Source organism: Caretta caretta, chromosome 10, assembly GCF_965140235.1.
Source record: "Caretta caretta isolate rCarCar2 chromosome 10, rCarCar1.hap1, whole genome shotgun sequence".
Lineage (NCBI taxonomy): Eukaryota > Metazoa > Chordata > Testudines > Cheloniidae > Caretta > Caretta caretta.
Genome location: NC_134215.1, coordinates 74,033,605 through 74,105,693, shown reverse-complemented (window position 1 = coordinate 74,105,693; position 72,089 = coordinate 74,033,605). Strand labels below are relative to the sequence as shown.

The 72,089-nt window shown below is 44.3% G+C and overlaps 1 protein-coding gene and 1 long non-coding RNA gene across 2 annotated transcripts; both read right to left on the bottom strand.

Moving 5' to 3' along the window:
• Nucleotides 1-43,858: 43,858 nt before the first annotated feature.
• LOC142073501 (uncharacterized) lies at nucleotides 43,859-71,704 on the bottom strand. Its single transcript, XR_012670385.1, has 3 exons — nucleotides 71,529-71,704; nucleotides 45,306-45,456; nucleotides 43,859-44,462 (listed from the first exon to the last, which is right to left on the bottom strand). It is a non-coding gene; the product is annotated as an uncharacterized LOC142073501 (long non-coding RNA).
• Nucleotides 65,859-67,904, bottom strand: LOC142073500 (myb/SANT-like DNA-binding domain-containing protein 7). Its single transcript, XM_075133338.1, has 2 exons — nucleotides 66,983-67,904; nucleotides 65,859-66,370 (listed from the first exon to the last, which is right to left on the bottom strand). Exons 1-2 carry the CDS (start codon nucleotides 67,563-67,565, stop codon nucleotides 66,312-66,314), a joined length of 642 nt encoding a protein of 213 aa, XP_074989439.1. The 5' UTR covers nucleotides 67,566-67,904; the 3' UTR covers nucleotides 65,859-66,311.
• Nucleotides 71,705-72,089: the final 385 nt, after the last annotated feature.

The following is a 72,089-nucleotide window of genomic DNA, read 5'->3' as shown; positions in this document are numbered from 1 at the left end:
ACTCCTGCTGAGGACAGCAGGAAGGCTTCTGCCTAGGGTGATATGGACAAACTGTTAGCTAGGCCAACAATGAGCCAGGGCTCCTCAGCTCCCTCGGTGGGAGGGGACAGCCTGATTCAGAGACAAAGAAACCAGCTGTAAGTTCAATTTTGAGTCTGCAGCTGAGGGAGACGCAGAACAACTTAGGGAATGTCTGATTAGCCTCTCCGCCCTGTAAAGGGTTTCTTTGAGCTGCTGTGGGATCTAGTGCATAGGTATGGCCATTCCAGCCCTGCAGAGACCACTGTCCAGAGGGGCAGAGACCTGAGCCAGTGAGACACCTGGGTAGATGATATTAATGGGAGGCCTCAGCTTCCTCAAACGTGGGGGGCTGTATCAGGAAAGAGATAGTCTGGGAAGAGATGGGTCCACTAGACCAAGCATCTTTGCACACCAACTCACCAACTTAGTGAGGAGGGCTTTGAACTTGGTTCAAAGGGGGCAGGTAAGCATAAAGAAGGCGACCTTTACAAAGAGCTAGATGTGGAGGTAGGGAGGGGACGATAGATGGGGGAACTTACAATAGGGTGATAGGAGCCACAAGACTGAAATCAGTGGGGGGATCTGCTCAACTTCTTAGATATCTATACAGAAATGCAAGGAGTCTGGTGAATTAGCAGGAAGAACTGAAAGAATTAGCATATAAGCTAAGTTATTACTTAATTGGCATCACATAGACTTGGTGGGATACAGTTTGTTGAGGAAGGACGGGCAGAGAAAAGAGGGAGGAGGTGCTGCATTATACATCAAGAATATATACACTTTTTCTGAGGTCCAGAAGGAGCCAAGGGGCAGACCAGTTGAAAGACTCTGGGTAAAGATAAAAAGGGGAAAAATTGAGATGATGCAATGATAGGGGTCTACTATAGACCACCAAATCAGGAAGAGGAGGTAGATGAGGCATTTCTAGAACAAATAACAACAACAAAAACCAAAACACAAGACCTGATAGTAAAGGGGGATTTTAACTACACAGATATCTGTTGAAAAAGAAATATGGCAGAAAGTTGGCTCCAATACGTTTCAAGTACCTATTGGAAAAGTTGTGTTTTGTTTCAGAAAGCCAAAATAGGGAAAGAACAGGTTAAATAATATTTAGATAAGTTAGATGAATTCAAGTTGGCAGGAAATTCATCCTAGAGTACTTAAGAAACTAGTTAAAGCAATCTCGGAATTGTTAGCAATTATCTTCATGAACTCATACAGGGCAGGTGAGGTCCCAGAGGACTGGAGAAGGGCAAAAATAGTAACTATATATAATGAAGATAGTTAAGTCTCTGGCAGACTGCGAAGAGCTAGAAAAGGATCTCTCAAAACTGGGTGACTGGGCAACAAAATGGCAGATGAAATTCAGTGTTGATAAATGCAAAGTAATGGACACTGGAAAACATAATCCCAACTATACATATAAAATGATGGGGTCTAAATTAGCTGTTACCACTCAAGAAAGAGACCTTGGAGTCATTGTGGATAGTTCTCTGAAAACATCCACTCCATGTGCAGCGGCAGTCAAAAAAGCGAACAGAATTTTGGGAATCATTAAGAAATGGATAGTTAATAGGACAGAAAATATCATATTGCTGATATATAAATCCATGGTACGCCCACATCTTGAATACTGCATGCAGATGTGGTTGCCCCATCTCAAAAAAGATATACTGGAATTGGCAAAGATTCAGAAAAGGGCAACAAACATTATTAGAAAAGGAGTACTTGTGGCACCTTAGAGACTAACCAATTTATTTGAGCATGAGCTTTCGTGAGCTACAGCTCACTTGAAAGCTCATGCTCAAATAAATTGGTTAGTCTCTAAGGTGCCACAAGTACTCCTTTTCTTTTTGCAAAGACAGACTAACACGGCTGTTACTCTGAAAAATGATTAGAGGTATGGAACAGCTTCTGTATGAGGAGAGATTAATAAGACGGGGACTTTTCAGCTTGGAAAAGAGAAAACTAAGGGGGGATATGATTGAGGTCTATAAAATCATGACTGGTGTGCAGAAAATAAATAAGGAAGTGTTATTTACTCCTTCTCATAACACAAGAACTAGGGGTCACCAAATGAAATTAATAGGCAGCAGGTTTAAAACAAACAAAAGGAAGTATTTCTTCACACAGCGCACAGTCAACCTGTGGAACTCCTTGCCAGAGGATGTTGTGAAGGCAAAGACTATAACAGGGTTCAAAAAAGAACTAGATAGCCATTGATGGACCTATCCTCCATGAACTTATTAGCCAGGATGGACAGGGATGGTGTCCCTAGCCACTGTGTGCCAGAAGCTGGGAATGGGTGACAGGGGATGGATCACTTGATGATTACCTGTTCTGTTCTTTCCTCTGGGCACCTGGCATTGGCCACTGTTGGAAGACAGGATACTGGGCTAGGTGGACCTTTAGTCTGACCCAGTATTGCTGTTCTTGTGTTCTTAACTATCATTAAAAAGGGGAACAGTGAAGATCCTGGGAATTATAGACCAGTCAGTCTAAATTCAGTACCTTGAAAGATGCTGAACCAAATTATTAACCATTCAGTTTGTAAGTACCTAGAAGATAGTAGGGTTATAAGTAATAGCCAGTGTGGAGTTGTCAAGAAACAGTCATGACAAACCAACCTATCTTCCTTCTTTGACAGGGTCACTGGCCTAGTGGATAGGGAGGAAACAGCAGACGTCTTATCTTGATTTTAGTTAGCACTATCCCACATGACATTCTCTTAACAAACAAGGGAAATATGGTCAGATGAAATTACTATAAGGTGGATAGTGACAGTTCTCAGGTTACCCAGGACAGTGGGTCATCTTGTTATTCCCTCATGAGGGAGTAGTTGCTTGTGGAAACTGGCTGTCAGCTCCTTAACATCACCAGCCTTTCAGCCACTCAGGCCCCCTCCTCTGGCTCTGTCTTTGCCTTTGCCTTGCAGGTTAACAAGAGGTGCATCCCAGTCCCCTTGAAGCATTACCCTGTGATATCCAGCCCCTGACAATGACCACTCAGAAATCCCAGATCCTCTGCCCTCAAAGGAGCAGTGTACCTGCTAATGAGAAGGGTCGTTAAGCGGTGGAACAGGCTTCCAGGGGAGGTTTTGGAATCCCCATCATTGGATGATCTATGTTTCTTCGGTCCTGCCTCAGTGCAGGGGGCTGGACACAATGGCTTCTCAAGGTCCTTCCAGGCCCTACATTTCTAGGATTCTTTGACTCCAGACAAAGGAGCCAGGAGAGGACCCTACCACACACTGGGGCAAAGACACAGTAAGGGGACCCACTGTTTTTGTTTTAGCTGGCCAGCATTCCCAGCGCTGCAGCACTCGTCTCTGGATGCATCCCCAATGAACCATCTGCCTAGGAAAGTGCTTGGGAGGGGGCTGGAGCTTTGGAAGAGTTGGGAGGTGGGAAATTTGTTAATGTTTAGTACTCATTAGTTAACTCCCACCCTTTCATTCCCCGGATCCTATTTTCCTCTTCAGTAACATCCCCGTTTCTTTTATTTTAATGATTTTTGGGGAGGATGGTGAGAGGGGATAAATGTCAAAGTACCCATTACAACAATTTTCCCCATGGATTTGATTTCTAAGCATTTGTCGACAGCAATTACATAGCAACATGCAAATTAGAAGACAAAAGGAGAGTGCCTTTGATGTCTGAAAAACCACTAAAAACTGTCCAATAGTTATTCAGAGAGAGATGCAGAAATCATTAAGACAAGATTGCTTGGAGTGTGCAACAGTTGATGTTGCATCCAGGGGGGAAAAAAAGAATAAGGAAGCAAAATCCTTAGCATCATGATATCCTTCCCAATTTTGCTTTATGCACATTCGAGCTCTCTGGTTCACAAGCTCAGTGGCAATCAATTTTAGCTTGTAACAATCCAGCAGTTTAAGCTCTCTGTAATAGTTTAGACCACTGCTGTTCAATGGCTTGTATAGCTTCTGGAAAAGTCGACATGTTGTCATGAGGAGGGGTGGGAGTTGGAGGAAAGGAAAGGAAATTGGGAGAATCAGTCTGGCTGCATCTGGTTTATCTGTCAGATTCTAACTGTTCTAATTTGGTTTTGGTTATTGTTGGGAAGGTCGCACTAGTGACCTTTTTTTAAAGTTCACTTCTCAACGCCGGGTGCTTTACCTCCTTTCAGTCTCTTTTACACATGGGCACAAATGCCAATCCACTCAGCACGGAGGATAGGGCAGCCAAAAAGGCACTATTCAGATTTCCATCTCTGAAGAAAGAGGAAGCGATATTATTGGGACCGATCTTGCACCCACTTGATGGCAAAATTCTGTGGACTTCAATGGGAGTGGCAGGTGTGCAGCATCTCTGGAAATCAGGACATTTGCTTAGAACCCTACACATGGATTTAGGTATCTAGCTTAGGCACCTGATTTTGAAATGTTGGCTTTTACTCTGTGCCTCAGTTTCCCTCCATACAATGGGGATGATTCCCCATATTTCTCACTTACATTGTAAGCTCTGTGGGGCCGCGACCAGCTTTTTGTCCTGTGTTTGTACAGAAGCCAGCACAGTGAAGTTCTGGCCCATTGACTGGGTCTCCTAGTAAGTAAAAGGGGTTGTAGAAGAGCAAAGTATTCATATGATAGAGCGAACTCAAGCCTTATCCTTGTGGCATAAACTGGGCTGCCATAGCAGTGTGAAGGAATATCCACAGCCCATCCCTACAAGGTAGAGTATTGCACCCCTGGGCCAGGTATATTATAGGAGGCAAGAGTAGCTGATTCACCTGCCTATACAGCATCAGCTCTGTCCTTTGCTGAAGGTCCCGGGATATGTGGACCATTGTGTTCCTGGCTGGTAAATTTGATATTCTGGACACAATCTCTCGTTATTCTTCTCCCCTTAGCTGGCATTGCATGGGGGGTTGGGGCAGGCAGTGTGGAAAAGGTTGCACACAGTGCCTCATTCTCCTTTGACTTTCCAGGCCGGCATTAGCCTCAGACGCTGAACATTCAGGAATGGCTTTGCCTACTTGGCCCCATCCCGAGCCAGGAGCAGGAAAGGCTGGGTCAGGAGCCGCTATTTCGGCTCAGTTGTCTCCCACTGTTTTTTCAGGGGATTGGCCTGGGAACAGCAACACCAGCTGGGCCTGGGAACAGCAACATCAGTGCAGCCCCTCCCTCCTGCACCAACCAAGATTGCTTTGTGGGGAGTGACTGTGGCGTTTCTGCATAGGACAGCAGGGGGCTACTGCCAATCTTGCTTGCCCAGGTCCAGATTAACCAATGTGCACTGGCACGGGGCCCCCATCTCAGGGGGAGCCCTGACCACTGCATTTGTCTGGGTGGCGTCACTACAGGCCAAACCTGAGTGGCGCTGTGAACCCATGCACCAGGTTGCAACAGCAGTCACTCAAATTTGGCTCAGATGTTCCTCTATCCTGGGGCTTGGGGGGAAGAGGGAAGGGGAGGGTGGCAACCGGGCCAAATTTGAGTGTGAGTGACACTGAAACCTGGCGTGTGGGGTCACCATGCCACCCAGGTTAGGCCTGGCTACCCCTCCATCATGATGGGGGGGAGGGGGAGAAACCAGGCCAAATTTGAGTGAGTGGCACTGGGATCTGGCAATGCCACTTACTCAAATGTGGCCCATGCCAGGTGAGTGTGGGACAGGCAATGGGGGTGAGCAGAGCAGCCGGGCAGCCACGATTACAAGGAGCCACCTTAGCCCAGGATGGGAGCAGAGGCAGGGGGTGTGCAGAGAGTGGCCAGGAACGTCCCAGGGTGGTGGATAAAGGGCTGTGACAGGCTGTTGGGGTGCTATGGGGTGAGTAGGGAGTGCTGGGTGCTGTGCAGTGGTGGGTGAGGGGGTGAGTAGAGGATGTTGGGGATGGCCGGTGAGTTGTGGGGGGAATGAGGGATGTTGGGGGGTGGAGTTGGGGGCCATGATGGGGGCGCTGTTGGGGACTGAGGTGTTGAGTGGTATGGTGAACAGGGCATATGTCCGGGCTGCTGGAATGTGTGGGCGGGGGGCTGTCAGGATAATTGGAGGCTTCTGGATTGTTGGGGTATATGTGGGGTGGGAGTGGCTTGTGGGGGTCTATGTGTAAGGTGTGGGCATGTATGGGGTAGGGGTGCTTTGCTGCGGGGCCCCTATTCATGCTGCATGGAGCTAGCAGCAGGTAGAGCGAAGCCAGAGCAGGGTTGCACCACCTCTCTGTCAGACAGGGGGCAACCAGGCCAAATTTGAGTGCAGGTGGGGATGGCCCCAATTTCCATAGTGCACAGGGCTCCAAAATTCTTTAATCCAGCGCTACCCTGGTGTAAATCCAGTGATGTCACTGAAATTACCCTAGGGTAAAACTGATGTAAGTGAGATCAGAATCAGGCCCTTTGAATCATCGTCTTGGTGGAGGCAGTGCTGGGTGCTCCAGCTTTGTTTGAAGCAGCCCTGCCTGTTCCCTTGGGGGTTTCCTTTTCTTTTTTCTTTTTTTTCTTTTTTTTTTTGGTGGATTTTTATTTCTGCACTCCACGCCACGATGTAGCCCAACATCTTGCCAGAGACATAAAATGGAAAAAACGAGCAACTCATCAGAAAAGGAGCAGCTGTTTTGCACCATCACAAAACAAAATCATCATACACTAAAAACTAGATTTAGCAGTTTAAAAGAGCTGCTAACACAAAATTAGCTGGAGACAAGAGCGTGGTTTCGGCAGTGACACAGCTTCAATCAAACCTCTTAATTCATGTAAAAACAACTTAAAAAACATTAAACGGCTGATGCTTTGGGAAAGGAGAGGAGCTTTCAGACTTTCAACGCCTGCCTGAAAAGAACATGCATATTTATATTGCCATTTTCCCCCTTTTATGAATTTTAAATAAGCATTATGTCAAAACTGCCCCATCTTAAATAACAATGATGCCATAGTCTGCCTGACTAAAGAGATACCAGGTTTTATAGGCACGCCATCTGTATTTATTGCTTGCTGAGAGCCAATAAAAGTTGCACAAAATATTCGCTACACATGAGATGCAACGATAAGGTCCTGACCACTTAAGGATCATTACAGAACCTAAGCCACTTTTTATAAGATGCATATAAATAGACACACAACTATAGTGCATCACACGCACAAGACCTGAATCCCGAAGGCTAGCTCCTCAGGTGCATTAGAGCTCTGTTCAGACATAATAGTGACTGTCCATTTTCTTTCTGTACCCGGACACAGCTGGCGGCTGGGTTAGCCACTGGCACAACTTACAACAGCCCTCTGACCTAAGGGGCTATTCCACCAGCCCAGAGTGCAGCATGCTCCAGCCACGTCCCATCCCATACCCGGAACAACCTCTGCATGTCTCCTACACTGGAGGTGCTGGGAGCAGGAGGGAAAGGGGGAGGTGTCCTACACAAGGGGGAAATTTTGTTAGTGTTTGGTCCCCCTTGTGCTTTCAAAGGGGCAAAAAGGGTATACAGCAAGGCTGAGGATCTGTCACCTTAGAGCCAGGACGTGCTAAAGGCTGGATTCTCATCTTAGTGGGGTTTACACCAGTGTAACCAAGATAAGAATCTGCTCTCTTCCCTCTCTGTTTCTGACTCAGAGTCTGGTCTCTTATTTTTCTGCCTGTGAAATGGAAACAACACTCCTTTACAGTCGCAGTGGGTGTTGGAAAGTTAATGTTTATAAATAGCTTGGAAGACTGAAAGTTACATGTATGTGTCAAGTAGGAGCTATTATTATCCTGCCTGGCTAAAAAAATTGGTGGGGCTTCCAGGAGATTCAGGGACTGTTCCATCTCCTTTCCCTGCCCTAAACTTCAGTGTAGTGTTACTGCACCCTGTTAAACAGCTGCCACGTTCCACCCCAGATGTGGCTGCATTTCACCTACATATATTGCATATGTAAAATCGGACCTTGCCTGCCTTACTCGGGCAAATCTTCCGCCACCCTCAATGGGGCTTCTGCATGACTAATGGGTACAAGACTGGTCCCACAGGCCCCAATCCTGCAATTCACAGCATGACTCACAACACATTGCAAGATAAGAGCCATGGTTCATAAAGCACTTTAGAATCCTTCAGGCTGAAAGGTGATATGTGAATAAGGGCCAACGTTTCAAACCTGGATGCCTAAAGTTAATCACCTAAACTCCTATATGCAGTCCTACATATAAGTGGCCTGACTTTTCAGAGGTAATTTTATTTAGACCCTATTATTTAGGAACTTAAATATGGATATAGGAGCCAGGCTTTTGAAAAAGTTTTACAACTTTAGAGAAGGTCAAATATGCATCTGAATTTTTCAGCTCAGAACCATCTATAATCTTGACCTGAGGCCTGAATTTACCTCAAGAGTCAACTGAGTGGCTCCTTTTCAAAAGGCATAAGCGCCAAGGCTGGGATTTCCAATGGCACCTGAGGGATTTAGATAGCCAAATCCCACTCAGCATCAATGGGATTTGGGCACTTCATTCCTTAGGTTCCTTCAAAAAATCCCAGTCTACAGTAAAACCATGCTGTGATCCTGCACTTTTAAATCTGCCAAAAATATGAGGATGTTTTTGACCAGGGATCGGCAACCTTTGGCACGCAGCCCATCAGGGAAAGCTGCTGGCGGACTGGGATGGCGTCCGCAGATTCAGCTGATCGCAGCTCCCACTGGCCGCGGTTCACCGCTCCAGGCCAATGGGGGCTGCAGGAAGCAGCGTGGGCCGAGGAATGTGCTGGCCGCTGCTTCCTGAAGCCCCCATTGGCCTGGAGCGGCGAACCGCAGCCAGTGGGAGCTATGATTGGCCGAAACTGCTGATGCTGCAGGTAAACAAACCATCCCAGCCTGCCAACAGATCTCCCTGATGGGTCACGGGCCAAAGGTTGCCGATCCCTGTTTTTGACCTTTGTTGGATCATTAGGCATCAGGACCTGAAATGCCCCATGTTGTGTCAATTAGGCTGAAGGAATGGAGTCCAAGAAGGTGGGAATGCAGAGGAAAGGGGTGTTATTTTCCATCTGTTGATCCAAAGCAGGACCATGGCTTAGAGAACTTATCCTGAATACACTGCGTCTTAAATGGGGCAGAGTACATGCTGCTCTGAACACTAAAACTTCAAGGGGGTCTTCCTCGCTTGAGAGGGTCATGCTTTGCTCCCAGTACTGCTGTGTTAAAACCCCACCTCAGCAGGATCCATCAAGCCTGTGGAGTGCAGGCTTAGGAATTCCTTGCTGACAGCGTTAAAATTCAGGATCTGAGCATCAGCAAAGCCGCTTGAGTTCAGCCACTGATACAGCCCTGAGAAAAGAAACAGAGGCCCTTGCAGCAAGTGGGGCACAGCACTCGGCAGAGAGATTGACTGATCTTGCAGCAGATCAGATGGATGGGTTTAAATGACCTGGAAAGACATTCCCTGAGCCCTGGGCCACAACATTAAGAGCCAAGACACCACGAGCACTTCTGAAGTAGTTATTAGTGACTGAAAGTAGCACTTGTCAACCACGACTGTAGTTTCAAGTAATGGTTTAACAGCATCAACTTGAGAAAAGGTTATATCTCTGCATGTCTGGTGTGCTGCTGACACTTAAAGGAAATAATCGGTAGATTTCGAGCAGGGACAGGTGCCAGTGGTAGACCAGGAGAGGAGGCTGGAAACTTGGAAGAAAACTTGTGTTATTGTGTGAAACAGGAGCCAAGGATCCTCCTAAATCTCAGCATAAAAGGCACAATCAACCTGTAATCTAATCTCCTAGAGGGAGCGCTGTTCTCCTGCCCGTGTGCCAGGCTGCTGTGACCTTAATGAGTTGTCTACAGTTGCAGCTTGCAGCTCTGTCCTAACAAAAAGGGGGAGGGGGGGGGGGAATGTTGCCCCATGCAGTTCCTGGCTGTGTCTTTGGAAAGCCCGTGTTGTGCAATCTCCAGCCAAGTTTTGGCTCCAGTTTGGGAGTGTACAGGGGAAGTGTGCATATGTGCATGGGCAGTAAGGGGGAGTGTTAGAATCAGGTAATCAATCTCATTTACCTGTTGCTTTGTAGTGTGACGATAAAGCAGACATCTTAGTGTGCAAATCCAACAGCCGCTGGGCTGTCATCGCTTTCTAATTAGCTGCATTTGATTTGGATGGGCGCTGATGGATTGTGTTGGCCGGTGAGGTGGGCGTCTGGAAAGTGTTCCAGCTGCCACGGGATGTGGGGGCAGGGGAGAGGGGCCGTACACGGGCATGTGTTTTTTCTCCATGCTGCTCACTGGAATGACACTGGCTTGCCAAAATAAAAGCACTGCTGTTAGCTGTTGGATAGAGGGATACATGCTAGTCTCAATTACACCAGTGATTTACAGCAGAGTACCTAAGGGCCAGATTTATCACTGGTTTATTCTGGTACAACACCACTGAAATGAGCATAGTTTCTCTGAAGTAGCACCAATGTGAACCAAACCTACAGGTTGGTCCTGTGTCTCTGATTATTTGTCCAATTACATAAACCAGGCCTACATGTAGTAGCCCCAAGGAGCACCAATCATGGACCAGGACCCCATTGTGCTAGCAGCTGTCCAAACACATAATAAAAAGGTAGTCCCTGTCCCAAAGATCTCAGTCTAAGACAAGAAAAAAACAGGTGGCTACAGAAGAAAGACAGGGGAGCACCAGGAAACAGAGACCGTATTGGTCAGCATGACAGGCAGTGATGTCGCCAGCTGCCCAGCTGTTAAGTTTTTTTTAAGCATCATGGCACAGGAGAATTTCAAGGAGGGATCTGAAGGAGGGCAATGAGGCGGCTTTTTAGATGTTTACCAGGAGCTCCTCCCACGTGTGAGGAGAGACGGAAGGTCACATAGCATTTTGTCAAATTTTCCTTTGATGAAATTAGTGAGATTCTGTGCAGAGAGAGAAGTGGAATCAGAAGGGCAGGATTGGAGGAGGGAGTAAAAGGTGTTGAAAATGCAGCTGGAATTGCATGCAAGAGATTCCGTTCAGGTGGAGAAGGAGTTTCTTGGTTAGAAAGATGGCAGAACTGTAGGAAGATAGAACACATTTGGAGTGGGTCATGGAATGTCCTCCAGAGATGCTCGACAGCACAAGATTACAGGTGCAGGATGTAGCTGTTGGGCTCAGCCAGGGCAGGCAGGATGGTCTTTGCAATGAGAGAGAGGGACAAAAGAGTCAAGGGTTGAGAAAGTGAATCATGTAGAGAGTCAAGAACCATATTAATGGAAGAAAGAGAAGACAAGGCACAGAGGAGGGGGCTGAGAGTAGAAGAGTTATCAACGTGAATGGATCTGAAGTTACAAAGGACTTATTCTGATCTCCCTTGAACTGGTAAAGCTCACTGGAAGGCCATTGGAGCCAGTGTTAAACCAAGGCACAGTGAGAGAAGAATCAGAGACAATTTTTTAATTAAAAAATCCTTGAAAGAGAATATTTGAACTATGCAATAATGATTTCAGCTTTGATGGCCATTTTGAGCATAGAGTTGCAAGAAATGTGATAAAATTACTGGGCCTGATTCCGATCTCTTGTACACTAGTGTATAGCAGGAATAATTCCAATGAAGTCAAGGGATGATGGTGTACAGTATGTGAGTTGAGAATCAGGCTGATTGACTAAATTAAGTCTTTTCAACTCATGAACCCAGCTTTCAGAGTTGGAAGGTAAGTTAGGGTGCCCAGCTCTGCATTTGTGTGCTCAAGTACACATGTAAAGTAACTAAATTAGATTCCTTTTGGGTAACATAAATATACAGGGTTAAAATTCAGCCTTGGGTTATGTCAGTAGCCTGCAACTTAAAGCTGCCCTCCTTAGGTGGGGGGGGGGGTGCAATGAGACACTGAGCATGACCCCTTGGTTGGATGTTAATGAAGAAACCACATAATGCTTGGAAATCATCTTTTAATTAGCAATGGGCCCAAGTCATGACATTTGGAATCGAATTTGGGGTTATATTCAAACTCTCTCCACCCCCACCCTGGAATTCAAAAATTTTCCAGTTCAGCAGCTTTTGGATCAATGTAGGGAATCCACATTCAGAATTCCCAAGTTGGGAGGCTGGGAGATTTGGATACAGTGCTGCAGTTCAGGCACATCTTTAATGACAATTTTAATAATTTAAAACAATAATAATATACATTTAAAAACCTGCAAAGATGCCTTGAACCATGCAACCCAGTATCTTCTGTTACTATCCTCAACCGGGCTCTGAACTTATCCTGTCTTCTCAGACAGAAGAACTACAATATGGAAACGTTTTTACAGGCCCGTAGGAAGGCCATTTCTATTCACATACTGAGTCCCACTCATACATCACACCATAATAATAATGAGACTGAAACATTGTTTAGTCTTTCCTGATTAAACCAAACCAAAAGGACCCAGTTGAGGCTCGGCCAACCCACCACAAACAGTGACCTCATGTGATCTGAACAGACGGGATCAAATGTGCCTTGGAAGCCATTGTTATGCAGACCAGTCTTTTGTGCCAGCCCGAGCTGTGTCAGAAACAAGATATTCACCAAGAATGCATGAAAGCTTCACCCTCACTTAGTGAAGGCTGGGTACCTCTGAAAGAGAGTAAGCAAAATTGACATGAAAGGTGCACTTAGAGTTGGTGAAGGTAATACTGTATCTGACCCAAATGAGGCCTTCAAAACCAACCTTTGTCTAACCTCATAGGAATACCTCCCCTCCCCCATAAATAAGTATGCTTTCATAAAGACTAGTAATTATGGACACTTGGAGATTAAAAGCTTCGTTCATTCACTGAAATGTTTAACTCATTGTTTAGAAGGTATATATAGTCTTGTTCCTTACAGCACTAAGAGGGAATATGGCATGAATATGTCATGCAAAGAAAAAAAAAAAAACAACCTCAAGAGAAATGTGGAGAAATGCTATTTTGGCGTAGGATACTTGCCAGACATGTCAGCTGATAGCATCCATAGAGCTGGAAGACTGAAAATGAACTGCATTACAACAAACAGAGATTTCACAACTTGAAAGCAGCACACTGACATTTATATTAGCTCAGTTTGACACAACCTGATGGGTTGCGATTGGATGAAGAGAAACTATCTTCAGCATCCACCCACCTCCCTCTGCCAGGGCTCCTGACTGTTCCTCTAAAGTGCATCTTTCAGGCCAGGCCTGTGCAGGTAATAGATCGTGTAAAAACACTGCCATTTTCAATGGCAGCTGCTGGGTGAGTGTATGAACTTCTGGCCCATGTTAACAATAAAGCCAGTATGAACTGAAAATATGTGTTGTGGGAGACACATCAGTAGGCAGAGAGAATGGGTGTTTTATTTAAATCCCATGGGAGTGGATCTCCTCAGTGTGACCAAAGAGCACACAGCTGTGGAGGGAGGGTACCAGGGTGGCTATAGACACTTGTACCTTCCCTTGAGCCTAGGCTGCCCCCTGTGCCAGGCCATGCTCCTGGTGCAAACTGAAATCATTCACAGTCTACAGAGAAGAAACAGCTTGGGCACAGCTGGGTGGGCTCTCCTTCACTCCCCTGCCATGTGCCTCCACACTGAGCCACAGGAGTCATCTTTGGCAATGAGAGGGGAGTTCAGCCTCCCTGGGCTGCTTATGGGGCTAACTGTCCTGGTGCTTTTCTGTCATGTGCACCACTTGTCTGATGAGAGGAACAAAACCGAGAAGAGGCTCATTTCTCATGGGATGCTGAACGGCCATAATGTGCTATAGTTGTAACATTTAGTAAGCACTCGGTGGGATTGTCAGGAGAGAGAGCTGGGAGCAATTCTGTATTTATGGCACAAGCAGTCAGCTCAGTCTGTGTCTGCTCAGGCTCCTGAAAGCATGCAGTTCACCCTGAGCTATGCTCTGCGCCTTGACACAGGGATTAACTGTTTGTGACTAAGATTATGGGGGAAACCACACTGGCACAACTGGATTCCAAATAACCATGTTTATTAGCTATGTGCAAATATTCAAGGCCTAACTACCTACGTACCTTGATGTTCTAGCGCAGTTCTGATGGCTTCAATAGACCGAAAGGAAGACCTGCTAGATCAGTGGTGGGCAACCTGTGGCCTGCGGGCTGCCCTTGGCCTGTCAGAGCAAGCCACTGGTGGGCCGCCAGAATGTTTGTTTGCATTTGCACAGCCACCCGCAGCTCCCAGTGGCCGCAGTTCGCCACTCCCAAATGGTCTGGCGGCTTGCCCTGAAGGGCTCTGTGCGGCCCGCGGCCAGCAGATTGCCCACCACTGTGCTAGATAGCTTCTAAACTATTTAAAGGGATATTACTCAATTCCTAGACACAATTTTAACATAGTCCCTCAAATTCTGTAGTCATAACTAATACTAGTAACTTGATCTCTGGTTCAGTATTATTGGTTGATCATAGGATGACTATGAGCCGCCAATGTGATATAGCCGTGAAAAAAGCTAATGCGGTCTTGGGATGCATCAGGCGAGGTATTTCCAGTAGAGATAAGGAGGTTTTAGTACCGTTATACAAGGCACTGGTGAGACCTCACCTGGAATACTGTGTGCAGTTCTGGTCTCCCATGTTTAAGAAGGATGAATTCAAACTGGAACAGGTACAGAGAAGCGCTACTAGGATGATCTGAGGAATGGAAAACCTGTCTTATGAAAGGAGACTCAAGGAGCTTGGCCTGTTTAGCCTAACTAAAAGAAGGTTGAGGGGAGATATGATTGCTCTCTATAAATATATCAGAGGGATAAATACCAGAGAGCAAGAGGAATTATTTAAGCTCAGTACCAATGTGGACACAAGAACAAATGGATATAAACTGGTCATTGGGAAGTTTAGACTTGACATTAGACGAAGGCTTCTAACCATCAGAGGAGTGAAGTTTTGGAATAGCCTTCCAAGGGAAGCAGTGGGGGCAAAAGACCTATCTGGCTTTAAGATTAAACTCGATAAGTTTATGGAGGAGATGGTATGATGGGATAACATGATTTTGGCAATTAATTGATCTTTAAATATTCATGGTAAATAGGACCAATGGCCTGTGATGGGATGTTAGATAGAATCATAGAATCATAGAATATAAGGGTTGGAAGGGACCCCAGAAGGTCATCTAGTCCAACCCCCTGCTCAAAGCAGGACCAATTCCCAGTTAAATCATCCCAGCCAGGGCTTTGTCAAGCCTGACCTTAAAAACCTCTAAGGAAGGAGATTCTACCACCTCCCTAGGTAACGCATTCCAGTGTTTCACCACCCTCTTAGTGAAAAAGTTTTTCCTAATATCCAATCTAAACCTCCCCCACTGTAACTTGAGACCATTACTCCTCGTTCTGTCATCTGATACCATTGAGAACAGTCTAGAGCCATCCTCTTTGGAACCCCCTTTCAGGTAGTTGAAAACAGCTATCAAATCCCCCCTCATTCTTCTCTTCTGCAGGCTAAACAATCCCAGCTCCCTCAGCCTCTCCTCATAAGTCATGTGTTCCAGACCCCTAATCATTTTTGTTGCCCTTCGCTGGACTCTCTCCAATTTATCCACATCCTTCTTGAAGTGTGGGGCCCAAAACTGGACACAGTACTCCAGATGAGGCCTCACCAATGTCGAATAGAGGGGAACGATCACGTCCCTCGATCTGCTCGCTATGCCCCTACTTATACATCCCAAAATGCCATTGGCCTTCTTGGCAACAAGGGCACACTGCTGACTCATATCCAGCTTCTCGTCCACTGTCACCCCTAGGTCCTTTTCTGCAGAACTGCTGCCTAGACATTCGGTCCCTAGTCTGTAGCTGTGCATTGGGTTCTTCCGTCCTAAGTGCAGGACCCTGCACTTATCCTTATTGAACCTCATCAGATTTCTTTTGGCCCAATCCTCCAATTTGTCTAGGTCCTTCTGTATCCTATCCCTCCCCTCCAGCGTATCTACCACTCCTCCCAGTTTAGTATCATCCGCAAATTTGCTGAGAGTGCAATCCACACCATCCTCCAGATCATTTATGAAGATATTGAACAAAACTGGCCCCAGGACCGACCCTTGGGGCACACCACTTGATACCGGCTGCCAACTAGACATGGAGCCATTGATCACTACCCGTTGAGCCCGACAATCTAGCCAGCTTTCTACCCACCTTGTAGTGCATTCATCCAGCCCATACTTCCTTAACTTGCTGACAAGAATACTGTGGGAGACCGTGTCAAAAGCTTTGCTAAAGTCAAGAAACAATACATCCACTGCTTTCCCTTCATCCACAGAACCAGTAATCTCATCATAGAAGGCGATTAGATTAGTCAGGCATGACCTTCCCTTGGTGAATCCATGCTGGCTGTTCCTGATCACTTTCCTCTCATGTAAGTGCTTCAGGATTGATTCTTTGAGGACCTGGGTGGGATCTGAGTTACTACAGGAATCAAATGTGTGACTCGGGGGCTCTCTGGGACTCTACGTTCATATGGTGCCATAAGGCAGGACTTCATTCTGGAGTAATCAGAGAGGGAATGGGATCAGAGTAATCAGAGTAATCAGAGAGGGAATAGGGTGGGATCTGAGTTACTACAGAGAATTCTTTCCTGGGTATCTGGCTGGTGAATCTTGCCCGTATGCTCAGGGTTTAGTTGATCGCCATATTTGGGGTCGCGAAGGAATTTTCCTCCAGGGCAGATTGGAAGAGGCCCTGGGGGGTTTTTGCCTTCTTCTGCAGCATGGGGCATGGGTCACTTGTTGGAGGTTTCTCTGCACCTTAAAGTCTTTAAACCATGATTGGAGGACTTCAGTAGCTCAGACATAGGTGAGAGGTTTATTGCAGGAGTGGGTGAGTGAGATTCTGTGGCCTGCGTTGTGCAGGTCGGACTAGATGATCATAATGGTCCCTTCTGACCTTAATATCTATGAATCTATGAATCTATATCTTTAAAAATCTTTTCTCTTGCCAAGGGGGAAAGTGTGAGCAGAGCTGCATGTGGATGGTTGATCTCGTTCTCCTTCTGCACAAAATAGCTGAGGAGAGGCACCGTGACCAGAACTGGCCACAACTAAAACAATCTTGAGAAAAATTAATTGTGGGGAGGAGATCAAAATTTAAACATTCAGTGAAAAATTTCATGAACATTTTCACTTTCAATTTTTTTCAGCCAGCTCTAGTAATAAACTACAGAGACTTTCAGCTATAGGTCAATAGTCCAAATCCAGCCTAAGTTGTGCTTTCCTATTGTTATCTCTGACCGTTCTCAAATGGTCTGTGTGAGATGAGTTGGTGGATCTCTGCCCAGTTCTTGGTACTGAGGTCTCCACGTCCCAAACCCCGCTACAGCTGGATCACCACATTGACAGCCACAGCAGAGAGGCCAAATATCACCTGGGCCACAGACACAGTCCTATCTCACACTTAGAAGTGGTTCAGAGCTGATACATGAAAAGATTGGAGCTGGGACACTGCTTGGGGAAGCAAAATTGAGTCCTTTGGAAAGAGTCCTCCTGTGCCACATTTCCCCAGCATTAAATTCAGGCACAAAATTAAAAATCTGTTTTAAAAAGATGTTTCAAACTATTTGCTTCAACATTTTAACCAAAGAAAACTCTGAGAAGATCATTAAAGCAAGAGGCCAGGTGGGTCACAGGAATTGTTCACAGCTGGCTACTGTTCAGTATTTTGTTGCAAACAGAAAATAACCTTGTACATCAGAAAGAGCAAAATGAAATCTATGAGGCACACTGGCCGTGGCAGCAGCCAGATCTAGCCCCTTTTACGTGGTCAGCTATGTTTAGCTTCCCTCTCTGATTACTCCAGAATGAAGTCCTGCCTTATGGCACCATATGAACGTAGAGTCCCAGAGAGCCCCCGAGTCACACATTTGATTCCTTGGTTTATTGGGTGGCTGCAGGCTGCACATATCCAGGGCAAGTGATGTGACACATCCTGTCTTCGGAGAAGGGTCAGTCAGCTGTACAGCAGTTTGTGCCCTTAGCAGGTGCTTCAATGTCAAAGGTATTAAAGCTCATTATTTTCTCCTCTCTGCTCAGTGCCGTCTAGCTTGTTTTTTTTTCCCTGCTTCTAATTAAGTTTATAGCCAGTGACTATGAGCTGGCCTAAGAGCTGAGCTGTCAAGCTGAGACTGCAGAGCCAGCAGCTCACAAACCCTTGCAGCAGGAAAGGAAAAGCTTCTGAGGGTGGCCATATTGTCTGGAAATTCTCTCTCTCTCGCTCACGTATTTGCCAATATATCACACCACGCATACACACTCTCTACAAAAGATAAAATTCACCAAAGCAGCACAAGATAGCGTATAAGGGAGGGATAGCTCAGTGGTTTGAGCATTGTCTTGCTAAACCCAGGATTGTGAGTTCAATCCTTGAGGGGGCCATTTTGGGATTGGAGGCAAAAATTGGGGATTGGTCCTGCTTTGAGCAGAGGGTTGGACTAGATGACCTCCTGAGGTCCCTTCCAACCCTGATATTCTATGACATTGACAGCAAGATTCAGCCCTTTGATTGTGTCTCTCTGTTATCTCAGCACGATTCTGGGGTTGCATGAGTGTGTCAATATTTGGTCCTGGATGTAAACATTGGCTCACGAGTGACTCAGGAGGGAAGAGCACCATTTAATGAAGACTCAGCCCTGGGACCCATAACCCACTTTCCCCCTTGACTTCCCATTTAAGAATTCGCCTGGCCTATCCCTGCTTCATTTGTGAGATGTGATCAGATCTCAGACCACAACCCCCATGGTAATGTGGCTGCCTGCCACGTGAGTATATTTCCTACAGGCCTTATGAGTCGAACTTTAGCAAAGCAACTGCAAGCCGGCATATGTAGTTGCTTGAGCTCCCTGCAGTGAAGCTGTGGAGAGTATTGGCTGGTCTCTGTGTGGCACAGCAGTGTGCTCATCCAGTTCACTTCCCACGTTCAGATCGAAGATGGATAATGATGATGATAAAGCTATCCCATCCTGGGGCGACTCATGCAATGAAATGGGAAGGGGCTTGGTGGAGATTTGTAATGCGCTGTTGGACGCATTCCAGCTGGCTTTGAAAGAGGTTAAACAAACAACGTGATTGGGATTTCGACACCACATGGACAAGGCGTTGCATTACAGAATCCAAAATCGGGCCAATGCCATTTGCATAAGGAAGTTTGCAGGACAATAATGGATTGTCAAATACATTGAGAGATTCCTACTACGGAACGGATATAAGCACAGATAATCACCTAGAGAGTTCCAACGTCACTGTGATTCAGAGGATATATGGCAATGGGATTTCCCAGCTTCTTTATTATTTTGGGGCTAGATTGTGGTAGCCGTGCAGGGACTGATGAGTGAGCAATAAGCTCCCCCCCACCGCCTCCTTGCACAGCTGTGCAGAATTCACACACAATAGCAGTCCCTGTTTTCTATGGAGTGCAAAGATTGCTCTTCCTCTTGTGTGTATGACTCTGAAAAGGGGGTGGCTACCTTCGGCTAGGACCCCACTCCTCCCTCACCAGCCAACAGAGTTGGGACTGCACTGTGAGGCGTACAGTCCGATCCACCCTAGTGAATGGAGCATTTTGTGCACCAGGGAGCAGCAGCGGTTGTGTTTGTGTCTCTGCAAGGGGCTGTGGCTCCAAAGCCCTTTTTCTTCTCAGTGAAAATTGGATGGTAGGCAGGACAAGAACTGAGCTCTGCAGAGGGAACTGAATGAGAATTCCTATGGGAGATTGTGGGGTTGGGAAGGGTCGGGCTGGTCTGGAAATAGGGACCAGGCTTTAATTGCTGCTGTTACTGTAGCATTAAAATAAGGCGGCTATATGACTGACTGAATAGTAAAGTCTTCCATCTGGGGGGCCAGTGGCAGGTAAGGCAGGGCAATAGTTTAATGTGATCCAGGGACACCCTCTTTTTTAAAAAAAAAAAGGATGACAGAGTGTCCAGATTACATCACAGAGCATTTTAAACCTTTGGTGAGGAGACCTGAGACAACCCCAGATCCACAGTCATTGGATTTTTTTTTTTCAGAGAGGATAATTAACACTGTAAAATACAGAAGGCTTGGTGCACCCCCACTGGTGTCAGGGGCCCATCCCCAGGTCAATGATTGAAATGCTCTGATGCTGTCAGCTCAGCTCTTGCTTCTGCTGCCTGGATGATGCTCACTGCAGAGTTTTAAGGAAACATGCGAAAGTCCTTTCATTCGCTGGTTTCCTGGAAAGGATATAATTACCAATCCAAACTGTGACGTGTTTGATTCGCTACTAACCTTCTGAGGCACCTAGGTAGGTGGTGATGGTGGGACATTCGCTACCTGGTGATTACCAAATTAGTTGCATGATAAAACCCTTTTCCAGTGCACTTTTTACAAAAATAAAATGAGTCAGGAGATGATCTCCTCCTCCAACACGCTGTAATTTTTATTAATTTTCCGAATGCCACTTTATGAGAACAGGAAAAGAGCGAGCAAAGCACCTGTGTCCTTTTCAATTCACACTGCAAAGTGTGACAGCATTGAAAAGCAACTGGGAGAAGTCCTGGATGTAGTTATATTTTAAAATCCACATTAATTATGGATCCACTTATTCTTCGAAAAGACAGGAGCTGCAGCAGTGCTGGGGGCGGGGGAGGGGTCACGTATAAATTGTCTCCCAAGGACCCCACTGAAATTTCCATAACATTCCCCATATGACACTGATGTGTGAAAATTGACATGAAGATTTGAAAATTGGGACCGAGGGAGACCAAGCATAAAATAACTTCAATTTTGCACTCCCTCTGTCTCTCAGAGGAATAGTGCAGCGGACTGACCAACACAACACAAACAAGCGAAAGGGAGAGGGGGGAAAAAAACTACTCAGGGAAAAGGATAGGAGTTATTAAAGAGAAAACATACTCCTCACTCTCAGAGAGAAAGGATGATCAATGGATTTAGTCACAGAGAAATTCAAGCAGAAAATTGCTGCTGTTTTTTATCTGAGAGGCAGAAAGTTTAACCAAACCAGAATCCTCTCAACTCTGTGGAAGGCAAACAGTGAGGGGAACTACCTGAATTCAGAAGTACTAGGGAAGGAGGGGGAGAGGGAAATGTACAATGTTGGAATAGCCAAGGATAGCCAAGCAACTGCTGGATAAAATCCTCAACTCCCAAAGTCCTCAGTCTGGTAGATTCTATAATAATTGGGTTTTGTGCGTTTTCCCTCCCTGAGCCCCATCCTCAAAGGAAAGACTGCCTTTAATGATAAATCCTTTTTCCCCTGATGATTTTAGAGTCATGGCTATTTTCCAAACTGGTTTATTTTATTGTCTACAATCAAATATGTGTTGCTTCCCCATTTTAGAATTTCCTGGTCCAATCTCTTCCACCTCCAGTGTCTGTGCCTTAGATAAGGGAACTTACCAAAACCCAGCAGCCAAAACTGAGGTTCTGTTCTCATTACAGAATGAGGGCAAGTCACTTGACTGAACCTGGACCAGGAAAAAAAGAGCAGCTCTCCAAGATCCCTTCTGTAGCACAAGTAATAACAGATTAACCACACCTATTGCTTTGGGCTGAGACTAAAAGTTGTACCCTATAGGGAAGGAAGCAGAAAACTTGCAATCAATAAATGGGCTAGGACAATGGTAGGGAAATGGCAAACAGAGAATGTCACAAGTAGGCAGAAGAACGCAGCCAAGACCGCGTGCACAGGAGATCAGGGGACCATCATCATGACCATAGCAAAACATAATGCCCGAGTCAATCCAAAACTAACATTGAAACACTTTATGAAGAATCATTTGTGGATCAAGCCACTCTTGTGACTTCTGAATGTTGTCCATCTAGTATTGCATGGGGCCTGGGCCCTTCCAATTCACAGGTTAATATATCACTGCAAAAAGAGAGGCATGTGGGCTTGGAGTCAATGAACTATGGGAGCAGTAGCAAAGCCTGAAGCACATCTCTTCCAGGTACATTTGCTCTTCATAGAAAAGGTCATCTAAACAGTGTTTCTTAGTGCTAATAGGTGGTGGCTCATTCATCTAGGATTCAGGTTTGAGATACCTAGAATCCTTAGAAGAACAGGTTAAAATCTTATCAGGGCCAGCTGAGCTGTTTCTTTCTGAGCTAGACAGACTGAGTATCATGCACTTCAGCACATGGATGTTTTCCTAATGAAACCTTAAAAGTCAAGATCTTGTCTGCTCTGAATGGACATGGCTTCCATGTCTGCGGACAAAAGTTCCCTTTCAAGCACCACCATGCATTTTCCTGAGCACCATGTGGTTGCTGCCTGCCTGCTCACCCACTCCAGAAACAGCTGCATTACAGTGGTACCATATGTAGACATAGTTTTGCTCAAGATAAAAGCCACTATATACATGTGTCGTACTACTGCCTTTAAAATCTGTACTCTTCAAGTTATTGTAAGAAAATGATGCACACTCCAAGGTCAATTGTAGCAGGAGAGAATGTGCTATGCAGTACTGAACACTTCACTGTCTCACCAGTGGATTTTTCCTTGGTCTGACTTACTTTATTTTATTTACCTTGGTGGTGATTAGGTTCCTGATACTTGCTGATATGATGCTCTACAAGACATGCTCTGGATCTCATTTATTATGAAGTGAAGTATGTGATAGTGAAAAACAGTTACAGCAATTCCATCTTTCTCTAGGGTATCTCAGCACCAGTATGGATGACTGCACACACAGCCAGCTCAGTAGAAACAAATGGAGAGGAAATGTCAGTGCAGTGTTTTAAGCTTCTATACACCTGTTGGATGACCAGGCTATCACAGTCCCATCTTTAATCTAGAAAGGCACTTGATCCAGAGGTCACTTTGTTGGTACCTGCCTGTGCTTCACAAAGATTTTAGCTTGGAAATGTGTGCACAGGCGAAGAGATGATGGGACAGGGAAAGGCTGGGAAGGAAAGAGACTTCTCCATTTCACAGTCTGCTGGAAATATTTATCCAGAGCACCTAGAGGTATTTCAACAGCAGCCGGAGGAAAATGCCCCACAATCGTTGCACAAACAAAAGCTGACTGCCCCAAGCTTTGGACATCCCGCTGCACATTAAAAGTGCAGTCCATGAGAAATCCTTTAGGACCAGGGCCATAATGATAGTTCTTGGTGGAAGGCCTGGGCACTACAGGGTGACATGGAATGCAGGCTCATTCTAAACACCAGCTCTGAGCCCTATAGATTCACAGGGAATGCAGGGCTCATTCTAATCATCGGCACTGGGCCCTACAAAGTTTGTTTAAATTCAGTTGTAAGGTCTTCAGGGCAGGGACTGTGATTCTGAATATGTTTGCACAGTGCTCAGCACCATGGGATCCAAATCCTGACAGAGGCCTTGGGGCACGCCACCAAAACAAACAAATAATAATAATAATAATAATGATTCTGGAGTTTATTTATTTGCCTTCTGCTTTTTGAAACTGCTGGGTGCACTCAGGGGGACTTTTTGAGTTTTTCTATACAACGAGGACTGAAAAAAAATCACTTTTCTTTTAAATGAGCGCTGAGGTTTTCATGTAGTCATATGACTTCAGGAGTTGGGGCATGAACAACCAAATATCACAAGACTTCTCATGAAATGGCAAGACCTAACAACAGCTGTATTAATAATAGTATGATATACAATAAGGATATTCCTAAAAAGCAAGGGTACATTTTATTACAATTTCAATGGAGCCTTTTTAACACCTTGTTGCACTATATTAGCTATTGTTTATCACTTCCTTGCACTAGATTTCTGTAATCAAGCTCTAATAGGTGCTGACCTCTATTTAAAAATCTAAATCCTTCTGTGCAATGCCCAGACACGACAAGATTGATTCTTAGATCCCTTATGCTGCTGTTAAGTTCAGTGAGGTTACACTTGTTTTACATCATTGTGAGATCAGAATTAGGCCCACTATTTGTATTATTGCTTTTAACTAGCCAAAGATATGTCTTAAGGATTTGTTCTCCCAGTGGAAGGGTGGCTTCTGTCCTCAATTTTGTTTTAATGTTCATATTTCAAATACAGTTTAATGTACTTGAATTTATCACTGTAAAGATCATACAAAAGCCAAGATGGATTTGTCTTTTAAAAGGCCCCATCATTCCAATAAAAAGGTGCTTATTAAAAGATGTGCTTTCTTTATTTTTTAAATCATAGTCCAGATTGTATTGAGTACTTTAGAATATACATATAAAATACTTCTGGCTGATTTCATGCAGTTTGGATATATTAGTCACTCTGTGAAGTCTGAGATGAAATATTCAAATAAAAATGATCTTACCTACCTCAAAAAGGCCTTCAGAAACCTGCTGCAGGAGAGGTTGGGGAGGAAAGATAACCTAGTCGTTAGGGGGAAGGATAGGACAGTCACTGTGATTACCACCATAAAGAAGCATTTTCAAGGTTACTTTTAAATACAGAGCAGTAGTAACAAATCAGTTTGCAAGCCATCTTGAGCATTTTGAACCAGAAATGTACTAATTTCAGCAGTAAAGGACACAATTATCAGGCTACAGGTGCAGAATCACTAGCCATCAGCCTGGACTACAAAGTTGGAAACTAGACCCAAACATTCCCAGAGTTTGAGGTTGAGTGTATACTGGAATTTTGGTTGGCACTCATCCTGACAGATGATCCAATATTGTAGTTATCTGATAAAGGAAAGGAGAGGAATCTCCAATCTACTTTCCTAAGCACTTGCTCAGAGAGAGTTTCCCATTTGGAAATACATGATAAATATGGATATGGATGGGTGGTGTTAAATTGGGAAATGTGGATTAATATCAACAAGGTCTATGTTATTACAAAATCCCAATAAGTGTGTGCACACCTCCTGTCTGCAGACATCCAAAACTTCATGAGGACATTCCTGGTATCTGTACTCTTTAATTTTGTTTGGTTTCATTGTTAAATAGGAATATCATTCTGACAACACTGTCACGCATCTTTTCACCAACCCTCTTTAATTAACTGAAAGATTATGGGAATACTTCCACAAATTAGATGCATAGATTTCCAGGCCAGACGGGACCACTGTGATCATCTAGTCTAACTTCCTGTATAACACAGGCCAGAACTTCCCCAAAATAATTCCTAGACCAGATCTTTTAGAAAAACACCCAATCTTGATTTTAAAATTGTCAGTGATGGAGAATCACCACAACCCTTAGTAAATTGTTCCAACAGTTAATTACTTCCAGTGTTAAAAATTGACGCCTTATTTTAAGTCTGAATTTGTCGAGCTTCAACTTCCAGCCACTGGATCGTGTTTTACCATTCTCTGTAGATTGAAGAACCCATTATTAAATATTTGTTCCCTGTGTAGGTACTTGCAGACTGTAATCAAGTCATCCCTTAACTTTCTCTTCCTTAAGATAAATAGATTGAGATCTTTGAGTCTTTTGCTATAATGCATATGTTCTAATTCCTTTATCATTCCCGTGGCTTTTCTCTGAATTCTCTCCCAAGTTATCAACATCCTTCTTGAATTGTGGGCCCCAGAACTGGACACAGCATTCCAGCAGTGGTCACAGCAGTGCCAAATACAGAGGTAAAATAACTTCTCTACTCCTCCTTGAGTTTCCCCTATTTATGCATACCAGGATTACATTAGCTCTTCTGGACACAGCATCACACTGAGAACTCTTGTTCAGCTGATTTTCTCACCACAACCCCCAAATCTTTTTCATAGTCACTGCTTCCCAGGATAGAGTCCCCCATCCTGAAAGTATGGCCTACATGACTTCATGAAAACCTCACCATTGTATGGCATTGTTTACATGAATTGTAAAATAGCCACAGTAAAGAATCAAGATGTCAAGGATTTCCACCACAAAAGAATTGCATACCATGGGACACAGTCACTGCCTTTCCCAACCCTATAGTTGTCAGAAAGAACAATGAAGGTCATGGAAACCTACCTCCTAAAGACGTTCAGTGACCTGAAGTGGAAGAGGCTGGTACAGCTGCTGTCCATGGAGCATCTGTTCTGTGATTTAAAAAAGATCTTTAGGCCCAGATCCTCAAAGGCATTTAGGTGTCTAATTCTCATTGATTTCAATAGGAGTTAGGTGCCTAAATACCTTTGAGGAGGTAGGCCTTAGACTGCAGGCCTGTCATTTCTTTAGTTTTAAATATATAAGAGGAAAGTCCACGAAGAATATATGAATTTCATTAAAAGTTTGGTACAGCAAAATGTTCATAATTCTCCAGCCCTATAAGCATTTCCTTGTATTTCACAAAGGGTCTTTTGCAAGGAGATTTCTGTGGGGAAGCCACCTTGGCAGTCACATTTTTGTTTTTCATAAATCTGACCCCTGGTTGGTATTTGATGGCTTTCCTCTTGCATGCATATTTTCTCCTAGTGCTCTGCTTTTTATTAGAGATGCACCCCAACCAAGAATCAGGATCCAAAATCCCCGGAACTTTCTGAATCTTCACAATAACATAAACCCATCACAAGATGTGAGTTTTGCAAATAGGTTGAAACTACTCCCTAGATTCAAGCATATGGGGGGGTAAGATTCTCTGGTGTGTTTCTCTGGTGTGTTACAGCTAGTGCTGGTTGGAGACATTTAAATGGAACCACATTTTGTTGGAATATGAAGGTCCATAGAAATTCAAATGCTTTGAAAAATCAGGGCAACTCCACTGGAATTTTGTTTTGGAAGAAAACAAACAGAAAGTTCTGATGTTGTTGAAATGTCCCATTTTGACATTTTCGGAATGAAACATTTCATTTTTTTGCTTTGACAGTGTAAATGTTTTTGTATTATATTATATTGTAATGAAACACTTTTTTAAAAAATTGAACACAACTTTTCGACAACCTGAAAACAAATTCAGAATTTTTGTATGTGGAAAATTAAGACATGTTCAGTTTTCGTTACTATTCAGAATGACGCTGGATTTTGAAAGTCCTGAAATCCTTCATGAAATGGAACTTCTATCATCTGCACAGCTCCAGTTACACCCCCATCACAGCTCGGGCAGCATAAAGGAACTGTAATCTAGCTGCAAATCCCCTGCAGAATTCCCCAGGCATAAGGTTCTCTGCTAGGCATAGTGGAGTGCCACTTCTGTGCCCCTGGCTCATCCCTCCTTCCCCCACAGTACAGTGGGCAGGGAGAGGGCATGATGAAATAGAGCTCTGTTCCACCAGTCTTGCATCCATTGTGCAACTTTGAGCTGCCCAGCTGTTGTAAGTGGAGTCAGGCTGGTTCCAGGTACCCACCCTCCCTCTGTCTTCCACTTTTCTGGACTGAGCAGAGATTTGACACAGGAAAGAATCAGCAGGTGGATATTGGAAATCTGGATCCAAGTCTTGTGGCTTAAACCAATCAATTTTATATTACAATTTATGTATCTGTAGTGAGTGACTTCAGTTCTCTATTTGTTGAAATAGAAAAAAAACAATTCTCCTCTGTCTCCGAAGGTCTGCTCAGTTTGACAATCCCCACGCTCAGATCCTTCTGCTTGAACCGATTCTTGTTTGATTTTTTTCTTTTTGCCTTTCTTCTGGGTGATTGCCCAAACCATTTCCCCTACTGTCACTGGGATGCTGCAGAGAGCTCTTCTCTGTTGTTGTGATCACTCTCCCCCACCCCCTTTTAATCTCAGACCAAGGTGAGATGGACTGAATGATGATGATGAAGCTTTCAAGATGTTAGAAAGTAAACTGCTGGAAGAGGTCAGCAGGAGCAGAAACCAATAAAGCACAAGAAGGAAGTCTGATACGTATGAACAAAGCAATTGGTAATGATGTGAAATAGTTGGGTCAAACGAGGGCTGTGCAGAAATGAAAAGATTCACCTCCAAACACCTGGAAAGTTTACCTAACCTGCCGTGGCAGGAGCCACTCTCTCACTGTGAACTGCCACTAACAGCTTTACACTCTGCTTTCATTTGCACATCTCCTGACTCCCATGTGCATCTGGCCAGCAGGAGTGGGTTGGATTTTCTTCCCCAGAGAAACTCATTGAATCCAGTAAACACCCCTTTCCCCCTCTCTGTCCCATCCATTGCTGTTTATGAACCAAAATTTATGATTCAGGGCCAGCTTCTGACACCCTTATTTATATTGGGTAGCTCATTACTGCACAAGCAGATCTACTGAATTCCAGGGACTGTTGGTGGTGTATGGTACTATTGAACTCAAGGGTATCACAACCTATCTCATATTTATTCAGGGCTCAGTTGTCTTATGCAGCTCACAATATTGGGGAAATTTTCTTAATTTACCGAGCTGGTCCCGATTTGCTTCTTTTTCTGGATCTCCTGGACCCTAATCCTGGTTTTAAAAAAACAAACAAAAAAGGATTCAAGACAGGCCACTAGCCAATTCAGACAAACCTATTTGCGGAATCAGTCAGAACCATTGTGGTTCATTTAAAATATGTAGTGGAAAACTACATAAATATGATCATAAGATACCTTAGAGACAAGGTAGATGAGGCAATATATTTCATTGAACCAACTTCTGTTGGTGAAAGAAACAAGCTTTTGAGCTTCATGGAGCTCTCGCTGAGGTCTGAAGAAGGTAACCAGAGTGTCCAAGCTAAATACAAGTTGGGGACAAATTGTTAAGCATAAGGGGTTCACAATTGCTTAACAATGTTTAAGGAGGGTCAACAAACATGGACACAGTTGATCCACTGGATATAGTGTATTTGGACTTTCAGAAAGCTTTTGACACAGTCCCTCAACACAGGCTCTTAAGCATAGTAAGTGGTCATGGGATAAGAGGGAAGGTCCTCTCCTGGATCAGTAACTGGTAAAAAGACAGGAAACAAAGGGTAGGAATAAATGATCAGTTTTCAGAATGGAGAGAGGTAAAGAATGGCGTCCCTCAAGGATCTGCACTGGGACGAATGTGGTTCAATGCATTAATAAATTATCTGGAAAAAGGGATAAACAGTGAAGTGGTAAAATCTGCAGATGATACAAAATTACTGAGGATAGTTCTGTCCAAAGCAGACTGTGAGGAGTTATTAAAGGATTTCATAAAATTGGGTGACTGGGGAACAAAATAGCAGATGAAATTCAATGTTGATAAATGCAAAGTAATGCACATTGGAAATCATAATCCTAAATATATATTCAAAATTACGGGATCTAAATTAGCTGTTACCACTCAAGAAACAGATCTTGGAGTCATTGTGGATAGTTCTCTGAAAGCGTCCACTCAATGTGCAGCAGCAGACAAAACAGCTAACAATGTTAGGAACCATTCGGAAAGGTGGATAGATAATAAGATGGAAAATACCATAATGCCGTTATATAAATCCGTGGTACTCCAACACCTTGAATACTGCATGCAGTTCTGGTCACTCCATCTCAAAAAAGACACAGTAGAATTGGAAAAAGTATAGAGAAGGGCAACAAAAATGATTAAGGGTATGGAACAGCATCCATATGAGGAGAGATTAAAGAATCTGGGACTTAGCTTGGAAAAGAGACAACTAAGGGGGGATATGATAGAGGTCTATACAATCATGTGGAGAAAGTGAATAAGGATGTGCTACTTACACCTTCGCATAACACAAGAACCAGGGTCACCCAATTAAATTAATAGGCAGCGGTTTAAAACAAACAGAAGAAAGCACTTCTTCACACAATGCACAGTCAACCTGTGGAACTCATTGCCAGGAGATGTTGTGAAGGCTCAAACTATAACTGGCTTCAAAGTGTGTGAAGGATCAGTCCATCATTGGCTATTATCCAAGAAGGTCAGGGATGCGACCCCATGATATGGGTGTCCCTAGCCTCTGACTGCCAGAAGATGGGAGTGAATGATAGGAGATGGATCATTCTAAAATTACCCTGTTCTGTTCATTCCTTCTGAAGCACCTGGCATTGGTCACTGTCAGAAGACATGATAGTGGGCTAGATGGACCGTTGATCTGACCCAGTCTGGCCACCGTTATGTTCTTAAGAACCTGAATAGAATATTTATTTGCTCAAACTGCCAATAGCACAGGCCTTTCCCCTTCTCTGGGAAAGCAGCCAGCCTGCCAGCTGCAGCCTGTGCCACCCTTTGGCAGACCAGTGGGGCATTTTTCTAGGCTCCTGCTAGGGAAGCCTTTATTAAAAAGAGAATTACAATATTAATAGGAAAATGATTTTTTGTTAATGACAAAGGACTCCATCGCTTCCTACTTGGGAGTGATTATGTATCCAACAATGCCATTCTCAATATTATCTCAGATGGGTACTTGTTCCCCGGAGGCTTTTAGGGGATGACCTTCTGTCCTCTCTACCTTTGATAGAGCAGTGCCTGCATACATAGAAATCAATTAACAACATCCGTTTATGCAAATTTTGCATTTAGACGGCATAGTGGAAATAAGCGGAGCTGTTTATGCCTGTTTGAAAGAGCAAACACAAGAGCAAGCTCCCCCTACCCTGCCACCTCTCCACATTGGGAGAAAACAGCCCCCATGCTAGAAACAAAGCTGTCTTAATTTATCTATTTGCACTTGCGTTGTTTTCTATAGGGATGAGGACAGGCAGAGCAGATTATCTAACACAATGGAATGTTTAAAAATTCCTCGTGAACCATTTGCTGCTCGGCTCCACTGACCCATTACTCACCGTGCCTATTTTTTCTTAAGAATAATGTGATTGGAGTGGACAGTTATCAGTCTCTGGTGCTGAATACTTAGTCTGCTGTTGGGTGCCTCCGTTGTGCGATTAATAGTGGAATTGCCAGATTCTGTCCACGAAGTCTGATCATACACAACTTGCTGGAGAGGTACAAAGGCCTTGAGCCTTCAAATCCTAGCACAGAGCCAAATCCAATGGAAGGACTCCCACTGACTTCAGTGTGTTTTGGATTGAGTTTATGGTGCCCAAGGAGGTTGTATTCCAGCAGAAATACGAGAAGAGGCTACCCATGGATGGGTGCCAATAAGATCAAGCTATTGGCATACCCCTCTACACAAAGAGGAGAAAGGGTCAAACTCCTTACAGTCTTTTACTTGCAAAAGTGTGGGCAGAGATGTGGACTGAAGTATCTCAAGAAACATGATTCTGTTCACACTAAAGAACTACTTAACTACACCCTCCCTTCTTTGGCCTCACTCTTGCTTTAAGTAAGAGAATCTTGGTAACCAATCAGCTCCAGCCTCACTACTTCAGAGACAACATTTCCAATGGATAGGGCATGGGACTGGAAGCCAGGAGACCTAGATTCTAGTCCCAGCTCTGTGAGCTTGAGTAAATCACTTCACCTCTTGATGCCTGTTTGCCTTGGTAGCTTTCGTCAGTCTTTTTTGCTTAGATTGTGAGCTATTCAGGACAGGGACTGCACTATGTGTTTGTACAGCATCTAGAACAGGGATCGGCAACCTTTGGCACGTGGCCCACCAGGGAAAGCCCCTGGAGGGCCGGGCCGGTTTGTTTACCTGCAGTGTCCGCAGGTTCAGCCAATCGCAGCTCCCACTGGCTGCAGTTCACTGTCCCGGGCCAAGGAGGGCTGTGGGAAGCTGCGCAGGCTTCCCACAGCCGCCATTGGCCTGGGATGGCCGCGTGCCGTCCCAAGCCAATGACAAAGGTTGCCGATCCCTGATTTAGAACGATGAGACCCCAATCTCATCTGGGGCTTCAAGGTGCTACCATACGAATAATAGTTGTTTGGGATCAGGTTCCTCTATGCTCCATTTTTTTTTTGCCTTCCATTTATTCTTGCAGCCCTCCACACCTGCCCTGTGCAAGATCAAGCCCACAGTGCCTGTGCTGTGTATTTGGTTTGTGTGTGTGCATCAAGTATGAGAGTATGAGTTGGATGTGTCTCTGTTTCTGTGTGTGTTGGGATGGAAACAATATAATGGAGACAAGAACAATGAGAATTTTACTTGAGCATAAGGACTGCAGGAGCAGACCTACAGAATACATTATATGCAGCCGAGGTCCTCTTATGATAAACGTATTCATGAAATAGGGATAATTTCATCTCTACCTGATGAAAGTGATCAGAGGGCAAGTCTCTTTCCCAGCTGATAGCAACAGACAAGGATGGATGTGGCCATATTGTCTAAAGTACAAATCAAGTTATTTCCTTGGACACAGTCATGCTCATCAACACAGGCATTTTCTGATAATCTGATTTAGCAGTGCCCAGTGTTTCATGCCAAGGCAAAGAAAAAACAGAGGAGATATGCCAAAATTTGGCCTCATAAACAAGCCCTGGCTCCTTCCTGTATCCTGTTTTAAATTGTAATCTAGACTGTGTCTACTGTGCACATCATTACTCTTTCCTCTGATATCTCAGGCATCTTGGCCTCATTGCATTTAAATACTTTTTAAGTCATTCCTGGATCTCACCTAATTATGTTCTGTTTGGTTTGGTGGTTACCTCCTTCTGTCATTAGTTGAAGGACCTGTGTAGTCGGAGATTAATTTTATCCCTCACATCTGAGCCGTTAATTGAACTTCTGTCTTCCCCACCACCATTCCAATAAATGGACACAGCTTCAGCATGTTGCCTCTCACTGGGAGGCCAGAAAGTCCCGCCACTTCTAAATCCACTGCCAGAGCTACTCCACTGTTGAGATATTCAAAGCATGGTTTCTGCTCAGATGCACCCTCATCTGCAGACAAAGTATGCCTTTCTGCTACCTGTACTGTTTCCAGTCATTTTTCTAAAACACTTATCATCATGGCATCCGCAAACCACCTTAACCAATGACTCAGAAGGAATCTATCTTTGAAGAATGTTAAAATAAGAATATCATTCTTTGAGGGTCTCTGAAGGAGATTTAAGGGCTTGTCTAATAACAGGTACTTAAGATGTCATAATCTGTTTTTCTGCAGCTTCCCTACTCTCTGAGTCCACCAGATGCCATTTGAATCGGCCATCTTTATTTTGTGATGGCTGAGGGCTAGACTGTGCTCATCTAACCCAGCCACATAGGGTCATAGGAAGGAATAGGAGCACCCTTTCCCCTTACATGACCTGAGTTATGACTCCCCAAAATTATACTTGGGGGAGCAATGGGGCCATTACCAAGTTTCTATTCTGTATGGGCAACTCTTATAAAAAGGGGGTGGGGAGAAGACACACCCATGGCTCCACCCCTCCATATGCCAGCCAACATGCTGCGCCTTATAAAGGAGGTATTGTAAATTGCCCTTTTTTGATTCAACTGGGAACTACAGGGAGTTGTTGTGCTCCCTCAAGGCAGTGCCAATCCACATGGTAAGGCTGCACATCCAAAGCTTGATCTAGGCTTGATCTAGGGGAGAAGGGAGGAAGGCGTCATAGCTTGAGCTCTTGCACAAGTAGGGGATGGTGGAGGGGAAGGCCAAATTTTGCAAGCCAATGACAAAGAACCTGTGGTATGTGAATCAAATGGGCATGTGGCAGGCACATGGTGGAAGTGGCTGGAACCTTTCCATTGTACTCCTGATTTATGAAGCACCTATATGTTTGGGGGAATCTCTGAAAATATCTAGGATCATGAAGAGAGAGAGAGAGAGAGAGAGAGAGAAATAACCCCAACTGTGCCTGCAAATACTGGACTTGATCCTAATAGCCAGTTAACAGGCCTTGGATGATTTGGAATTTTCAGTAGAATAAAAACTTAAAGGATCAAATGTGATCCCAAAACACAGCCAAACTTTTGGGTCTGTACTTTTGGGCTGAAAGTCCTGTCACAGGGTGCTCTACTCACCGGGGTGTGGTGCCCCCTTTGGGTGATTCTGGAGATTTGCTCTGCTCACGTCAGCACCCCCTTCCTTCTCTTCTGCCATCTGCAGCTCTCCGCCTGCTCACCAAATCTCAGAAACGCAACTTTGTGACTCAGCCCTCTGCCCAGGTCCCATTGTGATTGCCCTCCTGTGGGACAGTCCTTCAAAGTCTTTCTGCGCAAGCAGCGTCAGGCAGTCCTCACACCCACCGCCCTGACCCTGTCACTCCTGCAGTGACCCAAGCAGTCTTCTAGTCCAATGCCCCAAATAGTACCACTGCAGTTCACTGCCCCAAACAGTTGGTAGGGGAACCCAGACCCACTGTCTACTCTGGATTACAGTCCAGGGTCCTGTAGTGGTGAGGGTCTGTGGCTGTGCCCAGCTCACTGCGCTAGTCCCTGGACTACATCCTACCATGTTTCTCCAGTCCACCTAGTCAGATCCCTCTTTCTCATGCCTACTAGGTCTCAGGGATTCCTATCCCCCTTCCTTCTCCCTTACTCCAGAGAGAGAGAGACTACAGGCTTTCCTCCCCCCACTGCATTGCCAGCCTCCTGGCTTTATAGGAGCCTCTGCCTGTTCCCTCAGAGGCAAGCTTTTTTCTAATCAAGGCTCTCCACACAGCCTAAATCTCCCTCGTTCGCTGCTTAACTTCGCCTGCCTTGCCTCATTCGGTTCTCGCAGGGCCGGTATGGGGAGTACACACCATCACAAGTCCCCAAGGAGGGATCTGGAAATCAAACGGGATAGGAAGGGAACACTTAGCATGGACCACTTCTTACCTTCAAAGCACTTTAAGCTTTTTTTTAAAATGAGAATCTTTTTTTCCAAGCATCAAAACAAAACCAGAAACCCAGTTTGGTTCAAGTTCTGGCCTGACATTCAGCTCCTCTCTCTTTCTATCTCTGCGGCTTCGCTCACCTAACACAGCCTTGGCATTAGGTTGAAATATCACTTGGTCCTGCAGACACAAGTTGAAAGGGGATGTGGATCACTGGAAATCAAACGGCACAATTAAGATCGCAGTGATTTATATAAGCATGATTCAAACTGGATCTCCTCCGTGTGTTTCCAAAGTGGCAAGCTTTGTGTTATTACATTATGCATCACCTCTGTAAACGTACACACCAAGGCCACTATCCTGCTGTCCTGACTCACTCTGTGCTCAGAGAGAACGCTGGCTGATGCTAATGAAAAGTGCGAGCATAGGAGAAGACGTATAGTAAACAAGACTGAGGGATACTTCAGCAGCACTACAGGGGAGCACACTTGGGGATAGTTCGGGTTTTGCAAAATCTCACTGGGTGAGTTTAGCAGCGGCAGTGTTGTCTTTGGGTGAGCAAAGCCTTGCCAGTCAACTTTTAGTTTTGCCACACCAAAATCGAGGGTGGTTGGGATTTGGGCCCCATTTTATATTAACCCTCTAATTTCCTGTCTCTCGACAGCTGTCTTCATTTTTCCTTCAACAGAGATCTGCCTTTACAGTGGAGCGTTCCTATCCTGTGAAATGTGCACAGCAGCAAGTGAAGCATCCAGCATTCAACGCTGTGCAAATGTTCTGGGGGGTGAGGGTGATTGTTTTTCTGTTGTGAGCAGAGCTAGCCCTTTGAAAAGGGGATGGTGCAGCTTTAATAATAGAAAAAAATGAAAGAAAGAAAGAAAGAAAGGTGCCTCAGTTGTCTCGGCAGCTGATCAACAAAGGAGCAGTCGTGAGCTGTAACCTCTTGGAGCTGCAGTCTGGAACATGACACATGTCAGGCTATGATAAATGGTGCGGAGTGTGTGCAATTTCAAGCGCAATGCCCTTGAGATGCGCAGGACCCCAATCGCAAATGTTATTGTTAAATTAAACCTTAAAGGAAGGATTGGAAAGGGGAGGGGTGGGGGTATATATATATATATATATATATATATATATATATATATGAAATGCACAGAAGAAAGGAAAAAGGCAAGGTGAAGAGAGAAAACTTTCTGTTTTTCCTTTACTTGAATTGAGAATCTCCTCAGTCAATCTGGTTGAGATGTAGGAGAACTCAGTTCAGGATCCCCGCTCCTATGGTATTTTGTTACCTGTGATGGGTAACAATTTGGTAATTAGAGATCAGCCAAAGCAGGCTGGTTTAAGTTTGGCAAAAATTACACTGTAGTTGTTTTGTTTTCCCACCTCCAAAGCAGGGATGATGCTCCAAGTCCAGGTGTCATTCTATCCAGATACCCAAAGTTTCGGAGAATTTTGATAGATGGCTCTGGGATCAACTCATCACTCGAGGGTGGCGTGGGAGTGTTTGTTCTTTCTCTTTGGGCCAAACTTTAGTGTTTAACCACTGCACTGAACAGGGCTCAGCACCCATGACTACAACACTGCATGGGGAGTTCAGGGAGACGCTGTGCATCACAAATCCACAATCCCTCCCTGCAGAGTTAGCCCAAGGGATGGGGAAACAGTACAGCTGCGTGTGGTGCCCCGCTCATCCTGTGTTGGTGCCCCCTCTCCTTTGGTGGCTCAAGCACTGATGCCAAGAGTAGTGGCAATGAAGAAATATTATTTAAGTAGGATGCTGATGGCAATAGTGAGAGTGGTGAAACAGTGGGTGAGGAGGGGATGCAGCAAGAGCCTGCTAGTTGGGGAAGCAATGCAGGTGATTGAAAAAGAGAATGCCCCGTAGGCATTTCTTGCACTGCCTCTCTGAGCAGCCTGGTGGCACAGATTGCAGTGTCATTTTGCACAGGGCAGCCTCTTCCTCCCAGTGCAGCCAACTCATGGCCCTGCTCCCTCCCTGATAATCTCTCCCTTTGGGCTCTTACCATACTTCCATCCCGGTGGCAGCTGTGCCATCACAGCCCCCTCTGGAGCACTGTGCACCCCCAGTGGTGTACTGTGTTACTGCAATTGATCCAGGCCCTTCTGGAGGGAAGGTTTCTGGCCCCTTTTGGCCCCAACATTTGTGTAAGAACCTGTCATGATCTGTTCTTCCCTCCTTCCTTTCCTCTGGCCTTTCTATTGCGTAGCTTTTCACAGCAAAGTCTCACTCTTCCATTTACAATCACAAAACTTTATGATCCTGGCTCAGATTGCTCAAAATCTTCCCTCTCCCTCCTCCCCCCACCCCCTGCACCCCACTTAAGTGTAATTAGCATAAGTAATACAGAAAACTTCAGGTGGAATGGAATTATGCAGAGGAGGGGAAAGGACATTGAAAGGGGTGAGATGCGGGGGCTGGAAATTGTTCACAGGGAAATGCTTGCATGACCAGCGTAATAGAATGGAAGAAAGATGTAAATGAGCAATACCAAACATCAGTTAGAGAGGAAGATGGGAAAAGACTTTAAACCATAAAGAAAAAATACACAAAGAAACGTAAAGTCTAAAAAAGGACAACACCACAAGGGGTTAATTTAGAGGAGTGGTTCTCAAACTGTGGGTCAAGACCCCAAAGTGGATCGTGACCCTGTTTTTATGAGGTTTCCAGGGCTGGCATTAGACTTCCTGAGGGCCCAGGGCCAAAACTGAAGCCCGAGCCTCACCGCCCAGGACCGAATCTGAAGCCCGAGCCCCACTGCCTGGGGCTGAAGCAGAAGCCCGGGTCACACCACCCGGGGTCGAAGCCTGAGGGCTTGGTCTACTCCGATGTCCAGAAATCATCAGCACACTATAGCATGGTCTAGCTATATCCCAGCTTTTCCCTGGCCTACCCAGAATGCCTAGAACATGGAAGAATAGGTGGCATAGAGCTGACCATACCGGCTCTATAAAACCTGTGAATTCCTATCTTACTAAGGTAGGATCTCCATCCTCTTTATGCCACCAGAAACCAGGGCTAGGATCTGGCCCAATATTTAGGAAGTGCTTTGAGCATGAAAAGCACTAGCTACAGAAAAAAATAAATGCTATTATTTTTAAAGGGCATCTTGCTAACATGCTACAGCTTGTTTTGTACTTTTTGGTAACCGATGCCTAGTGTCCAGGCAAAGTTAAGTCCTTTTCAGTCCTTTGGACAATTTCACCTATGATTCTTGTTATTAAAGAAAATAGACACTAGGCTGAAAGGACCTTTATTGTAACTATAAATAATTCAATGCAGATGGATTTATGAAAAACTATGGGCAGATTTTGAGAGAGAGAGGGGAATGCTGTAGGGTTTGGATGAAGGGAAAAAATAGAACAGAAAGGGTGAGGAATGAAATTACAGAACTTGTTGAGGAAAACAGAAGCAAGAAGCTAACTGAAGAGAAAGTAAAGAGGAAGACAATAATAGGTGGAAATGGGAAAAGCAAAGCAAATCTTTCAGGGACAAATCCAAAGCCTTGCACAGCTTATGTGCTTGGGTTACAAGCTCTGGTGCCCCATGAGGTCCAAAAAGAGAGACCCTCCCCCCTCCCCCCCCCCGTGCTCATAGGACAGTTCCAGAGATACCCTGCAGCTGTCTCCCATGGCTGATGTACAGCCTCCTCTCACTGGACAAATGGAAGGTGGTTGCAAATAGTCACCACCCACCTTGTCCCTGTCCTAAGCCCCCGATATATACTCAGGCAAATGACACCTCCCCCCAACATAATATAACTCCCCAATTCCTAACTCTTCCACAGGAAAATCACACTGGCCCCTCAGTGTTCAGGATCCAATACAGTTGGTAAGGTCCCACATCCAGCAGTCTAGGAGTGCACTCCTTTACATTACTAAAGCCTAGACTTGAACTCATAGGCAGCTTTACCTACCACCTTGAAGCCATCCATTTTCTTGAAGCTACCTCTGCAGAAAGGGATCAGTTGGACATAGGAACCTTAAAAGAGTCCTTACCACCAGAGCAGTACTCCAGAGAAAGAATGATACAAACTCATCCCTCCTCACAACCTGCTCCAGGCTCCCTTACCTAACTGTGCCTGGCTGCAGTCTCACTCAGGGTGACCCCTCAGTCCAGGCACATTTCATACAGTTGGTACAGTAGTTGAGTCAACAGCGTGCCCTTGTTGAGTCAACAGTGTGCCCTTGTTGCCAAGAAGTCCAATGGCATTTTGGGGTGTATATGTAGGGGCGTTGCCAGCAGATCGAGGGACGTGATTGTTCCCCTCTATTCGACATTGGTGAGGCCTCATCTGGAGTACTGTGTCCAATTTTGGGCCCCACACTACAAGAAGGATGTGGAAAAATTGCAAAGAGTCCAGCAGAGGGCAACAAAAATGATTAGGGGACTGGAACACATGACTTATGAGGAGAAGCTGAGGGAACTGGGATTGTTTAGTCTGTGGAAGAGAAGAATGAGGGGGGATTTGATAGCTGCTTTGAACTATCTGAAAGGGGGTTCCAAAGAAGATGGATCTAGACTGTTCTCAGTGGTAGAAGATGACAGGACAAGGAGTAATGGTCTCAAGTTGCAGTGGGGGAGGTTTAGGTTGGATATTAGGAAAAAAATTTCACTAGAAGGGTGGTGAAAAACTGGAATGCGTTACCTAGGGAGGTGGTGGAATCTCCTTCCTTAGATATTTTTAAGGTCAGGCTTGACAAAGCCCTGGCTGGGATGATTTAGTTGGGGATTGGTCCTGCTTTGAGCAGGGGGTTGCACTAGATGACCTCCTGAGGTCCCTTCCAACCCTGATATTCTATGATTCTATGATTCTTGTCCTTTCATTTCCCAACAGGAATTATAGCATTTTATTGTCCTCACCCAAACTCAAAACTTTACTTTAACCAAAGTGCCCCTCAGCTGTCAGATAACTGAAATGCAAATGAGGCCTGGCCATTCAGTCAGTTCCCCTTGCTCACCAACAGATGCCAGCAGAGAGTTCCCTCCCCACCTAGAGTTCTCTTGCAGCTTTGGGCTGTTCCTCTCCCTATTCTCCAACAGCTGTCAATAGTGAGCTACCTACTGTCTAGGGCTTCAGGCCACAGGGCTTACAGGTAGGCTATCTGGCACTTCTCTACTTGTGCAAAAAGTGTCCTTAGGGACTCTGTATGATAGCAATTTGGTTTGCATGTCTTAACCCAATGACATCTCCATTCACAGCAGAACGCCACATAACTTGGTGCTGGAAACTTAATTCAATGCTGCTCCAGCAAGAAGAGCATTCCTTACTGAATCAACAAAACCAGACTTGGCTTTCTTTGGATGTCTCACAAACAAGTACTGACCACGGCTGAAGTTACTCATGAGATGTAACAAAATGCCAGTCCAAGGAAATATGACTTTGTCTCTCCCAGGTAAACTGGGAACAGAGCTTTGCCCTAGCATCTCTTACATGCGTTCGTTCAACAATCACCACAATGTGGGCCCGATCCTGAAGTTGTTACAGGAGTGCTCTATATCTGAAGATGTGTAAATAGTTAATAAATAAGGTGCCAGTAGATGGCACCCAAATTATATAGCATAGTTCTTGGGTTTTACAGGACCAATAATACTTGTGTTCTGCACTGCAAACAGACTCTTTTGTGCAGCTGTTTGCATAGAGCTCTGTACTAAACCTATTAAACCATCAGGACCTCTGCTCAGCTGGAAGTGGCTAGACCAGCCTAGCTGTATAAAACTCAGCAGTAATACTTTGTTGATTTATTAAACATGGATTAATCAAATCCCTCACAGAGTTAGGCTTGCCCAGGTAGTCACAGATGAGAAGAATTTTCTTAGGATATTCATTTTGGGCTGAGGCCAATGGGAGCTGAGCTTTTTTGGAAATCTGGCACCGGAAGGATGGACTCTGACATATGATACGATATGTTGTACAAGAGGATACACTTCAGCTGATTAATACAGGCAAAAGAAAACGCGTGTTGTGTCAGATGGCAGTGGTGGAATGTCAGTGATATTCACACTGCAAAACAGTCTGGAAAGTCTGTGGCTGCTCTCAGTTTCGGATATGTCCTTTTTCTCTGACTTCTTCCCTCCATCTTTTCTAGAATATCTTCCCGCAAAGGCGCTCTCTCTCTCTCTTTCTCTCTCTCTGTGTCTCTCTCACTCTCAATCTCTCTTTTTTTGGAATTTGCAACAAATGTGAAATCCAGGACACAGCACCTTCAGTCCTTGGAAGAAGTAGCCTCTTCATCATTTAAACTACAGCTTGGGGGACCCGTGTTATTTCTTATCATTTTAAAGCCCTGAAGCAATGGAAACAGTTTAAATGCTGCTAGTTCTGAAATGTACATCTGTAATCCAGAAGACGTTTTAAAACGACCCCAGAGACCCACAAGGACCTGGAACTAAACCTAACCTAGGGGGAAAATGATACTATGGGCACTTTGTGTAGCTCAGTCTGAATTAAAAGAGTAATGGAGGTTCATTAGGAGTGTTGTTTCAAGGGTGGGAGTGGGAGGCAAAGCTTGTAGGAGCAAAAGAAAATACCTTTACTCCTACTCTCTGGTTGAATGTCTTCTCCATTGCCCATTTCCCTGCTTACAGTACCATGACTGTCCCCCAGAACTCCAGCACCCATTTATTTTCCATCCACAGCCTACCCACCTGAAGCTGCATTAATACAGGGCCATTTCAGCAAGCAAGGAACTTCAACAGACTCTGGGGACACAGAAGGGAAAACTAGCCTCAGAGGACACTGAAGATGGAAGACAAGCCTGTTCTGAAGTAGGGAGGACTTGATACCTTGGTGAGGAAATGAGTGATGATGAAGAAGAAGGGGATAGTATGAAAAGAGTGGGGGCTAGTTATTCCCAGAGGCTGGCTTTTGCTCTGTATGATTCTCATGTGTTTTAGTTTTGTTACGAGAAAGATGCTCAGTGAGTTTCTGAATGGAGTTCCATGTATTACTGGAGGAGATTTCTGGCATTATGGTTAACTGGCACCTGTGTAACTTTAATTGCTTCAAATTATACCCATATAGACACCTCTGAAAAATCTGTTGTCTTCTATGACTTTGCTAGATCCCGAGCAATGACACCTTTGCTAACAATTCTATTCATGATGCGCAAGAAGGAATAAGTACCCAGTTGCTATCTTAGCTGTATTGGTTCTGAAGAGATGAGAGGCGTAAACAGCCCTAGGAATTTGCTTTCGTCACTGAAGTTAGCATATATGGTTGAACATACACCGAGTATCTGCTAAGTAGGCAGGATCCATTGTTACATAGTCACTATCCAGAGTAGAATTGCACTTTAAAGGCATGCACTTGGCATCTATTGCTACAGCAACCGAGTGCACAGTAAATGGACACTGAGAAGACCCTTCATGAGAGGCAGAACAGCTACAGCTTTGGGACTGGTCAGAGGTCTATGAAGGACACCTGAGACCATCTCTCCTAGCCAATCAGAATGCTTTCAGGAATGGCCTATAGAAGGGAGCTATATAGAGTGAGCAGGAGGGGCAGGAGAATGGGAGGAAGCTCTCCAGCCTAGAGGGAAGAGAACAACCCAGCATGGGGTGTGGGAGGCTTGACTTACATCTGTAAATAATGGAGAAACAAAAGTAGAAGCCCAGGGAGAAATCATACGCCTCTCCTTCTGCTTTGCCAGGCACTGTTGGAAGCTTTTCTGCTCTTCTGCTAAACATTGCATCATTCCCGCAAAGTGCAATTGTCTCCCAATGGGAAAAGAATGGGAAACTTACTTTGGTTTATCTGTGCAATGTGGAGATAACAGTGTAGAACTGGTTAGAAAAGCAAAGACGAAATTCTATCAAAATTGGATTATGGGTGCATTTATTTTTACTTAGGGAAGGTTCTGAACTGATTTCCCCTTTACTTGCTATGCACACAAAAAATGTTGAGAATTGAACACTGGTGTTAAGAAAATGAAATCCAAAAAATTCTTGAAAAATAATTGGACTGAAACATCTCCCAGTAAGATTAGCTTTAAATCTTCTTAAGGACCAACAGAGGCTCTTGCAACAAAAAGTCATTTCATTAGATTGAGTACTGAATATGCAGTGTCAATCTGCTGATGTAATACCATCATCTTTGGTAATAAGGGGCCGTTTCCCCTGGATATGTATTAATGACAGATCGTAAATTTGGTTTGGAATTGGAATTCAACAATCAATAAAAAATACAGAATATTAAGCGTTCCTCCAAACCCCATTCAAACGCGTTAAAGGGAGAATGTCAGGTCACCAGGCCCAAAATACAACCTGTTCATTCCCCGATTAGAGCACCCAGCCAAGAAAATGACAGTCTTAACTTTAGCAAACTTTGAGAGGGAAGATAATTTCTGTTCAGAACAAAGTAAGGGCTTGCTTACATGGAGCAGCAGTCTGGTCTATGGGGGTATGAACTGTAGATGTATTGTGCACTTACTGCCCCATGTAGAAATCATATAATACCAGGGTTGGAAGGGACCTCAGGAGGTCATCTAGTCCAACCCCCTGCTCAAAGCAGGACCAAATCCCCAATTTTTGCCCCAGATCCCTAAATAGCCCTCTCATGGATTGAACTCACAACCCTGGGTTTAGCAGGCCAATGCTCAAACCACTGAGCTATCCCTCCCCCCTAAAAAGTAACTAACAAGTTACTAAAACTGGCGCTAGCTAAAAAGTACCAGAACTATTTCAGTGCCAACTTGGTACACCTTAGTCCTCACCAGCAGGGTCCACACAGGGAAATGTGAGTGCAACATTTTAGAGCACGCTAAAATTCACATCCCTGTTGATTGGACCATGGTGCCATGTAGACAATCTGGTTGAACTAATCAGAGAAAATAGCGATAAATGTAGCCCTTCCTCCTGTTTGTAAATCATCCATGTACAGACTTTGAATTTTATGACTTTACACAGAAATGTTTCTGCAGAAATGTTCAGGAACTGTTTGTATATGTGACTGACTGTTCATGGTGCCTGATTGGTCACCTAAATAACAAATAGTCTAAGACATAGTCAAAGCAATGTGCCATATCAGTACCGATTATTCCCTCTCTGTATCAGTTCCACTATGCTGGTGGAACTGATGACTCCACCCCTTCCCCAACACAGTATGGTAGGAAGAATAAGGTGGTACCTTTGACTCATTACTTGCAGTTCAAGGGACAATCCTTGCTCACAATAGCAAGAAAATATTTCACTACCTGTGAGATATTTTATTCCAAGTGCATAGGGAATGACTGGATAAAATCTCTCATGGATGGATCATGGTGGTCAGTTGTTTCTTTTTGTTATTTAGTTTTTCCCCAACAAAGAAAAACTTTTTTTCCCCTCTGTGCATTGGTGTTTTAGGGGAAAAAAATCCCCTTCTGCCGACATTCCCTTCTGAGTCTGGGAACCTCTATTGTCTTTTCTCCGGTAATAAATGATAATAATTAAAGGCAAATACACAATAATTAGTCACACTAGGTTTATCCATCTGGCATACCTGTATCACATCACTGTGTCTTTGAAACAGATGACAAGCACCATATTGCACAACATCCTGCTAATGGGACTGACTGGAGAATGGAAAGGCAAAGGGGTTATAACAAAAAAAAGGTCAGCAAGAGGGAATAAGAACATCATACCCATTAAAAAAAAAATGGTAACTGACCATCGAGTCATATATCACCCGTCAGCAGATGTGCTTCTCACTGGGCCTTTCAAGTGTATGGAAATGTATAGTATCCAGCATAGATTTATTTGTCCCTGAACTGATGATCACTTCCTGGAAGATTTTAGTTATGAGTTCAGTAGTATGTAGGGCAGCTAGATATTTTGGTATCAGATGTTATAATAAATTCATACTGGATCTTTGGTTACATGCAGTGTTTGGATTCCACTCAGAGCACGGTGCATTATGGACCAAATGACCATCTTCAATGAAGTTTTTTTTTCTTTCACCTCAAAGGAATCAAAACTGCCTCCGATGTCCTAATTGACAGGTATTCAGATGTCTCCTATTGAACTTCCACTTTTCAGAGAATTGTAAGTAAGCAGTAGGCAGAGTACCTGGTATCCAGCATTTTTTAGCAGCCTTCTCAATGTCCCTTGGGATCTGTGGGTGGAACACAGATTTGGGCTAATACTGCAAAGAATTATCAACAAAAATATACTTCATTTTTTGAAGTGACAACTTCATTCCTGATCATACCCTATTGGTATTTGCTTTCTGTGGACATTTGAGAGATAGAAATTTAATAATCATTCTTAGCTCATAAGTAGATCTCAAAGCACTTTACAACGAAGGGTCAGTATCAATGTTGTCACCGATGGGGCAACTGAGGCAAGAAGAGATTAAGTGACTTGCCCAAAGTCATCCAGCAGGCCAGTGGCAGAGGTGGGAATAAAACCAGGTCTCCCAAGTTCCAGTCCAATGCTCTATCCACTATGAATATTCAGAGAGTGAATTTCAAAGTCACATGCATTCTGATTTTCAGATTAGCCCCCCAGAACTGCTTCCTCACTCATCTAAGCAGTATCAAAAAACAATCCCCACTGATAGTTGATTTATTATTACATTTTGAATTGTGGTTGTGCCTAAGAGTCCCAGTCATCACTGGGCTAGGTGCTGCACAAATGCAGAACAAAAGACGGTCTCTGCCCCAAAGAGCTTACAATCTAAGAATAAGAAAACAACTGTTTAATTTTGTCTAGCTACAACTAACCCGTTTCTTTAATTTTGCATAGTTGAAAACTATTTGCAAGTTAGAAAGTTTGCAAAATATACATCAAATATTCTAATGCGCTAAACATCAGAATGGTGGCAATTCACATCCCCTTAACTTTATGTTTCTCGGACCTGATTCTTCCTTGCACCTAGGGTCATTATTTGCATCCACATGAAGTAAGGATAGATTAACATATTGCTATTTTGTTTCCTTTTTACAAGAATCCTTACCTGCTCAGTTCATAGGGAACTTCCTTATTTTTTTCTCCACAGTGGAAAGAATTGTTCTGTAGATGCTGAATCAAGTAGTGTTGCAGGCAACAGTTGAAGTGTGTTAGAAGTGAAGCTTGGCAGATGGTACATGCTTTGTTGGATATCCAGGCTAAAGAAAAAAACCATGAGTGTTAGTAAGCTTACCTGCCCTTAAATACAATGTTGTGTGCATTTTGTTCCCCTGTGACATCCAGGATTCCATGAAAGGATTAATTACTATTATCATTATTTGTTTGTTTACTTGCAGTGCCAACAATGGGCGAGGCACTGTCAAAGCACATAGGAAGATAGCAAAATAATCAAAAATCTATTCTGCAATTCTGCGCCAGCAAGACACGGGCTGTGGTTGCTGCTTGAAAGGCAAAACAAAATCCCACATTTCGCATCACTTACTGAAGTCTAAATTAAGACCATATTGACATATACATTTATCACATGTTTGATTGGAAAAGAAATTCTTCACTTCTCCAAGAAAGCACATCTACTATTCATGTTATGGGATGGGTGCTTTGCTCCACCCCAGAAGCCATTGCATTTCAGGGATGGGTGTGTGATCCCCACTACATATATTGTACAGTATATAGTGTCCATTCCTGCTCCCACTGATATCCACAAATGTTTTGCCATTGAATTAAATTGGATGAAAACACATTTGTAAAGAAATTGTGGATCCTTTAAGACTGATAGTCACCATATAAATCTAAGCTATGAATTAGTTATTAATTAACCCTGGGTAAATTAATCGGGAACAGCTTTTTAAAGGATTTCATATAACATGTTTTCTGTACAAAAAGAGTCTTTTTTCTTGTTTATTTCTTTCTTCTCATGGACAATCCCCAGTGATAACTTTCATGGCTCTTATTGAAGCTGCTCATTGTTTTGTTGATACATAATTAAAGCACACTTCCATATGAAATTAGTGTACTGTATGTATTTACTCTTTATTGTAATTACTGTTCAAGGGCTGTGCTGTCTATATGCTACTTCATATACCATCATCTCCCTTCCTTGAAGGAAATAGCTACTCATTCTCTCATTTCCTTCTAATCTACTCAAGTGATACAACTGCCCTTTAACCTATGGACAGTAATATTAGCTTGTTGTGTCAGCATCTTTCATGAAAAAAGACATGCTAGGGAAGCCCGGGATGCCTCTTGTTTTTGTCCACTCAGAACTGGATGTTGCTATATTGAACTTCCAGGTCATACCCACATTAGGTGAATCCTCACGACTTTTCTACTTATTAACATTGTTTCAATGAAATGTTCTGACTATTGTAAGAAAACCTTCTTGCAAAGTCACTGAAACTTAAGCATCTGCATAGACTCCACATGGAATGCTAACCAGATAGAAACACGACTATGTGGCATCATTTTGTGTACTTTGTTTTAATCACTTTCCTGGAATCCCAAAGTTATAAACACATCAACGTCTTGCTGCTCTACAGGAGCTTTTCTTTTCATGCATTGCAATTCAGCAGGTGGTCTTCAGGGATAAAAGTCTTCTTACAAAACTAGTTCTAGCAAACTAAAGACATAGAATCATAGAATATCAAGGTTGGAAGGGACCTCATGAGGTCATCTAGTCCAAACCCCTGCTCAAAGCTCATGAGGTCATCTAGTCCAAACCCCTGCTCAAAGCAGGACCAATCCCCAATTTTTGCCTCAGCTCCCTAAATAGCCCCCTCAAGGATTGAACTCATAACTCTGGGTTTAGCAGGCCAATGCTCAAACCACTGAGTTATCCCTCCCCCCCATCATCAGTTTCCATCCAAGGAAAGAGCCAAGGTTTAAGTTGACTTTGACTCTGACATGAAGTTTCCAGGGAGACTAAAGTGACTGGTAAACTAGTCAGAACCATTAAACAAAAATAGTTAATTTATAAAAAAACAATGAATAAAACTTTCATGATGATTTATTTCACAGAGAAGATATAGAATAGATGTAGTTCTGAGCTGGAACCCAGCTAACCCTAGCCCACTCCATAAACTTTCCTAAAATTTAGATATGGCTCTTAAACTCAGTTGAACTCAAACATGCCAGAATTTGGATAAAGTATCAGAGGGTAGCCGTGTTAGCCTGTATCCACAAAAACAGCAAGGAGTCCGGTGGCACCTTACAGACTAACAGATTTATTTGGGCATAAGCTTTCATGGGTTAGAACCCACTTCATCGGATGCATGGAGTGAAAATTACAGATGCAGGCATTATTATACTGACACATGAAGAGACAGGAGTTACCTCACAAGAATTTGGATCAAATTTCATGGCTGTGGCCCATCTTCAGGCTGAGTCAGAGTACATTTGAATTGTATGTCATCTACAGTAGATCTAGGATCTTGTTTAAATGAATATTGTGCAATTCCCTTTCATGTAGGGACATAACATTTAACACATTTTTTCAGACTGGTTGATTAAAGTACAAGGAAGTCCAATGACCCATAAATCTTTACAGGGCCTGCAGCACATATTATAATCCAGGACCCTTCCAGAAATTATCTAGTCCATTTTTGCCAAGTATGTATTTTATGTAATTGATAACTCACTTTTTCCTTGTAGCTGATCTTATTGTATTCTTCATGGTGTCCCACAGGGCTGCATTCTGGCCCTCATTCTTAGGAATGTCTGAATTGGCTTCTCTTTTTCAACCAGCATGAGGAGTGAAATTATCATTGCTCTACTACATCAATATCACTCAGGTCTGCTTTGATTTACTAGCAGATTGATCCCAGTGGTCTAGCACTGCTCTCTTGCCCAGCAGATGTGCAGATCTGGTTGTTGTCTCAAAGGGAATGGTGTAAACACCATTGGTAGAGTTTTTCAAGACTACTGGAATTACCATACTGGATCAGATCCATTGTCCATCTAACCCAGGCTCTGACTGTAGCCAGCATCAGATAAAGGTGCAAGAAATACCAGGAAGGTGTGGGATGATCTCCCCATCCCTTCTTCATGAAGGTCTCATCCAAATCCTTCATAATTAAATGCTGGTTTAAATCATGAAGCATGATTTATTATAGATATTCAAAAACTTTCACAAGTATTAACCATTATAACTCTGGCTTTTCTTGTAATCCATATTAATGTCCAATTCCTTTACAAATCTCACTAAATTCTTGGCTCTATAACATCCTGTAGCAATGAGTTCCACAGTCTTAAAGGAAATCTTCTACTGACATGGGTATAGACAAGATGAATCAGGATGTCTCCGACATCAATGATTTTATATTAGAAAAAGGTTATAGACTCAGCATATCCAAGACCAAAAGTAGCTTACTTAGCCACAAGAGTGCTATTCCTTTTCTTTAAATGGTGGGTACCATAACTGTGCAGATGCAGTCAACATTTTTAGAATTTGTTCTGCATGTGTAATGATCCCAGCATGTTCCATCACTTTGATCCAGGGACCATCAGAACTCATGAACAGATCCTTAAAGGGACCAATGGGAGTTATACACTTAAATACATAAAAGCATTGACCTCTACCACTTCAGAGAAAGAAGTATCTCCAATAGCCTGTAGCAGTACTAGGCTGTTATCCTATAAGAAAACTGCCACTATAGGGGGATAATGAATGTGCATATAGCTCACCACTTGTGAAATTACTTGGGCCATCAAGCAATTAAAAAAATTAATCATGATTAATCGTGCTGTTAAATCATAATAGAATACCATTTATTTAAATATTTTGGATGTTTTCTACATTTTCAAATATATTGATTTCAATTACAACACGCAAAACAAAGTTTACAGTGTTCACTTTATATTTATTTCTTTATTTATATATTTATTTTAGTTCAAATATTTGCACTATAAAAAACAAAAGAGCAACAACAGTGCCATGCAAATATCTGTTCTCACTTTCAGGTGACATTGTAATTAAGAAGCGGGCAGCATTATCTCCTGTAAATGTAAACAAACTTGTTTCTCTTAGCGATTGACTGAACAAGAAGAAGGACTGAGTGGACTTGTAGGCTCTAAAGTTTTACATTGTTTTGTTTTTGAGTGCAGTTCTGTAACCAAAAACTACATTTGTAAGTTGCACTTTCATGATAAAGAGATTGCTCTACAGTACTTGTATGAGGTGAATTGAAAAGTACTATTTCTTTTGTTTATCATTTTTACAGTGCAAATGTTTTTGATAAAAATAATATAAAGTGAGCACTGTGCACTTTGTATTGTGTGTTGTAATTGAAATCAACATATTTGAAAATGTAGAAAAAACACCCAAAAATGTTAAAAAATTTTCAATTGGTATTTAACTGTTTAAAAGTGCAATTAATCATGATTAATTTTTGAGTTAATCGTGTGAGTTACCTGCAATTAATTGACAGCCCTAGAATTTACTTGTGTCATTTTTTACTCCCAGACACACAATTTTCAATATATAGCTAAGAATGGGCAAAAGGTTTTGCAAACAATAAGAACTGACCTGAAATCTTGCCCACAACTCAGAATGAACTTATTTGATGTTCTAATACATTTTTTAGTATTTCTTGTACCACTGCACATTTTAGTGCTACCACTGCTGGAATATTGTGCTTATTTTTGGTGTCCATACTTCAAAAAGGATGTTGAAAAATTGGAGGAGGTTCAGAGAAGAGCCCCGGGAATGATAAATGGATTGGAAAACATGCATTATAGTGCAAGACTCAAGAAACTCAATCTATTTAGCTTATCAAAGAGAAGGTGAAGGTGTGATTTGATCACAGTCTATACGTACCTACAGGGGGAATAGAAATTTGATAATAGGCTCTCCATTCTAGCAGACAAAAGTATATAACAAGATCCAGAGGTTGGAAGGTGAATCTAGAGAAATTCAAACTAGAAATAAAGTACACATTTTTAACAGTGAGGGTAATTAATCATTGGAACACCTTACCAGGGGTTGTGGTGAATTCTACATCACTGGAAATTTTAAAATCAAGATTGGACGTTTTTCTAAAAGTTGTGTTCTAATTGAGCCACATCCATTGGACTGGAAGCAGGAATTAATGCAGGGAAGTCCTGAGGCCTATGTTATTCAGTAGGTCAGACTAGATGATCACAATCATTCCTTTGGACCTTAAAATCTATTCATCTATGAATCTAAGAGGCTGTTTAGAACCAGAAATGAAAACATACAGAAGAAAAAATAAACATCCTCCCAAACCCCATGAAAAAGCATACTTTTCATAATTTAAAGCCTAATTCTGTATATCTGAGAGGTTCAGATAAGGTCTAGAGAAGCATCTGAACTCTAGGATGCTCTTCCAATGCAAACATCGAAACCTTTAAGGGCTCACCAATATACATGGAGTATAACCCTATTTTTATAATCCAGGCATTGGCATCAGGTTGAATTTCATGTTGTGTTTAAATCTGAACTATATTTTTTAAAACTATGTTTTTATAGTAATAAAAGACCTGCCTTCTCAACTGACTAAATGATTCCATTGTGCTTTATATTCAGTCCTACTCTAAGGCCCTGGGAAGAGGCCTTTTCACAATAAACCATATTATAATGAATGAATAAATAATTCTTTGCTTTGAGATCCTTGGATAAAAGGTGCTATAGAAGTGCACTTTAGAAATATTTAGTAATGTTACGTTTAAGCACAGGCCTATGAAATAGGTATATCTATACTACAGTGGGGAGTTGGACTATAGCAACCTGCCCACAGTTACACAATAGAATCTGGAATAAAATCTACACATGCTGATTCCTACACTCCTGCTCTAAATTAAAAGAGACATTTTTAGTGGCTTCTCTTTAGTAAACAGGTGCATGGTATTTAGAGCTCTCTGATGTGCCCCTGTGAATCAAGTCTTATTAACTTTATTTTTATTTATTATTTTTACCATGGTGGCACCTAGATGGTTGGCTGGGTTGGGATCCCATCATGTTAGGTGCTGTACATAGATATCGTAAAAGACATCCCATGCCTGAAACTGTTTCCAATCTTAGTGTAATACAAGACTTGATAGGTGGAACAAACCGAGCTTCTGGAGGATGTGTGAGTACTACAAGCATGTCTTTTCATAAACTAGCTGTGGGCACAATTAGTAGTTATAGGAGGAGGAGTACTTGTGGCACCTTAGAGACTAACCAATTTATTTGAGCATGAGCTTTCGTGAGCTACAGCTCACTTCATCAGATGCATACCGTGGAAACTGCAGCAGACTTTATATACACACAGAGAATATGAAACAATACCTCCTCCCACCCCACTGTCCTGCTGGTAATAGCTTATCTAAAGTGATCAACAGGTGGGCCATTTCCAGCACAAATCCAGGTTTTCTCACCCTCCACCCCCCCACACAAATTCACTAAGTACTCCTTTTCTTTTTGCGAATACAGACGAACACGGCTGTTCCTCTGAAACCAGTTATAGGAGGGTTTGTTTTGTTTTTGTTGCTATCAGTTCAGTGGCAATAATCTCGGCTTGCCTCATACCTAGCTATTATCAGGCATAGCTTCTTGTGCTGCGGAATGAAATTGGAGCATGATTTCAGCTTCTTTTGCCAGAAGCTGGGAATGGACAACAGGGGATGGATCACTTGAGGATTACCTGTTCTGTTCATTCCCTCTGGGGCACCTGGCATTGGCCGCTGTCGGAAGACAGGACACTGGGCTAGATGAACCTTTGGTCTGACCCAGTAGGGCCATTCTTATGTAAGGTTCTGTGTTGAAGTGCAATTCCTTCTTGGGCTTGCTTGTTCTGCTGCTTTAGTTCTCTACTAGTAAGGTTCTGGCCCTCTCCATTATTTCAGGGTTTTATCTCCTCATAGGCTGGCTATTTTGTGGATAATATTACTGGATTCCAATCATATGTCAGCATGGAGAACAGAGGCCAATTTCTACTCCTGGGTATCAATTTAATACTTAATACACTCCCTCCTGGGACCTGGCCTAGCAGAGGCTCTTTTTGCATGGCCAACTCCCATGATCTATACCATACTGTTTCACATAAGCACGCTGTGTGTGTCTTTCTTTTTGCCACATGCTCTTGCAGTCCTACATCAAGGACTGATCTCAGACAAACAAACTGAATGTGTCAGTGCTTTAAATTAGAAGGAAGACTTGTGTCTCAGCCCACTGTAACTGCAGGGCCACACCCTGCAGGACAGGAAAAAAACATCCACCCCAACAGATACCATGCACAAGAGAAGAAACTTCATTTCCATTATCACCTCCCTTCATCCACTCAAAACACATCGCTGCAGGGGTTGTCATGGTGATGCAGGTTTGACCTCTCACTTTTTACTCTTCCAGGAGCTAAAAGGTAAAAACGAGGTATTCTGTCTCAAATAGAAATCAACCTCCCTCCGTTAAAATGGCATTCAGTCACTTTTGCCCTTCGTCAAACCTAACGCTCTGTGGCCAAGATTAAAATTAATGAATTAATTTAATTAAAACAGCCTAGAGTGCAAAGAAACAGAGAGGGCTTTATTCAAGAGCAGTACCAGGATTGTGCCTGACAGTAAAGGCCCCCGTCAAAGTTTCCCAGAAATCCATTTACCGTGCCCTGTGCTTCCCCTCTTTTTCTCGCTCAGGCTATGTCTGCAGTGGTTTGTTTGGTTGGTTTGCTTTGGTTTGGGGTTTGTGTGGGTGGAAGCTCTCGGGCAAGAAATCAAACTATTGATTGAACTGTATAGCAGCCTCAGAAGCCATTATTAGCATCCTGCCATATGCGAGCCTGTAAAGGCTAAATTCATTTATGTATATTTATATTCTCGAGACGTGGGCTTCAGCAAACCAGCTGTTTTGCCAGATTGGCAGAGGCAGGCTGGCACAATACTCTCTAGTCTCTGGATCAAGGCAGTCAACTGAGCAGAGGTGTTTATGTGGATGTGTGGGGTGGTCTCTGATTTTTGTGCTCGAGAAGCTGTCCTTCTCTGTCTGCCAGTTTAGGAGCCCAGTCCTCTGCTTTGGTAACCATCACTTTTCCCCTCCCAGGCCTTTTCCCCACCAGTCTGACACAGCAGCAGGCCACGATCAATGTAATTGCAAAGGAGTTTTGTTTAGATTAAGGATGGGCCAGTTGCACAGGAAACCTCTGATGCAAATTCCCTAGCCCATGGTAGAGGTATGTCAAACCTACCTCTGCATATGAATTCCCCAGAATTACAAGCCAGGGGAGAGCTACTGATTTGTCATGACTGCGCTAGATTGAGCTGGGATATATGTTTTTTTTTTAAAAAAAAAAACTTCTGCAGAGCTAATAATAAAACAGGCATAGACAGGTCCAACTATTGCACCTCAGTGAAAAGAAAGCCTAGGTCGGGAAGAGGGCTAGTTCTGTGACCAACAACAAAATCCCAGTGTAGTAATTTAGTCTTACCCTAAAATTACACATCTCACCCTGGTTTCTCCTAACCGTGCAAGGGGAGAGCTAGCAGCTCCTTGGTACCTGCTCTTCCTCAATCGCAGACCATCAATCTGGGTAGTCCAAGCAGAGCAAAGACTTTGGTTTATCCATATGAAGTTTCCTTTAGAAACAAAGCCAGCCCCTACTACAATACAGCGATGATTTGGTTTCCCCATCTGACAGTGGCCAATGCTAAGAAAGGCATAGAGCCCTCATAATGCATATGACTGTGCCATACTGTACCATGAAGGAAGAACAGTGAATTGCTTCCTGACCCCACTGGTAGTCAGTTTATACCCTGACCCATTAAGATAGATGCTATTCATCAACCAAGTGCATCCTGTGGACCTGCATTCCAGGTTAATTATACCTGACACAGTAAAGCATTCCTCTTGTTTGACATAAACCGTTCCAAATATTTGTTTTTGGAGTAGCTGTTTTTCTATGCATGTGACCCAATATTAGACTGCAGCAAGCCTGGTCTGCTTCTTTGTAGAAGGCAGAAAGGGGGTGAAATTAGATGTAATTCACTTGTCTAATGCTAGAGGGGGGCATTTTCTAAGTTTAGGCTCTAGAGCAGGTGTGGCCAAACTGCAGCTCTTTTACAGTAAAAGTGCAGCTCACTGAATCCCCCACTTCCTCCCCTGCATTCTCCATCTACTAGACTTGGGGGAGGAGGGAGCTTGGGGCTTCTGCCTTCTGCCCAGTGGAGAAGGGTTCTCAAGCCCTCAGCATTGAGATGTACCTGCCAGGGCTCAGGGCCTCAGAAGGAGCAGGGCTGAAGCACCGAGCCCCAACATATGCCTCCCCCATGGCTGAAGACCTGGCAGACATTCCCCAGCTCTTGAACTTCTGAAGATTGTCATATACAATTCGGAGGACCAGTAAGTTTGGCTGCCCCTCCTCTAGAGGAAAGAGTCATCCCTGGAGAAGCTCTATGGGCTTCATTTCAGTTACACCAGGGATCCATTTGGCCCTTTTTGCACACACTAGGGGGCAGGGTATAGCAGCCCAGTACCATTGGTGCCTGTTGTAACTTTGGAAATTCAACAGCTGATGTGCATTTGGAAGCTGCTGACTCATCTGTAGTTCTGATCCTAAATTTATAACTCAAATGCATTTATAACTCTTTCTCTCCGTGTCATAGACAGCTCAATGTCTAGTTGTGGAATCTCCATCCTTAGAGGTTTTTAAGGCCTGGTTTGACAAAGCCTTGGCTGGGATGATTTAGTTGGGGTTGGTCCTGCTTTGAGCAGGGGATTGGACTAGATGACCTCCTGATGTCTCTTCCAACCCTAATATTCTATGATTCTATAATCCTGCATTTTCCACAGTCTCAAATATCCAAGTGCTATTAAATGAAATAACCAATGACATTCTACAGTTACAGTACAGACTATAACCACTAAATCCATATGAAAACCCCCTGAATACGTCCCTCTACCCCAGGAGAAACGTTCTGCTGTTCACATTTAATTGTACTAGCTATCATCTATTCCCACTCACCGGGCATTAAAATACACCCTGTTTAAGCTCTGAAGCACTTCTAACTGGAGTAGAGCTTGGATCTAAAATAGCACATATTTTACAAAGTGATGTAATGTGAAATATGTCTTCCAAACCCCCTCTCCATACTAGCTTTCTCCAGGGCTTTACCCAGAGAATCCTCTTTCTTTATAGTGCTATCATTAAAATGTTTGTTTATTAGTCAAATGAACTTGTCAGTAACTGTCTCCCCACCAACTCCACCCCTGCTCCTTAAATGCCCTACTCTGCAGCCTGGTTCCAGAGAACTTGGAATCATAGAATCATAGAATAACAGAGTTGGAAGGGACCTCTGGAGGCCATCTAGTCCAACCCCCTGCCCAGAGCAGGACCAATCCCAACTAAATCATCCCAGCCTGGGCTTTGTCAAGCCTGACCATAAAAACTTCTAAGGAAGGGGATTCCACCACCTCCGTAGATAACGCATTCCAGTGTTTCACCACCCTCCTAGTGAAAAAGTTTTTCCTAATATCCAACCTAAACCTCCCCCACTGCAACTTGAGACCATTACTCCTTGTCCTGTCATCTGCTATCACTGAGAATAGTCTAGATCCATCCTCTTTGGATCCACCTTTCAGGCAGTTAAAAGCAGCTATCAAATCCCCCCTCATTATTCTCTTCCGTAGACTAAACAATCCCAGTTCCCTCAGCCTCTCCTCATAAGTCATGTGTTCCAGTCCCCTAATCATTTTTGTTGCCCTTCGCTGGACCCTCTCCAATTTCTCCACATCCTTCTTGTAGTGTGGGGCCCAAAACTGGACACAGTACTCCAGATGAGGCCTCATCAATGTCGAATAGAGGGGAACAATCACGTCCCTCGTTCTGCTGGCAATGCCCCTACTTATACACCCCAAAATGCCATTGGCCTTCTTGGCAACAAGGGCACACTGTTGACTCATATCCAGCTTCTCGTCCACTGTCACCCCTAGGTCCTTCTCTGCAGAACTGCTGCCTAGCCATTCGGTCCGTATTCTGTAGTGGTGCATTGGATTCTTCCGTCCTAAGTGCAGGACTCTGCACTTGTCCTTGTTGAACCTCATCAGATTTCTTTTGGCCCAATCCTCCAATTTATCTAGGTCCCTCTGTATCCTATCCCTACCCTCCAGCGTATCTACTACCCCTCCCAGTTTAGTGTCATCTGCAAACTTGCTGAGGGTGCAATCCAAACAATCCTCCAGATCATTAATGAAGATATTGAACAAAACCGGCCCCAGGACTGACCCTTGGGGCACTCCACTAGATACCGGCTGCCAACTAGACATGGAGCCATTGATCACTACCCGATGAGCCCGACAATCTAGCCAACTTTCTACCCACCTTGTAGTGCATTCATCCAGCCCATACTTCTTTAACTTGCTGACAAGAATACTGTGGGAGACCGTGTCAAAAGCTTTGCTAAAGTCGAGGAATAACACATCCACTGCTTTCCCTTCATCCACAGAACCAGTAATCTCATCATAGAAGGCAATTAGATTAGTCAGGCATCACTTTCCCTTGGTGAATCCATGCTGACTGTTCCTGATCACTTTCCTCTCATCTAAGTGCTTCAGAATTGATTCCTTGAGGACATGCTCCATGATTTTGCCAGGGACTGAGGTGAGGCTGACCAGCCTGTAGTTCCCAGGATCATCCTTCTTCCCTTTTTTAAAGATGGGCACTACATTAGCTTTTTTCCAATCTTCCGGGACTTCCCCCAATCGCCATGAGTTTTCAAAGATAATGGCCAATGGCTCCGCAATCACATCTGCCAATTCCTTTAGCACTCTCAGATGCAACACATCCGGCCCCAGGGACTTGTGCACGTCCAGTTTTTCTAAATAGTCCCGAACCACTTCTTCCTTCACAGAGGGCTGGCCACCTCCTCCCTATGCTGTGCTGCCCAGTACAGTAGTCTGGGAGCTGACCTTGTTCGTGAAGACAGAGGCAAAAAAAGCATTGAGTATGTTAGCTTTTTCCACATCCTCTGTCACTAGGTTGCCTCCCTCATTTAGTAAGAGGCCCACACTTTCCTTGGCTTTCTTCTTATTGCCAACATACCTGAAGAAACCCTTCTTGTTACTCTTAACATCCCTCGCTAGCTGCAACTCCAGGTGTGATTTAGCCTTCCTGATTCCATTCCTACATGCCCGAGCAATATTTATATACTCATCCCTGGTCATTTGTCCAATCTTCCACTTCTTGTAAGCCTCTTTTTTGTGTTTAAGATCAGCAAGGATTTCACTGTCAATCAGCATTCTCCAGGGCTAGCAGGTCATTTTTAGGGCCCAATCAACATTCTGCACAGCCGACAGGCCACATTCGGGGCCAGTCAGCATTGACCAAAGATGCTGGGGTCATGTTCAGGAGCACCACTTTCCAAAGATGGCACCCCTGAGAATGAAGGAAAAACTTGGCAAGTGGGCAGGTTGGTGCCATAAGCATGTAGACTGCCCAGCACATAGTCCTCCCGGCACTTCCATTTGTGAAATATGGATGGGTGATTATGGGAGGTTTGGAACTATAACCAGCTGTTGCTTTACAGAGCAAATCCCTGCAATTTGCCCTATGGGACTACAGATAGCAGGGTATATTTATGTGTCTAATAAAAACCCCAACTGCATAAAAGATATGTTATAAATAAGTTCTATAGAAATGGCCCCAAATATTTTATCATTATAAAAAAATAGCATCCAAAAGAAAACATGTAGGACACCATATTGAGTATACGACTTCCAACCTCAGTGGTCTAATATCAGCTGTATTAAAACTATATGTATACGAACTGGAACTATTTTGTGGCTGCTTATGTCTTCAAGGGAACAATATTTATTTCCCAACTGATTCGGGGCAGGGGACAGCTTGAGGGTAAGGTACAGGTCCAGGAAAAGGTGACTTGAGAGCAAACGTTTATCATCAATCTGAACTCTACCACATATTTTCCTTTGTGATCTCAGGCAAAATATTTAATTTCAGGGTGCCTCAGTTTCCTCCACCATAAAACAAAGATAATAATACTGACCTCTCTGGGAGCTGAGAGACTGAATCCATGTTTGTGACATGCCTTGAGATCCTTCAGTAGAAAGCATGATAGACATAAAAATTGTAAATAAATCTTTGTTATTCACAGCAGTTTAATTTTGGACATACACTCTGTGATTGACCTTGGCCTATCAGTTCTTGTACTGTTTTAACATGTGCCTAGAAATGACAATGATAGACACACTTTAAAATTTGAAAAATTGAGCATACATCTGATTTGAAAACACTTTAATTCTGACCCCAAGATGATTCATATTCAGTTATGATTACAGTGTTTTTAAATCCTTCTTTTAACTCCACCTATCAGCCTTCTTTACAGTGAATGAAATGTAAAGGATTTACAACAAGGACATGCTAGAGTGTTGTTCTGGATAATGAAATGCCAGAGAGGGCTAGCTCATGCATTTCTTGGGAACCCCACACTTCCAGTAATTGTGCATAATGCAGGACCAGACCCAGGAAAGTTGTGCTTTCAGGTCAGATTTTGCTGGACTATAATGGCCCACGGGTAAGTGTTATCAGCCAAAGAGGAAAAAAAAAGACCAGGTTTAAAAGGACAATGATTAGATTTCTATTTCTGGATGGAATGTTTTCTCTAAACGTTTCTTTTAGAGGAACTTAAAAAATAATAGGTCAACAATTGCTAACTCCACACTGAGAACTTCCCTCCTCAGTCATTGAAAATCATCCTATTTTTCCCCTGGAATCTCTGATCTAGTGAAAAAAAGTGTCATTTTCCTTAAAACATTCTCTGCACGAAAACCAACTACACTTAAAAAAAGACAGCTGAGGTTACACACAGAAGGGCAATAGAAACACCAAGAACTTTTGGAAGGTAATATACAGATATGGGAAAGACTGATTAACATATAAAACAAAAAAGAAAAGGAGGACTTGTGGCACCTTAGAGACTAACAAATTTATTTGAGCATAAGCTTTCGTGAGCTACAGCTCACTTCATCGGATGCATTCAGTGGAAAATACAGTGGGGAGATTTATATATACAGAGAACATGAAACAATGGGTGTTACCATACACACTGTAACAAGAGTGATCACTTAAGGTGAGCTATTACCACCAGGAGAGCAGCGGGGGTGGGGGGGCTTTTGAAGTGATAATCAAGATGGGCCATTTCCAGCAGCAATTAACTTAGGCTTGAATAGAGACTGGGAGTGGATGGGTCATTACACAAAGTAAAACTATTTCCCCATGACAGGTTTCAGGGTATGTCTACACTATGAAATTAGGTCGAATTTATAGAAGTCGTTTTTTAGAAATCGGTTTTATATATTCGAGTGTGTGTCCCCCCACAGAAAACGCTTTAAGTGCATTTTAAGTGCAGTAACTCGGCGGAGTGCTTCCACAGTACCGAGGCTAGAGTCGACTTCCGGAGTGTTGCACTGTGGGTAGCTATCCCACAGTTCCCGCAGTCTCCGTCCCCATTGGAATTCTGGGTTGAAATCCCAATGCCTGATGGGGCTAAAACATTGTCGCGGGTGGTTCTGGGTACATATCGTCAGGCCCCCGTTCCCTCCTTCCCGCCGTGAAAGCAGCAGCAGACAATCGTTTCGCGCCTTTTTTCCTGAGTTACCTGTGCAGACACCATACCGCGGCAAGCATGGAGCCCGCTCAGGTAACCGTCACCCTATGTCTCCTGGGTGCTGGCAGACGTGGTACGGCATTGCTACACAGTAGCAGCAACCCCTTGCCTTGTGGCAGCAGACGGTACAATAGGACTGGTAGCCATCATCGTCATGTCCGAGGTGCTCCTGGCCACGTCGGCCAGGAGCGCGTGGGCAGACATGGGCGCAGGGACTAAATTTGGAGTGACTTGACCAGGTCATTCTCTTTAGTCCTGCAGTCAGTCCTATTGAACCGTCTTATGGTGAGCAGGCAGGCGATACGGATTGCTAGCAGTCCTACTGTACCATCTTCTGCCAGGCAGGCAAGAGATGAGGATGGCTAGCAGTCCTACTGCACCGTCTTCTGCCGAGCAGCCATGAGATGTGGATGGCATGCAGTCCTTCTGCACCGTCTGCTGCCAGCCAAAGATGTAAAAGATAGATGGAGTGGATCAAAACAAGAAATAGACCAGATTTGTTTTGTACTCATTTGCTTCCCCCCCACCCCCGTCTAGGGGACTCATTCCTCTAGGTCACACTGCAGTCACTCACAGAGAAGGTGCAGCGAGGTAAATCTAGCCATGTATCAACCAGAGGCCAGACCAACCTGCTTGTTCCAATAAGAGCAATTACTTAGGTGCACCATTTCTTATTGGAACCCTCCGTGAAGTCCTGCCTGAAATACTCCTTGATGTAAAGCCACCCCCTTTGTTGATTTTAATTCCCTGTAAGCCAACCCTGTAAGCCATGCCGTCCGTCGCCCCTCCCTCCGTCAGAGCAACGGCAGACAATCGTTCCGTGCCTTTTTTCTGTGCGGACGCCATACCAAGGCAAGCATGGAGGCCGCTCAGCTCACTTTGGCAATTAGGAGCACATTAAACACCACACGCATTATCCAGCAGTATATGCAGCACCAGAACCTGGCAGAGCGATACCAGGTGAGGAGGCGACATCAGCGCGGTCGCGTGAGTGATCAGGACATGGACACAGATTTCTCTGAAAGCATGGGCCCTGGCAATGCATGCATCATGGTGCTAATGGGGCAGGTTCATGCTGTGGAACGCCGATTCTGGGCTCAGGAAACAAGCACAGACTGGTGGGACCGCATAGTGTTGCAGGTCTGGGACGATTCCCAGTGGCTGCGAAACTTTCGCATGCATAAGGGCACTTTCATGGAACTTTGTGACTTGCTTTCCCCTGCCCTGAAGCGCATGAATACCAAGATGAGAGCAGCCCTCACAGTTGAGAAGCAAGTGGCAATAGCCCTGTGGAAGCTTTCAACGCCAGGTTGGGAATCAATTTGGAGTGGGAAAATCTACTGTGGGGGCTGCTGTGATGCAAGTAGCCCACGCAATCAAAGATCTGCTGATATCAAGGGTAGTGACCCTGGGAAATGTGCAGGTCATAGTGGATGGCTTTGCTGCAATGGGATTCCCTAACTGTGGTGGGGCCATAGACGGAACCCATATCCCTATCTTGGCACCGGAGCACCAAGCCTGCGAGTACATAAACAGCAAGGGGTACTTTTCAATAGTGCTGCAAGCTCTGGTGGATCACAAGGGACCTTTCACCAACATCAACGTGGGATGGCCGGGAAAGGTACATGACGCTCGCATCTTCAGGAACTCTGGTCTGTTTCAAAAGCTGCAAGAAGGGACTTTATTCCCAGACCAGAAAATAACTGTATGGGATGTTGAAATGCCTATAGTTATCCTTGGGGACCCAGCCTACCCCTTAATGCCATGGCTCATGAAGCCGTACACAGGCAGCCTGGACAGTATAGAATATCAGGGTTGGAAGGGACCCCAGAAGGTCATCTAGTCCAACCCCCTGCTCGAAGCAGGACCAATTCCCAGTTAAATCATCCCAGCCAGGGCTTTGTCAAGCCTGACCTTAAAAACCTCTAAGGAAGGAGATTCTACCACCTCCCTAGGTAACGCATTCCAGCGTTTCACCACCCTCTTAGTGAAAAAGTTTTTCCTAATATCCAATCTAAACCTCCCCCACTGCAACTTGAGACCATTACTCCTCGTTCTGTCATCTGCTACCATTGAGAACAGTCTAGAGCCATCCTCTTTGGAACCCCCTTTCAGGTAGTTGAAAGCAGCTATCAAATCCCCCCTCATTCTTCTCTTCTGCAGGCTAAACAATCCCAGCTCCCTCAGCCTCTCCTCATAACTCACGTGTTCCAGACCCCTAATCATTTTTGTTGCCCTTCGCTGGACTCTCTCCAATTTATCCACATCCTTCTTGTAGTGTGGGGCCCAAAACTGGACACAGTACTCCGGATGAGGCCTCACCAGTGTTGAATAGAGGGGAACGATCACGTCCCTCGATCTGCTCGCTATGCCCCTACTTATACATCCCAAAATGCCATTGGCCTTCTTGGCAACAAAGGCACACTGCTGACTCATATCCAGCTTCTCATTCACTGTCACCCCTAGGTCCTTTTCCGCAGAACTGCTGCCTAGCCATTCGGCCCCTAGTCTGTAGCGGTGCATTGGATTCTTCCGTCCTAAGTGCAGAACCCTGCACTTATCCTTATTGAACCTCATCAGATTTCTTTTGGCCCAATCCTCCAATTTGTCTAGGTCCTTCTGTATCCTATCCCGCCCCTCCAGCGTATCTACCACTCCTCCCAGTTTAGTATCATCCGCAAATTTGCTGAGAGTGCAATCTACACAATCCTCCAGATCATTTATGAAGATATTGAACAAAACCGGCCCCAGGACCGACCCCTGGGGCACTCCACTTGACACCGGCTGCCAACTAGACATGGAGACATTGATCACTACCCGTTGAGCCCGACAATCCAGCCAGCTTTCTACCCACCTTATAGTGCATTCATCCAGCTCATACTTCCTTAACTTGCTGACAAGAATACTGTGGGAGACCGTGTCAAAAGCTTTGCTAAAGTCAAGAAACAATACATCCACTGCTTTCCCTTCATCCACAGAACCAGTAATCTCATCATAAAAGGCGATTAGATTAGTCAGGCATGACCTTCCCTTGGTGAATCCATGCTGGCTGTTCCTGATCACTTTCCTCTCATGCAAGTGCTTCAGGATTGATTCTTTGAGGACCTGCTGCATGATTTTTCCAGGGACTGAGGTGAGGCTGACTGGCCTGTAGTTCCCAGGATCCTCCTTCTTCCCTTTTTTAAAGATTGGCACTACATTAGCCTTTTTCCAGTCATCCGGGACTTCCCCCGTTCGCCATGAGTTTTCAAAGATAATGGCCAATGGCTCCGCAATCACAGCCGCCAATTCCTTCAGCACTCTCGGATGCAACTCGTCCGGCCCCATGGACTTGTGCACATCCAGCTTTTCTAAATAGTCCCTAACCACCTCTATCTCCACAGAGGGCTGGCCATCTCTTCCCCATTTTGTGATGCCCAGCGCAGCAGTCTGGGAGCTGACCTTGTTAGTGAAGACAGAGGCAAAAAAAACATTGAGTACATTAGCTTTTTCCACATCCTCTGTCACTAGGTTGCCTCCCTCATTCAGTAAGGGGCCCACACTTTCCTTGGCTTTCTTCTTGTTGCCAACATACCTGAAGAAACCCTTCTTGTTACTCTTGACATCTCTTGCTAGCTGCAGCTCCAGGTGCGATTTGGCCCTCCTGATATCATTCCTACATGCCCGAGCAATATTTTTATACTCTTCCCTGGTCATATGTCCAACCTTCCACTTCTTGTAAGCTTCTTTTTTATGTTTAAGATCCGCTAAGATTTCACCATTAAGCCAAGCTGGTCGCCTGCCATATTTACTATTCTTTCGACTCATCGGGATGGTTTGTCCCTGTAACCTCAACAGGGATTCCTTGAAATACAGCCAGCTCTCCTGGACTCCTTTCCCCTTCATGTTAGTCCCCCAGGGGATCCTGGCCATCCGTTCCCTGAGGGAGTCGAAGTCTGCTTTCCTGAAGTCCAGGGTCCGTATCCTGCTGCTTACCTTTCTTCCCTGCGTCAGGATCCTGAACTCAACCAACTCATGGTCACTGCCTCCCAGATTCCCATCCACTTTTGCTTCCCCCACTAATTCTACCTGGTTTGTGAGCAGCAGGTCAAGAAAAGCGCCCCCCCCCCCCTAGTTGGCTCCTCTAGCACTTGCGCCAGGAAATTGTCCCCTACACTTTCCAAAAACTTCCTGGATTGTCTATGCACTGCTGTATTGCTCTCCCAGCAGATATCAGGAAAATTAAAGTCACCCATGAGAATCAGGGCATGCGATCTAGTAGCTTCCGTGAGCTGCCGGAAGAAAGCCTCATCTACCTCATCCCCCTGGTCCGGTGCTCTATAGCAGACTCCCACCACTACATCACTCTTGTTGCACACACTTCTAAACTTAATCCAGAGACACTCAGGTTTTTCTACAGTTTCGTACCGGAGCTCTGAGCAGTCATACTGCTCCCTTACATACAGTGCTACTCCCCCACCTTTTCTGCCCTGCCTGTCCTTCCTGAACAGTTTATAACCATCCATGACAGTACTCCAGTCATGTGAGTTATCCCACCAAGTCTCTGTTATTCCAATCACGTCATAGTTCCTTGACATCACCAGGACCTCCAGTTCTCCCTGCTTGTTTCCAAGGCTTTGTGCATTCGTATATAAGCACTTGAGATAACCTGTTGATCGCCCCTCGTTCCCAGTATGAGGCAGGAGCCCTCCCCTCACAGACATTCCTGCCTGTGCTTCCTCCCGGTATCCCGCTTTCCCACTTACCTCAGGGCTTTGGTCTCCTTTCCCCGGTGAACCTAGTTTAAAGCCCTCCTCACTAGGTTAGCCAGCCTGCTGGCAAAGATGCTCTTCCCTCTCTTCGTAAGATGGAGCCCGTCTCTGCCCAGCACTCCTCCTTCATGGAACACCATCCCATGGTCAAAGAATCCAAAGCCTTCTCTCCGACACCACCTGCGTAGCCATTCGTTGACTTCGACGATTCCACGGTCCCTACCCAGGCCTTTTCCTTCCACGGGAAGGATGGACGAGAACACCACTTGCGCCTCCAACTCCTTTATCCTTCTTCCCAGAGCCACGTAGTCCGCAGTGATCTGCTCAAGGTCATTCTTGGCAGTATCATTGGTGCCCACGTGGAGAAGCAGGAAGGGGTAGCGATCCGAGGGCTTGATGAGTCTCGGCAGTCTCTCCGTCACATCGCGAATCCTAGCCCCTGGCAAGCAGCAGACTTCTCGGTTTTCCCGGTCAGGGCGGCAGATAGATGACTCAGTCCCCCGGAGGAGAGAGTCCCCGACCACCACCACCCGCCTTCTCCTCTTGGGAGTGGTGGTCGTGGAACCCCCAACCTCAGGACATCGCATCTTATGCCTTCCAACCAGCGGAGTCTCCTTCTGCTTTCTCGCCCCAGACATATCATCTGGTCCACTCTCCTCAACGGTACCTGTGGAGAGAACAGTAGTCAGGAGCTGTTCAACTACAGGCTGAGCAAGTGCAGAATGGCGGTAGAATGTGCATTTGGACGTTTAAAGGCGCACTGGCGCAGTTTACTGACTCGCTTAGACCTCAGCGAAACCAATATTCCCACTGTTATTACTGCTTGCTGTGCACTCCACAATATCTGTGAGAGTAAGGGGGAGACGTTTATGGCGGGGTGGGAGGTTGAGGCAAATCGCCTGACTGCTGGTTACGTGCAGCCAGACACCAGGGCGGTTAGAAGAGCACAGGAGGGCGCAGTACGCATCAGAGAAGCTTTGAAAACCAGTTTCATGACTGGCCAGGCTACGGTGTGAAAGTTCTGTTTGTTTCTCCTTGATAAAACCCCCCGCCCCTTGGTTCACTCTACTTTCTTGTAAGCTAACCACCCGCCCCTCCTCCCTTCGATCACCGCTTGCAGAGGCAATAAAGTCATTGTTGCTTCACATTCATGCATTCTTTATTCATTCATCACACAAATAGGGGGATGACTACCAAGGTAGCCCAGGAGGGGTGGTGGAGGAGGGAAGGAAAATGCCACACAGCACTTTAAAAGTTTACAACTTTAAAATTTATTGAATGCCAGCCTTCTGTTTTTTGGGCAATCCTCTGTGGTGGAATGGCTGGTTGGCCGGAGGCCCCCCCACCGCGTTCTTGGGCGTCTGGGTGAGGAAGCTATGGAACTTGGGGAGGAGGGCAGCTGGTTACACAGGGGCTGTAGTGGTGGTCTGTGCTCCAGCTGCCTTTGCTGCAGCTCAGCCATACACTGGAGCATACTGGTTTGCTGCAGCAACCTCAGCATTGAATCCTGCCTCCTCTCATCACGCTGCCGCCACATTTGAGCTTCAGCCCTGTCTTCAGCCCGCCACTTACTCTCTTCAGCCTGCCACCTCTCCTCCTGGTCATTTTGTGCTTTCCTGCACTCTGACATTATTAGCCTCCACTCATTCATCTGTGCTCTGTCAGTGTGGGAGGACAGCATGAGCTCAGAGAAAATTTCATCACGAGTGCGTTTTTTTTTTCTTTCTAATCTTCACTAGCCTCTGGGAAGGAGAAGATCCTGTGATCATTGAAACACATGCAGTTGGTGGAGAAAAAAGAAGGGACAGCGGTATTTAAAAAGACACATTTTATAAAACAGTGGCTACACTCTTTCAGGGTAAACCTTGCTGTTAACATTACATACATAGCACATGTGCTTTTGTTACAAGGTCGCATTTTGCTTCCCCCCACCGGGTGGCTACCCCCTCAACCCTCCCCTCTTCCTGTGGCTAACAGCGGGGAACATTTCTGTTCAGCCACAGGCAAACAGCCCAGCAGGAATGGGATCCTCTGAGTGTCCCCTGAAGAAAAGCACCCTATTTCAACCAGGTGACCATGAATGATATCTCACTCTCCTGAAGATAACACAGAGAGATAAAGAACGGATGTTGTTTGAATGCCAGCAAACATACACTGCAATGCTTTGTTGTACAATGATTCCCGAGTACGTGTTACTGGCCTGGACTGGTAAAGTGTCCTACCATGAAGGACGCAATAAGGCTGCCACCCCCAGAAACCTTTTGCAAAGGCTTTGGGAGTACATCCAGGAGAGCCGTGAATGCCAGGGCAAATTAATCCTTTCACATGCTTGCTTTTAAACCACGTATAGTATTTTAAAAGTTACACTCACCGGAGGTCCCTTCTCTGCCTGCCGGGTCCAGGAGGCAGCCTTGGGTGGGTTCGGGGGGTACTGGCTCCAGGTCCAGGGTGAGAAACAGTTTCTGGCTGTCGGGAAAACCGGTTTCTCCGCTTGCTTGCTGTGAGCTACCTACAACCTCATCATCATCATCATCTTCTTTGTCCCCAAACCCTGCTTCCGTGTTGCCTCCATCTCCATTGAAGGAGTCAAACAACATGGCTGGGGTAGTGGTGGCTGAACCCCCTAAAATGGCATGCAGCTCATCATAGAAGCGGCATGTTTGGGGCTCTGACCCGGAGCGGCCGTTCGCCTCTCTGGTTTTCTGGTAGGCTTGCCTCAGCTCCTTAAGTTTCACGCGGCACTGCTTCGGGTCCCTGTTATGGCCTCTGTCCTTCATGCCTTGGGAGATTTTGACAAAGGTTTTGGCATTTCGAAAACTGGAACGGAGTTCTGATAGCACGGATTCCTCTCCCCAAACAGCGATCAGATCCCGTACCTCCCGTTCAGTCCATGCTGGAGCTCTTTTGCGATTCTGGGACTCCATCATGGTCACCTGTGCTGATGAGCTCTGCATTGCCACCTGCAGCTTGCCACGCTGGCCAAACAGGAAATGAGATTCAGTTTGCGGTTTTTTTCCTGTCTACCTGGCCAGTGCATCTGAGTTGAGAGTGCTGTCCAGAGCGGTCACAATGGAGCACTCTGGGATAGCTCCCGGAGGCCAATACTGTCGAATTGTGTCCCGTACCCCAAATTCGACCCGGCAAGGCCGATTTAAGCGCTAATCCACTTGTCAGGGGTGGAGTAAGGAAATCGATTTTAAGAGCCCTTTAAGTCGAAATAAAGGGCTTCATCGTGTGGATGGGTGCAGGTTTACATTGATTTAACGCTGCTAAATTCGACCTAAAGTCCTAGTGTAGACGAGGGCTCAGAGTAGCAGCCGTGTTACTCTGTATTCGCAAAAAGAAAAGGAGGATTTCTGGCACCTTAGAGACTAACAAATTTATCTGAGCATAAGCTTTCCGATGAAGTGAGCTGTAGCTCACGAAAGCTTATGCTCAAATAAATTTGTTAGTCTCTAAGGTGTCACAAGTACTCCTTTTCTATTTCCCCATGTTTATTCCCCCCCCCCCCCCCCCACTCCCCACTGTTCCTCAGACGTTCTTGTCAACCGCTGGAAATGGCCCACCTTGATTATCACTACAAAAGTCCCCCCCTCTCCCCCCCCGCACTCTCCTGCTGGTAATAGCTCACCTTAAGTGATCACTCTGGTTACAGTGTGTATGGTAACACCCATTGTTTCATGTTCTCTATGTATATAAATCTTCTCACTGTATTTTCCACTGAATGCATCCGATGAAGTGAGCTGTAGCTCACGAAAGCTCATGCTCAAATAAATTGGTTAGTCTCTAAGGTGCCACAAGTCCTCCTTTTCTTTTTGCGAATACAGACTAACACGGCTGCTACTCTGAAACCTGACATATAAAACAAAAACCACTTGAAACTTGTATTTATGTATATAGGACTCTTTTCCTTGACGGCAGGAGGAAAGTTTTAAATCTACTCCTACTCTCCCACTCCTACAAAGAAGTTTTAGAAGGAGAAAAATATTGCTAGGGTGTTGTTTTTTGTTTTTAATTCTTCAGGTAGTCTAAGTGTTCTTTCACACAGTTAAAGGAACTGTTAATTCCAATCATTGCATAGCTTCTTGAGAGCTTCCTATCACAGTGCAATTGAGTTTGTTTCTGTATCATGTAACTTAACTGCCCTCCACTGGATGTAAAAGGCAAACACAAGTTTTGTATTGAAGTCTAAAAAGCACAGCCCTGTTCTGTCTCTCTGCCGTCCTGCAGCCCACAGGTTAGTATAATTTGAGTTAGTAATTCTGAGCAAAGGAAGTCATCTGATGAAAATTCTCTCTTATTCTTCAGCAAAGTGATCATGATGCTGACTTTCTGTTCCTTGCCTTGTAGCCTCTCCCGTCCTGTGTTCTCTGCAATGGCAGTTAGATAAATGAAACTATTGTCAGTGAAACAAATGTTACTCAGAGTGAGCATTTCTGTGGTGATATTGGAATGCTAAGTGCTCTCGCTCACACAAGCAGCAACCACTTTTCCAGGGCTTAGTTAAGACCAATTTCTCAGAAAGTCAGAGATAGAAGGTGCTAGTCACCTCGTTCTTCCATCAGTTATTGCTGACTGATATATTCTCAGCAGCAGCAGGAGACATTTTAGAGCTTCCACAATTCTTGCCCTTCTGCCCAATGGTTTTGGTGCCATGACTTTGAGAAATCTTTTGAGTTGTTCATTACCAACTTAACAACCTGTCCAGACCCAAGGTGAGAGATTCTCCTGAAACAGTTGGCTATATCACTTAAACCCACGCAAGGAGCTGTCATTCAAAGCTCTGCTTATGCTTTTTAAGGAGTCACTAAATAGCATGGTGATGTGTGTGGTATAAGATGCCATATAGAAGAGAATCAACAGCATCTGAACTCATGTCTTAGTAGGTACACAGGCTGATGAAGGATTTTTCAGCTATTCCCCATCCCCTCTCCTCCCCCAGGATCTGTGTCACCTCTAACTTTTGCTATGCATCCTGCCCCGAGGTTAGCATTCATGCCTTCCACATGATGCATTTGGGTGGGCTTCCACTCCGCGGGGCACAGAGTGAGTCTGCTTAGCCCTTCCAGTTGGTGGTTTCCTTTAGACACAGTGGCTCTGAACTGAAGACTGTCGTGTTCAATAAGGTTTAAGATCCCAGTTGCCTCAAGATTTATCTTTTCGTTTCTGGTGCAGTCCTTGATGGCTCAGAAACGCGACTCTTGTCTGATTGTCGCTCTCCATCAGAATCAGGGAGACAGCTAGTGGAATGGTGGGCAGAAATGTGTGTTCTGCAGTCCCTGAGTCACAGGCAGCTGACACCTGGGTTTCCTGGACCAAGGGCCAAACCTTTCCAGTCCTTGCTCAGGAAAAACCCAACTGACCTCTAGGTTTATTTTGCCTGGATAAGGACTTCAGGATTTGACCTTTGGAACCTTAAACCAAGTGCTACATTGATTTAATTCCAATTTCAAATTAAAGGTTTTGCCTTGAGGAACAATGACTCTCAGAGCAGTGTTGGATTACAGGGTGAGTGGAGCAAGACCTGTTTTCTACTTTATTTTCAAGTAACTTCTGTCCTCATCAATTTTGTGTTGTCAATATTCAGAATCCTCATTCTAACTACAATAATGAAAACAATGCCAAATTATTGAGGGTATTGGGGGGGGGGGGGAGGGTGTCAGTGAGTCTTTCCTCCCCCTGCTCTACAGTCTGCAAACAGCATTCACCTTAACTACATGACTTTTTTTTTTTTGTAATTTATGGAGCATTACATATCGTGCGGCCATAATGCCAGCTGATGTAATGTGTAATAAATTTGAAATAACCAAACATTCATCATTTATTTTTCTCCTGATGTGACAACATGGAACATAAATTGAAAAGAAAGTTGCTTTAAAAGACAAAAAGCAAAGCGGAAGAAAAAGAAAAGAAAGAGAGAGAGAGAATGTTCTTGATGCCATAAATAAATCTGTCCAATTAATAACCTATCTGACCATTTTCCCCATTCACAACTGTGGTACATTCCATTTTAAAACATTTTGTTATTGTACAGTGCATCAAAGTAGGCAAAGAAATATTAGGGAATGTCACAAATGATTGCTCCAAACTGTATGTTTATGAAGAGTGTGCACCTGAGTTACTGGGCTGGCAAAGTTTGCTGCCACAGACTTAATGTCTGAACATCCTGATGAGAAAGCCCTGCCAGCTACACACGCCTCTCGTCAGATGGTCAGAGAGAAGCAACAGTTTGGGCTGAAGGCACAGCTGTTTGTTGTTCTTTGCTGGAGAAAACCTACAGAGTCATGACAGTCAGTGGGTCAAAAATCAATAACACATAAAGAAAATCTTACATGGTAACCATTATTCCCTCTTATACCAAGGACTAACAGTATAGAGGTATATTAACAGAGATATACTTTATAATAAGGATAACTTTCCAACAGTAATCTAATCTTAGTACTATCATGTAATTGCTACAGTACAGTAAGTATATATATTATATTGTAAAACATGGTAGAAGACCACACACATGGTCAGGACAACCAGCCCACAAATTGCTATATTTCAAAAGCCACATGATCAGTTTGAGAGGCCAGAACCTCAGCTGGTGTAAATTGTCATCACTCCATACACTCCATGAACTACAACAATTTACCCAAGCTCAGGATTTGACCCCAAACTCTTTGGTGCTAGTTTGAATTTGCAACCCTTTTGCCATCAATGATAGTTTCTTACAGTTAATAAAAATTAGTCCAATCATGGAGTGCAAAAGTTACAATAGGACGGTTGCCTGGCTTGCATTACCTATAAGGTGACCAGAGTCTACGGCAGCTGAGTGGCCTCTTTCTGGCTTTCCAATCACAAGGCTGTTCTGTGTTTTTTATATATATTCAACAAAGAAAAAAAATGGTTCTGAAGCAGAATGGTGAACTTACCCTTTAAGCTCTTGATGTCTGTTTCTGTGCTTTTTGATTAAAGTTTACACCAGAAACTCAAATAGAAAAAAAAAATCCATACAAACAATTCCCATCAGAAATGATGTAAAGTTCAATGTCTTGTCTCTGGCAAGAGATGAACTCAATTTTCACAAGCAAGACAAGTTACAGTTGCAATATAGTGTCTGATGCAATCACTGCGGTTGTGTATAACAGGGACATCTACTGGCAGAGAGAACAGAGCTAGGCCTTTAATTTACGGAGGGAAAGGGTTCTGTCATTGCATTAAAGAACGTCGGTTTCAATGACAGCAGGGGTGGGTTACTAAATTTGATGAGACATATGTGTGTGTGTGTATGAGACAGAGACTGACCCATCCCTAGGGTTCAATTAGGCCTCTTCATGGTACAGCCTGGGTTTAGGTGCACTGCCGGAGCAATATTGGCTGGAGTTATTATTCCTGATGCATGAGCACTATTGCTTCTGAAGGTCAGGGAGGAGAATGGCGAGGCCTGGGTCTTGAAACACATTTTATAAAGGTATTTCAGAAACTCTCTGGTG

Coding starts and splice junctions, on each gene's coding strand:
- LOC142073500 (XM_075133338.1), bottom strand. CDS start 67,565: ATGCAGAGCTCATCAGCACAGGTGACCATGATGGAGTCCCAGAATCGC. Junction 66,371..66,982: donor AGGCAGAGAAGGGACCTCCG/GTGAGTGTAACT, acceptor CAATGATCACAG/GATCTTCTCCTTCCCAGAGG.